The sequence below is a fragment of the Scyliorhinus torazame genome, chromosome 8 (genome assembly GCF_047496885.1).
Source record: "Scyliorhinus torazame isolate Kashiwa2021f chromosome 8, sScyTor2.1, whole genome shotgun sequence".
In the NCBI taxonomy this organism is placed as follows: domain Eukaryota; kingdom Metazoa; phylum Chordata; class Chondrichthyes; order Carcharhiniformes; family Scyliorhinidae; genus Scyliorhinus; species Scyliorhinus torazame.
Window position 1 is genome coordinate 236,392,464 of NC_092714.1, and position 72,089 is coordinate 236,464,552.

The 72,089-nt window shown below is 46.8% G+C and overlaps 1 protein-coding gene across 1 annotated transcript in view; it reads left to right on the plus strand.

Annotated features, from left to right (window-relative positions):
• Positions 1–70,878: 70,878 nt before the first annotated feature.
• Positions 70,879–72,089, plus strand: part of LOC140428469 (tyrosine-protein kinase HCK-like) — a 127,278-nt gene continuing 126,067 nt past the window's right edge. Inside the window, exon 1 of the mRNA XM_072514964.1 lies at positions 70,879–71,219. The gene's annotated coding sequence lies outside the window, so the exon portion shown is untranslated. The remainder of the gene's footprint in view (positions 71,220–72,089) is intronic.

Sequence of the window (72,089 nt, forward strand, 5' to 3'; positions counted from 1 at the left end):
TGCCTGACAGCAGTCAGTGATTGGTTCCTGTGTGATACTTTCTGAGGGAACTTGGCAGACGTGTTTCGAGCTTGGAAGGAGAAGGAACACACTCTCTGGCTCCCTTGCTTGTTGAAGTGAAAGAATTGCTTCACTTTTTCTAAACAAGTGAGAGCCTGGCACATCTTTTCTGTAAACTTGAAATTATCCTGAATCTACAACGGAAGGAGACAACCTTGCCAGGGAAAACCATCTCAAGCCTAGAAGGAAGAAGAGTCGAAATGAAAGCCTGAACTTCAGAAAAACACTAACTAGAAGTCATCCCAGTGAATAAAAAGGTCCTTTATCCTTTTATTTTATTAATATTTTATTAATCTTTCAACCACCCTTTCCCCTCTCTGTTATTTGTCTGTGTGTGTGTGTATATATAGAGAGTGCGGGCGAGTTAGCAAGAGGGAGTTGGGAAAGTGGTATTAGATAGTCAATTACATTTTCAGTCCGTTTAATTATAATATTGTACATAATAAAAGGTTTCTTCTGTTAAAGTTACAAACCTGGGGCGTCATTCTCCGACCCCCCGCTGGGTCGGAGAATCGCCGGGGGCTGCCGTGAATCCCGCCCCCGCCGGTTGCCGAAGTCTCCGGCACCGGAGATTCAGCGGGGGCGGGAATCGCACCGCGCCGGTTGGCAGGCCCCCCCCCCGCTCGATTCTCCGGCCCGAATGGGCCGATAAATTGCCTGTCCCGCCGGCGTAAATTAAAGTACCTATTTACCAGCGGGACAAGGCGGCGCGGGCGGGCTCCGGGGTCCTGGGGGGCGCGCGGGGCGATCTGGCCCCGGGGGTGCCCCCACGGTGACCTGGCCCGCGATCGGGGCCCACCGATCCGCGGGCGGGCCTGTGCCGTGGGGGCACTCTTTCCCTTCCGCCTCCGCCACGGTCTCCACCATGGCGGAGGCGGAAGAGACTCCCTCCACTGCGCATGCGCGGGAATCTGTCAGCGGTCACTGACGATCCCGCGCATGCGCCGCCCGGAGATGTCATTTCCGCGCCAGCTGGCAGGGCAACAAAGGCCGTTTCTGCCAGCTGGCGGGGCGGAAATTCCTCCGCCGCCGACCTAGCCCCTCAATGTTGGGGCTTGGCCCCCAAAGATGTGGAGCATTCCGGACCTTTGGGGCAGCGCAATGCTTGTCTGATTGGCGCCGTTTTGGGTGCCAGTCGGCGGACATCGCGCCGTTTCGGGAGAATTTCGCCCCTGGTTTGCAGTTTATTGGGCTCAACCAAGGACCTCCTTTATTTTAAATAAAATCTCATCTCAGTTGTGTTGTGATTCGGGGTCAAGTGGGGCTGGAATTAACCGCGCACTAGCCCAGGAACTCATGACACTTGTTACATTCATTGTGTTTATTGGTGCACTTTGTCCTGTCTAAGGAATTGGTGTTGACTTATCACACCTCTCCATATCCCGTTGATGCAGTATTGTCCCATAAGGTGGATGCCGGATCTGAAAGACTTATGGGGTATGTTTCATGAACCCTCATAGGGCTACTCTCAAATTGAAAACAAAGGCTTGTCATTAGTATTTGGGTTAAAGAACTTCCACCTGTATATATATGGGATTTACTTTACCATTGTTACAGATCACAAAACACTCTTGGGTCTTTTTAAAGAAGATAAGGCTATTCCACCAATCGCAAAAACACGAATTTAGCATTGGTCATTAATGCTGTCCACCTATGACTACACATTCAAGCACCAGCCTGGAACACATATTGTGAATGTGGATACGCTTAGTCACCTGCCTTTAGCAGAGAGTGTAGCACCACCCCCAGTAATAAAAACCAGTTCTTCCAGTCTCTTCAATTTGGTGTCCAACATTTCTCATAAGGCGTATGATATTGGTCTCTCTCTAAAATAATCAGAGGTTGCCTCTGGATCTTGATAGATGTTCACCTGGAGACCCTGGCCGGGATTCTCCGAGCCTCCATGCCGAAGTCGCGCTCGGCGAGGGGGCAGGGAATGGGGCGCCAGACCCGCGATCGGGTCCAACACTGGGACGCGAACCTCCGGCGACCGGAGAATCGGCACCAGTCGCGCTTGCGCGGTCAACGCGGTGCCGGTCGGGATCCATTGAAAGAGGGTCCCGCAACGATTCTCCGCGGTCAACCGGCCGAGTTCCCGCCGGCTTGGTTCATGTATGCTTCCACCCGGCGGGTGCTCGGCATCACGGCTGCAGTGGCCGTCCTGGTGGGGGGCAGGGGGATCAGTCTCGGGGGGGGCCTCCGCAAGGGCCAGGCCCGTGATCGGCGGACACCAATCGGCGGGCGCATGCTATCTTGGGGGGCTGACCTTCTTCCACGCCGGCCCACTGTGTGGGCCTGCCATGTCACGCGGGGCTGGCGCGGAAGCTTCCACGCTAGCCCCGCGCAACATGACGGACCCACACAGAGGGCCGGCGCGGAAGCGGCCGTCGCGCGCCTGCATGGGCCCACGGCCAAGTGCAGGGCTGCCCTGTGGGCCACAGAATCGCTGGGCCAAGAGGCCCGTTAACGCCGGCATGAAACACTCCGATATTTACGCTGGCATCAACACTTAGCCGCCTTTTTGAAGAATCCCGGCCCCTTTATTTTACCTAACTCATTGTGAAAAATGCTCTGATATTTCTTCATTAACTCAAGCAGTCCCTCATCCCATACTTGGAAGATCTCCATCCAGTTTAACTTCATTACCGAGAGCCAATTATGGCCCCAATGGCCTTGACTTGATAGTATTATTATTATTGGGAGCTGAGTGGACTGCTGCTGATAGCTTACAGGTTCTGTGGTAGAACCCTTTATCTTAATCGCTTCTCCTGTGCAGGTTGTTCGTTTTATTATGGTACCTGTCATAATATACACCAGTATATCATGGTGCAGACACACACTGATGGACACACAGTGGGACCAATCAACATACACAACACTGCAGCCAATCACCAGTGAGAGCACACGCACTATAAAGACAGGGGACATCAGAGTTCCTGCTCATTCGAGTAGCAGCCAGCTCGGAGCACAGAGCTCACAGCCTGCAACACAGACATTCACCATGTGCTGAGTGCATCAACTGGTTAGGACAAAGCAAAGGTCTTTAGTTAAAGCTGGTATCATATTTACCCACAGTTCAAGTATATTTAAATAGTTAACCTTTTAATAAAATAGTGTTGCACTACTACAAATGTTGGTGACCTGTATGTAATCTAGAACACCCAACACATCAGTACCCCTCAAATACAATGGCTGGACTCCTTCTTGTAAATATTAAAATGTGTATTCCCCCATCACCGTGGCAGAGGCTCTCGTGTCAACTTCCATCTTGACGGGCCTACCATTTACCAAAAGCATCATAGTGATGGGGGCTACTTTGGCCGCTTTCACATTGAACAATGAGTGAACATTTTGATCCGCAGTACTGCACTTTCCGTATTATGCAATGTATTATTAACTCTATTACTGGTAGACTTATCTTTACATCAGTGCCTTAAGTGACCTTTCCTGAGGCAGAAAAAACATTGAGCCTCTTTTTACCGGACGGCTTCGTGGGAGTGACTACTGCCACACTGGTAACATTCTACTTCAATCCTAGGCGATTGATTGGCTCTTTGAAATCTTCTCATTGTATTGGTGGCTGTACTTGCTTCCTGTTTTAAAATGACATTTTCAGTTTTGGTGCCACTGCTGACTGCAGCTTCCCACCCCAACGGGTGGACCACAGCATTTTGTGCACTTTGAAGCTCCTGCGAATCCTTCTCACCGCTCTCCATTGCCAACGTTATCTCCAGCACCTTCTTGCAATTTATTATCTTGCCTCTGTTGGTAGCTTCCTTTGGATTAGTTACCCCGCAGACTAAATGGCCCCACAGCTTATTGTTGAGAGTGACCCTGAAGTCACAGTGCTCTATGATTGGTCTTAACTTTATTATAGAAGTTGCAATAGTTTCCCCAGGGGCTCTCCCGGTTGAGTTGATCTTATAATCACTGCAATATTACCGATGGGTTCGGGTATAGTGTGGGTCCCACACATGCTCAGAAGGATTGCCTTCCTCTTCCCCTCCTGTTCTATTTTTTGGCCTGAAGAAAGTAGCCCAAATGTTCAATGTATTGTGTCCAATCCTCCACAGATGCATCAAAAGGCATCCATCTGAATAAGGGCACATCTGCAAGCACTCTTCTGTTCCTCAACTCGAACCAAATTTCAACGTGACTTAATACTGACGATTTTGGGGCTTCTTTTATTTTTTATCCTCGTCGCCAATGTAATATTTCCCATTCAATGGTTAAGTAAAAAACAGCTGCAACATTTATTTCCATATAACTACAATGCAGAGGCTTGCAGCCTCGTGGCTACAGGTCAGCTTCCTGGATTGAACTGATACAGAAACCCATGCCTTGGTTCTTGATTGATTACATGGGCCATGTGACCCTCAGCAGATCGCCCTTTAAAAGGGACAAATGCTACAGAAGGTCATTTTAAAAGTGAACTTAATTATTAAAAAGAATTGTATGCAAGATTTTACAAAATATTGTGAGCAACGTTAGTGTCCTTTAATGGGTGAAAGGCATCACCCAAGCATTGAGTGAAAGTCTGCATGAAGCGGAATTCCATCCAGAGAATTGTTGTTTTGAATGTCATAGTGTCCTTTCATAGATAGTGAGTCTCCATATGAACTTCTTGAAAGAAACAGAAACAGTGATTATGAATGTTTCCCAATGTCATCTTTGTAACTACCTGTATGTTATGAATTAGGTTTTTATTTCGAGACAGATTATCTACCACATGTGTCACCATTCAGTTGTTATATGTACAATGCCATATTAGATGTCATATTTTGTCTGAACTACCAACAAATCACAGCTGAGCCGACTTTTATGAATCCATTTTTGAAGGTTTTGCTGAGCGTCAGATAACCTGACCGCTGCTCAGGAAACGTAGCCAATCATCTGCCAGTTCAGAGAAACATCCAACTGTGTTCAGCCTTTAATTAACCTCAGCATTTGCCTGAGGATTATTTTAAAGGTTCCAGGCCAGGTTAGCAGCTAAACATGTTCCACACTGCCAACTAACAAAACCACTGAAAAATAGCTAGCAACCAATCAAAACAATTACTCACTCATAACAAAAATACCTTCTTTCAGTCTAGTTCAAGAAATTGAAAGTGATTCTATTTAGGAGCTAGGATCTGAACATCAGATAATTAATACTGAGTGTGTCTGGAAAGATTTTAAAGTAGATGAAAACAGTTTGACAAACTGAGAAACAATACTTATTATTGCACGCTTTTGTTTCATTGCAAAATGGTGGTTCTCTATGATACTGAGAAGTGTTCTAAACTGTATCATACATTATCTTAATGGTTCAGAACATCCAATTTTTGGAAGGGGGTCATACCCCCACTGAGGATGCATTGGGGGAACCCCGAGAAGTCCCCTAGCAAGGTCTACACTGGAATTGTTCAAAAAGTTTAACTTGGGAACCATCCAAAACCCAAGGGAGTAGTCGGATCGGGTCAGGGTGGATAGTGAGGTGGTGGGGGTGACTCAGGTGTGGTCAGAGGAGTAGTCGGGTCGGGTTCGAAGGGATAGCCAGGTAGTCGGGGCTTACTATGGGTGGGAGAAATAGGCAGGTCATGTCAGAGGCTTCGGAGTTAGTCAGGGGTTGAAGGGGAGTGAGGGGCAGGTCAGTATGAGTGATTTGGGGTCAGTTCTGTTATTATCCAGGAGTTACACTATGATTTTTCCGTCTGACATTTCCTCGGTAATTATTTAGGTACATACATGGGAACTGCCCAAAGCTAGAGGCAGGATCTTTTGCAGAGGAACAGGGAAATTGCCTGTTGGAAGTTCAGATTCCCGATTCATTTGCTCAGATGTCAATGTGACAGGACTTCGGCGGGGTCCCAATACACATCTTGGATCGTATGGCCGGTTCGTGATCCGGAGACCAGAAGATCTGGACCATAATACATAACCTCAGTTAGAGCTCAGCTAGAGTAGTGCATGCAGTATTGAGCTCAAATATGTAGGACAAATACTATGGCAATGGAGCAGTGTTTTTCAAAGTGGGGGCTGCAACCTTTGGGTGGGTCGCGGGATGTTGAAAAATGGGTCGCCAAAAATGATCCCCAGCATGTGTTGTGTAAACCCGCCCGCCCCCCGCCACACACACACACACATGCACACAGCTAAAAAATCTAATGTTGCAAAACATGTTTCCCCACTCCCTGGCCCAAATTAATAAAATACAGCACAAAACTTTCCTGAACGCTGTCACCACTAGCACATCTCCTCCAATGGAACACAAAGTCACATTCTGCCTAACACTCTGCCTTCCTCACACTCTGTGTGAAAGCAAAAGGCTGCAGATTGGTGAAGGGCACTGGGCTCACAGTGTCTCCGCAGCTCTTTTGCTTGTCCCCACCCGACCTGCAGCCCTATTAAAACACGCAGCGGCTAAATCTGCAGAATTTAAACCGCGTTTTTGTTGATTATTGTCTCTCTCTTCGAAATAGTGGGTCAACAGACAAAATGTAAACATGATCGCTGATTTGTAAATGAATGTGGGTGAGCTTGTTGCTCCTCTCTCTCCCCCCTCTGTTGTTGAAGGATCTGTCTAGTTTGGGACCGTTCGATTTCAACGCACCTCCTCCCAGGGCCATTTTGGAGACAGGAGTCTGGCCTCTCAGTTACAACTGCAAGTGAATTTCCAATGTTCCCAACAAGACTGCATTCACTCCCATTGCTGATTAAAACAGAACAATGCAGTGCAACATTCTAATTGAATATGCACAATCATTCCCATCTATTTGTGAATGCAGAACATATTAAATATCTTCATTTCAGTGAATACTGTACTAGGAAACAGATTTAGAAGACAAACAGTTTTTCAAAAATATTCGGCTGGATTCTCCGTTCCAGAGGCAAAGTGCGGGCTTCCCTGTTCCCCGACAGGGATTTCTTAGTCCCCGATTTCAAAATCGGGGTCGGCGCCGGTTTGACGCCGGTTTCCGAGTCTCCACCCCTTCCAAAATGGCGTCATCGCATCGCGCGCCGCACGGCGTTGTAAGAGTGTTAGCGCGTCATCGGAAAGCCCCACGCCAATGCTCCGCCCCTGATGGGCCAAGTTCCCGATGGCCCGGAACACTTATCCTTTTCATTTTCGACGACACCTGTGTGGCGGCTGCGGACTGTGTCCAGTGCCACCACAATCGGGGTGAGCCATGCCGCTGGCCGGCGGGGCTAAGGTGGGCGCAGAGGAAACTGGTGGGGGTGGTCCGGTGGGGGGGGGGGGGGGGGGGGTCCGGGGGGTCCAGGGGGTCACTATTTGGGAGGCAGGGTCCGTGCGCGGCCGGCGACATATTGTACAGCGCAACCGCTGCAGATTGTCACCGTGTGCATGCACGGCCACGTACTCGGCAATTCTCTTGCTGTTTTTGGCATGAGAGCCAGGAGTTTTACCCGGCGCGGCTGTTAGCCTCTCAACAATCCCGGAATCGGTGAGGGTTCGGCGCCATTTTTTCTGTCGAAAAACGCCGGCGTCAGCACTCAGTCTCAGAAATGGAGAATCCAGCCCTAACTTTTGATGCAGGATTCATGGAGTTCCATGACAGCAAAACTGGCGCTGTACCTGGACCGATTCAGCGACTGTTAAGGGGCTGGCACTGGCACCATGTGAACACTGTCAATTCCAATGAGAAACGGTGCCGGATTTACCGAGTTCGCGATTGACACTCAGGAGACTGACAAGCCCCTGCCGCATATACACACTTCATTCCCCACACACACCATCCCAGCCAACAAGATGGCATTGGTTGCGCTGGAGCACGCCCATCTGGCTGATGGGTTGGCTGGGGCCAGAGGGCACCTAGGGGGGTTGCCCTGGGGAGACATCCATACGACCTGTGGCCCTAAGTTCCCAGTGGGCAGTCAGCGGTGTGCACAGATGCATGGCTGCCTTGCCAGCTGCGGCGATGGTGTTCCGTTCCCGTCCACTCCGACACCACACCCAACCACAAGGCTATCCCCCGCTATTCCTCCCGGCCCTGGCAAAAGCCCCCCAGCCAGCAGCACAACTGTCAGCAAACTATGGCGATGTTGGATACTTTCCGTACCCCCTCTCTCCCCCTCATCAGTCAAGGTGCCTGATTCACGATTGTTAAAAGCACAAGTGAACCTCGCCGTCGGAAATTCAGCCCATTGGAGGTGGAGGGTCGCGGAGGCCCTGGAGAATACCGGGTCAGGCCCACTATGGCATTTACTGTACGTGCCTTCTGGAACGCGCTGACGGCGCTGTCGAGGTGACGGAGAATTGCGATTTGCCGTGAAATCGGCACCCGCCATTATTCCGCGATCAGAACCAATTCTCCGCCCAATCGCGTTTCCCGAATCTACCGTCAGCTGACAGAGATTACTGGCCATTATGTTACATAATTATGGGTCGCAAGAGCAGGCCATTTGGTAAAAGTGGGTTGCCAGAAAAAAAGTTGAAAAACATTGTTTTTGAGGTAGTACAAAGCAAATTTACCAGGATTGGAACTGGTCTGATATAAAACATATAATGTGCCTTGTTATCTATTTCACTGTAACGATGCAGATAATGGGATGATATGGCAATGTTTAAAGTTAGGAAAGAATAAGACAGTGTAGATAGAAGCACATTCATTGTAGTTGAGGGATCAAGACAGAGAAGCCAATGTTGAGAAATTAAATGCAAAAACTTTAGAATGGAGGCCAGGTCAAGCCTCTTCACACAAACGGTGCTAGGCTGGGGAATTCGCCTCCAGACTTAGTTGGTGAGACAGAAACTATAGTCAAGATAAAAGATGGTGAAAGTAGCAAAAGTGGACAAGGAAATTGTGGGCAAATGAGGTTAGGACCATTTGCTGAATGGCTTAGCACCATGATATAATTACTGCAACCAACCTGTGTAACTCCGGCTGAGCCATTGCATCATAAGCTGGTGCTGCAACTCGTCAGACCTCTGCAAAACGGCAGCACTGGTAGTGTGTGGGTGCACGGAAGTGTTGAAAATTACTGTTCATAACTATAAAAAGCCTCTCACTCTCAATGGAGCCTCGCCTCTCAGGAACTCATCAGGAAATCGTAGGCATGCTCCTCCTAAATCTTACTAAATCATGTTTCACTAACCTTTTTTTCGGTCTCTTCCTCTTCACCGAACAGTACAAACTGGTGGTGCACATACGACGAACGGTACACTCATTGTCCCTCAAAGTTGCAGTGAGGTTCTATTTGCACAATTGGACTTTAACTTGTGCCTAAAAATGAGGCTGCCATTTCATTCAGCTGGGACCCCTCAGTAGTCGGCCCCAGTAAATGTGACGTGAGGGCAGGGAGTAGGATGGAACATTCACCATTCACCACAGCTGTCTTAACCCGGCTAACACTGTGGCAATGTTAAAATATGGCCTTATCATTCTTTAATTCATGTGACATTCCTCCTTCTGTTACTATAATGACTGTATTAACATTTAAATAAAGGCAATGGAAAGTTACATGTATAAAGTTAAGCATTCATTCACTAACATTACCAACATCAATTTCTTATTGAAAAAACGTGTTTTCCATTTTTTATATTTTTAATTGCCACATTTCCTTCATGTCGTGAAGAGATGAGTGGACTCTGTTAAGTTAACAAAATTACTAGTTATATAGCAGAGCAGTTTTGTCATGTGAATTCAAATTGGCTGAATGCTCCACTTTCAGCGTTGATTGGTGGTGTGTTACAGTTCACTCAGGAAGTCCAAGTTGCTGTGACAACATGTACGTTTTACATGTATGTTGTAGTATGAAGCTGCGGATAGTGGTAATAGAATCCTAAGTGTTCTTTCCATCACTCGGATGTGAAACTCCATGTGATGGGATGGCCGACTAGAAATCTCTCCCACTCTTGCTGTCTGCCTTTGGAAGGATTTGTAAATTAATACTGTGGTGTGAACATACCTTCCTTGGTCATCAGGTCCTGGGGTGGGACTCGAACCAAGAGCTTTTGGCTTAGAGACAAGGATGCTACCCACTGCGCCACAACACCTCCACAGGATTAATTGGGCAGACATTAATAGCATGCATTCACACCACGAATCCCTAGATAATCTGGTGATGCAGATGACTTTGTGGTTGAGTGCAGGCGAGAATGGAAGGGTCATTTTGGGTGGGCCCGGACAACTGGGGAGCCTGGTGGTAGGGAAGGTTTCAAGTCAGGTCGGGATGGCAGGCCTTAATAGAGGAGGGGCTCAGAAAGCCCCTGGTGAGGATAGTGACGTGGAACATACGGGGCTGAACAGCCCGGTTAAACGGTCTCAGGTGTTCACACATTTGAAAAGCTTAAAGGCGGATGTTTTCTTCCTTCAGGAGACACGCCTGCAGGTGAAGGGCTAGGTGTGGTTAAGAAAGGGATGGGTGGGGCAGGCGTTCTACTCGGAGTTCAATTTCAAGTTGAGGGGATCGCGATTCTGATTAATAAAAGGTTAGTATTCGTGGTGGCAAGTGAGGTGTGGGACCTGGGAGGGAGGTACGTGATGGTGAGTGGGGTTTCGGTGGGGGCGCTGGTTATGTTAGTGAACACCTATGTGCTCAATTGGGACAACCCAGAATTTGTTAAGAAGACATCGGGGTCCATCCCGGACATGGATTTGCATCAGTTGATAATGGGGGTGGGGTGTGAGATGGACCCCAGGATCGAGCCCCAAGTCATTAGCCAAGTTGGGAATGGCAAAGGAGCTGGGGGTATTTATGGGTCCAATGGGGGGGCGGGGGGGGGGGGGGGTTGGATCCGTGGGGATTGAGGCATCCGTGAGAGAGGGAGTTTTCCTTCTCCTCCCATGTGCATCAGGTATACTCCCGAATGGATTTTTTCGCAGTGGGGAAAGCAATACACCCGGGGATTGTGGGGGTGAAGTACGCAGTGATTGTGATTTCGGACATGCACCACATTATTTCTGGCAGTGTTGGCATCCCATCTCTTTGGGGTATATAATGATTCATTGGAACCGGGGGTGTTGCCGGCCACACTGGCTCAGGCATCAATCTCTCTGATCCCAAAGAAGAGGAAGGTTCTAGTGGAGTGTGGGTCCGATAGGCCCATCTCCCTGTTAAACACCAATGTCTAGCTGCTGGCTAAGGTGCTGGCGAGGCAGTTGGAGGGGTGCGTGCCGGAGGTGGTCTCTGAGGACCAGACGGGTTTTGTTAAGAGGCGGACGTTGTCGAGCAATATCGGGTAACTGTTGAATGTGGTAATGACTCCGCCTAGGGGGAAAGCACCGGACATTTTTATATCAATGGACGGGCAGCACGGTGGCGCAGTGGGCTAGCCCTGCTGCCTCACAGTGCCGAAGTCCCAGGTTCGATCCTGGCTCTTGGTCACTGTCCGTGTGGAATTTGCACATTCTCCCCATGTTTGCGTGGGTTTCACCCCCACAACCCAAAAAGATGTGCAGGCTAGGTAGATTGGCCATGCTAAATTGTCCCTTAATTGGAAAAAATGAATTGGATATTCTAAATTTATATTAAAAAAACATCAATGGACACAGAGAAGGCTTTTGACTGGGTAAAATGGAGGTCCTTATTTGAGATCCTGGGGCGGTTTGGGGTTGGGCCAATGTTCATTTCGTGGGTGCGATTGCTATATGCCGCCCCACGGCAAGTGTGAGGACGAACACAATGAGTTTTGGATATTTTCGGCTACATAGGGGCACATGGCAGGGATGCCCGCTGTACCCACTGCTAGGTACGCTGTCCATTGAGCCTTTGGCGATCGCACTCAGGAACGTAAACAGTGTGGAAGGAGAGTTAGGGAGCATAGCATGTCCTTGTATGCGGACGATCTGTTGTTATATGTTTCAAACCCACTTCAGTGTATGGGAAAATAATGGACCTATTAGGGAAGTTATACCTTTTCTTGATATGAATTGAATGTGGAAAAGAGTGAGGTATTCCTGATGAATGCCCAGGGGGAGTGTTAATTTGGGAGTCCTGCCATTCAAGCTGGCCAAAACAAGGTTTTGGTATCTGGTGATTCAGGTGGCCCATGACTAGGCCATGGCGTATAAGTGGAACTTGGCTGGTTTGGTGGAGAGTGTAAAAGGGGATCTGAAGAGGTGGGATGCCCTACTGCTGTCCTTAGTGGGGAAGGTGCAGATCATAAAGATGAGCTTTTTATTTGTTTTCCAGTCTCTTCCGATATTCCTTCCAAAAGCATTCTTACGGAGGGTAAATAAGCTAATCTTGGAATTTATATGGGCAGGCAAGACACCCAGGAGTCAGAGGACCTTTTTGCAGAGAGAACGGTGGTTGGGGAGGCTGGTGCTCCCAACCCTGCTATATTATTATTGGGCATCAAATGTGGAGAAGGGGGGAGGGAAGGCCGGAATGAGCACGGGTGGAGGAGGACTCCTGTGTGGGGGCATGTTTAAAGGCCCTGGTGATGGCACCCCCTTCCGTTTTACCTGGTTAGGTACACCAATAACCTGGTCGTGGTGTCATCCCTCAAGGTATGGAACCAGCTGAGGTGACACTTTGGGGTGGGGTATGTCAGCACGTCATGCGTAAGGAGCTTCCTTCGTTCCCTCAGTTACCAAGGTCTACTCTATTGAATAAATTGTTAACTGAGGATCAGCTGGCGGAAGGGAGGATTTTGGATATTTATGGGTGGTGGTGGGAAATGGAGAAGGCGCCAGTGAGAAGATAAGATGGAAATGGGAGCAGGAGCTGGAGATAGAGCTTGAGGGGTGGGGGGTCTGGAGTGAAATTATGCACCGGGTGAATTCAAAATCATCCTGTGCCAGAGTGAACCTGATACAGTTTAAGGTGGCGCACAGGACCCATATGACTCAGGCTCGTACGAGTGGGTTCTTCCCTGAGGTTGAGGACAAATACGAGAGGTGCCTGTGAATCAAGTCAATAGGTTTTGGTCTTGCCCAAAGTTAGGGGGATTCAGGACATAGATGTTCGAGATACTGTCAGAGATTGTGGGGGTGAGAATAGCGCTGTTTCCATCGGTGGCGATCTTCGGAGTTTCAAAGCTGCCGGAGCTACTGGAGGGGAGGGGGGCCGATGTCATGGACTTCGCCATTCTGATTTCCTGGCGGCGAATCCTATTGGAGTGGAGGTCGGAGGCACCACTGAGACATCAGCATGGTTGGGATATATGGCAGAGTTCTTACAATTGGAGAAAATTAAGTTCGCTCTAGAGGGTCGATAGAAGGACTTTATGTAAGATGGAGGCTGTTTCTCCTCTGCTATTTTGTCACCAAGTCAGTGGTTTAATTTTGAAATTTTCTATTTACCCAGGGTTAGCATAATTGGGCCACAGCAAAATGTAAGAACCACAGCTGTAACTTTAGATTTCACTTCCTTCATTAAGAAAGTTCCTCTTTTTAAACAGCATCTGCGTTTTAAAAGGTATATTCTTCTCTTCAACAAAAGTGGAGGAAATGGAGGAAACGCTAACCTTTAAAACCAAATACATATTGCTTTGGAAATTTTAGTTTAAACAATGGACAGATACCAGGAATTGTTAAATGCACTCAGAAATTGCAAAACCGAGCGTTTCTATTTATTTTAGATTTACATTTTTCAAAGGAAACCCACAAATACAAGGACAATTGGGTATTGTTTTAAATAATGAATTATAAATGATCGGGTGACTTCCTGACAGTCAATGGTCCAGGTGAGATGGGGAACAGAAGTGGTGAACAAAGATGAACCACTTCTCCACAAAAAGAGGAGAAATCAAGTTGGACCACCTCATGAATTCTTGGCAGAATGACCATTTACAGAGGCATGGAATATAAATATTATAATATGTGTCAATGATAATTGGTAACATGGAGCCCTTTAAACACTTATCCATTGCTTGTGCTGGACATCCAAGATAATCCATACTGGTGACTGTATGAGTGAAGTTTTATTTCATGGTAGCTTTCACATTTTCTGCAAAAGAATGTACCATGTTAATATAGCTTGTTATATATTTAAGATTTAGATGTGGGCAGAATAATGTAAGTCACGATATTAGGAATCACTGTAATTGATATTAGCAGCCAAATGCTTATATTGTTCATACAGCATTCCATTATCCAGTGTTTTAGCAGAGGCTTGAACCTATTTAAAATATTCTCTTAGGTGCTGGCTGCTTCCAAAAATTGTCTGACTATTTTGGGATGTACCCATGCAGTCAAATGGAGTTGCGGGACAATGGGCATGGTTTTGAAATGTGACAACATGTTCAAGGATTTTGTCATGATATGAAAACATGCAGCTAATGAACACATAGAATAGGACACGACCAATGAGCAGTCAGGATACTCAGGGGTGATTTCTCACTATAAAAGGGATGAAGCACTCACACCCCGCCTCTTTCCACAGACCAACATCTACAGAGTGAGACAGGGTGTATCCTTAGCATCACACCCCAGCACGTGGCTTAGAGCAAGGCTGGTTCAATTAGACTGAGTTACCACATTTAGATTAGCAGAGAGTCGAACTCATTGAGAACTGTGCTAATAGTTCAATAAAACACATTGAACTCACTTCAAAGTTTGGAGCATATTTTACTCAAAACTGCATCAAGTGTCAGCTTGTGCTATTCTAAATTACATAACAAATGATACCAGGCGTCTGTTCAGCCTAGTTAGTTCATCTCAGCAAGATCCATGACGACCAGCGAATGCATACTGACACAATGGAAAAGGTTCCGGCTCCTCACCAGCTCACGACCTCCAGCAATCTCAGTGCCAACTGGTGGACATTCAAGCAGAAATTTCAGCTTTACGTCGAAGCATCAGACCTCAATGGTGCGTCTGATGCACGGAAAATAGCTCTTTTCCTCCCCACAGCGGGTGATCACGCCTTGGAAATATTCAACTCCTTTCACTTCGCCAAAGACCAGGACAAGCTCGCCGAAGGCCAGGACAAGACAAAGTTTCAGACCATCCTGGACAAGTTTGACAGCCACTGTGAGGTGGACACCAACAAAATTTTCGAGCACTACATATTCAAGCAGCGATTGCAAGGTAAAGACGAATCCTTCCACTCAGATTTAACTAACCTTAGACTGCTAGCACATTCCTGCAACTTCGGTGATATCACTGACTCCATGATCAGAGACCAAATCGTTTCTGGAGTTCACTCTGATCCTCTGAGAGAGCAGTTACTGAAGATCAAGCATATGACCCTGCCAGTCACGATTGAAACATGCTCAGTGCATGAGCACGCTGAAAATCGCTATTCCCAGTACAAAACGGCAGAAAATGATAAACTAGCCTCCCACGAGGCGGAGAGTGTGCAGGCCATCTCCCGGATGCAGCGCCTCAACATTGACGAAAGCGGCCATTTCGCGCGCTCTTCCCGGGGCCCGACGCATGCGTGATGCGAACGGGATAACGAAGCGGCTGAAACCCGCACTGCGCAGGTGCAGACGTCTGAGAACTGCACTGTACATGTGCAATGACGCACGGAGCGTCAGGACGCAGACGTCATGACATGTTCGAACTGTGGCGCCGCCCATTTAAAGAAACACTGCCCTGCAAAGGCAAGCGCTGCATAAACTGCGGGAAGCGAGGCCACTATGCAGCCCTGTGCAGATCTGCACCACCAATCAGGAGCCAGCGCTCCCAATTCCGACGACGGCACATCCGGAGTGTGCAACAACGCCTACAGGATTCTGATCCCGGCAGTGCAACGGATCCAGATGCTGAATGCCTGGACAACGCCTACCGTGTGGGCATTATTACGTGTGAATATGCCACACCAGACTCATCGCAAGTCCAGTCAATGCGAGCTGTGGATTCCGAGGACGAATGGCGAGCAGTGATGAAGGTCAACCACTGCCCCATCCAGTTCAAGCTGGACACAGGTGCCTCTGCCAACCTCCTCTCACAGGCAGACTTCAGACGCATTAAGAAGCCCCCCACGGTCCTTCCAGCTGCCTGCAAGCTCCTGGATTACAACGGGAATGCCATCACGGCACTGGGATCCTGCCATCTGCACGTATCCAACCGACACACACAAGCACGGTTACGCTTTGAAATTGTTAAGCCGGACAGGGCATTCCTACTAGGTGCGCAAGCCTGCAAGCAGCTGAACCTCATTCAAAGGGTTTACACCACAACATCCTCCCATGTGGATCTTCAGGTCGGCATCGACGACATCCTCGCCCAGTATCCAGATGTGTTCAACAGGATGGACACGCTGCCGTATCGATACAAGATTCTGCTACGACCTGATGCCAAGCCAGTGGTCCATGCACCACGACGTGTCCCTGCTCCACTGAGAGAGCGCTTGAAGGCACAGCGCAAGGATCTTCAGCAAAAAAGCATCATATCCAAGGTCACCGAACCGGCTGACTAGGTCAGCTCGACGGTGTGCGTAAAGAAGCCTTTGGGGAACCTGCGCATCTGCATTGATCCCAAGGATCTCAATAAGAATATCATGCGGGAACACTACCCCATCCCGAAGCGGGAGGAACTCACAAGTGAGATGGCACACGCGCGCTTCTTCACCAAATTGGATGCATCACATGGATTTTGGCAAATCCAGCTGGAAGAGTCCAGTAGAAGGCTCTGCACCTTCAACACGCCTTTTGGCAGATACTGCTACAATCGCATGCCATTTGGCATCATCTCGGCATCGGAGATATTCCATCGCATCATGGAGCAGATGATGGAAGGCATTGAAGGGGTTTGTGTGTACATGGACAACATCATCACCTGGTCCACGACCCATGAAGAACATGTGTTCCCTCTCCAGAAGGTATTCTGCCGTGTACATGCCAATGGCCAAAGTTAAACAGGTCCAAATGTTGTTTTGGCACATCGACGCTCAAGTTCCTAGACGACCAGATCTCACAGCATGGTGTGCACCCGGACTCAGACAAAATCAAGGCCATCGAGGCGATGAAAGACCCTGAGGACAAAAAGGCGGTGCTGCGCTTCTTGGGTATGGTCAATTTTCTGGGCAAGTTCATCCCAAACATGGCCACGCACACCACGGCCCTACGCAACCTGGTGAAAAAGTCAACTGCCTTGGAGTGGAAGGCGGCACACCAGACAGAGTGGCTGGAGCTGAAAGCCAAGCTCACCACCGCACCAATCCTGGCATTCTTCGACCCTGACCGGGAGACAAAGATATCCACAGATGCGAGTCAGGATGGCATCGGTGCGATGTTGCTTCAACAAGATGACACATCGTCCTGGGCACCAGTAGCTTACGCTTCACGGGCAATGACACCCACTGAAACCAGATATGCTCAGATTGAGAAGGAGTGCTTTGGTCTTCTCACCGGCATCCTCAAATTTCATGATTATGTCTACGGCCTGCCGATATTCACTGTCGAGACGGATCATAGGCCTCTGGTCCACATCATCCACAAGGACCTGAACGACATGACGCCTCGGTTGCAGAGAATCCTGCTTAAACTTAGGAGGTATGACTTCAACTTGGTGTACACACCTGGCAAGGAGATCATCATCGCTGATGCATTGTCCCGCTCCATCATCTCACCCAGTGAGCCGCTGGAGATCATCCAGCACATCGAATCACAGGTGCAGCTGTGTGCTATCACTCTCCCAGCGACAGATGAGAAGGTAGTTCTCATCCGTGATGAGACAGCCAAAGACCCCCTCTTGCAGCGCGTCATCCACACCCTCACCAATGGCTGACAGAAAGGGCAGTGCCCACGATTTTACAATGTGAAGGATGACCTGACGGTGATTGATGGTATCCTCCTCAAGCTGGACAGGATTGTCATTCCGCTCAGTCTCCAGAGCCTGGTGCTGCGCCAGATTCATGAGGGACACCTGAGCGTCGGGAAGTGCAGACGCAGAGCCCGGCAAGCTGTCTACTGGCCCGGCATCAGCCAGGACATCACGAACATGGTCCTGAACTGTGCTAACTGTCAATGGTTCCAGCCAGTGCAGAGCAAGGAGACGCTCCAACAGCATGACATAGTGACCTCTCCGTGTCCAAGATTGGCATCGACCTCTTTCATGCGAATGGTCACAACTACGTATTGATCATCGACTATTTCTCGAGTTACCCTGAGGTGCTGAAGCTCCCGGACCTCACCTCTCGGACCGTCATCAAAGCCTGTAAGGAGATGTTCTCAAAGCATGGCATGCCAATCACCGTCATGAGCGACAATGGCCCGTGTTTTAACAGTCGAGAATGGTCCACGTTTGCCAGGTCATACAATTTCCAGCATGTCACCTCCAGTCCATGCTATCCGCAGTCCAATGGAAAAGTTGAGAAAGGGGTGCACATTGTGAAACAGCTCATCTCTGCAAGGCCGCGGACTCTGCTTCCGATATGCACCTTGCACTGCTCGCATACAGGGCGACTCCATTGTCCACTGGCATGTCGCCGGCTCAACTCCTGATGAACAGGGACCTGTGGACGATGCTTCCAGCCATACACCTGCCCAACCTGCATCACCTCCTGGTGCTGCAGAAGATGCAGCAGCTCAGAGACCGTCAAAAGCAAGGCTATGATGCCCATGCCACCGATCTGGCCGTGCTATCCCCGTCATTCACTGTCAGGATCAAGATATCGGATGGTGGGTGGTCTGCCCTGGCTGTCATTGTTCGACAGGCTGCATCCCGCTCTTATGTTGTACGTATGGCTGATGGCTCCATCGTGCGAAGGAATCGACGGGAACTGCGCAAAGTTGCCTGCCCGCAAACACTTTCTCCTCCATTTCCATATGTTGAATTGTCACCTCCTGATACCTCACACCATGAGGCCACCAGCCAGGCTTCCATCCCCCCTGTCAAGGCGCCGTCGTCCCCTCCGCCACCTCTCCGGCGGTTGACCAGGATCAGACGCAAGCCTCAGAGACTGGACTTGTGAATGTTTGTTTTGTTTGCTCTGTTCTGTTGTCCTCCATCAGTCACGTTAGACAGACTCATTCACATGTAAATACATTCACATACGCCAACAAAACATTTTTTTAAAAGGGGAGATGTCATGCTATGCAAACATGCAGCTAATGAACATATAGACTAGGACATGACCAATGAGCAGTCAGGATACTCAGAGGTGGCATCTCACTATAAAAGGGATGAGGCACTCACACCCCGCCTCTTTCCACAGACCAACATCTACAGAGTGAGACAGGGTGTATCCTCAGCATCACACCCCAGCACGTGGCTTAGAGCAAGGCTGGTTCAGTTAGACTGAGTTACTACATTTAGATTAGCAGAGAGTTGAACTCATTGAGAACTGTGCTGATAGTTCAATAAACCAGATTGAACTAACTTCAAAGTCTGGAGCATCTTTTACTCAAAACTGCATCAAGTGGCAACTTGTGTTATTCCAAATTACATAACACAACAAATTTCAGACACGAAAGGGAGTTGAAGGAATGGCGCAAGTAGAGGTACTAAGTATGCTAATTTGTGGAAGGAGTGATGCAGGCAGTTTTTTAAAGGGAGAAGGACTATATGTGAGGGGAGAGAACCACCTATAAGCTAACACGGGATAGCAACGGAAGTTGGGCAGCCAACAGTTGAGGTTGCATGGGGTTGAGAGAGCAGGGGCTGGTTCTCTGAGCAAGATGATTTGAGAAAGTGCATGAGGGATGATAAGAAAGAAACCCGAGGAAGATGTAAGTACAAGACTAGGCAGAAGGAAGCTTGCAGGATGTATGGTTTAAAGGGTAAGATGGAAAGAAGATGCAGTAATAGAGCGTAGGGTGTCCTTATATGCCGATGACTTGTTATACGTGTCGGAACCGAGTGTGTCAATAGGGGGAATATTGGAGCTGCTTCGAGTGTTTGGGTCTTTCTCGGGGTACAAATTAAATCTAGACAAGAGTGAGTATTTTGTGGTGTCTCGGCTGGGGGTGGAGGCAGGGGTGGGGAAGCTGCCATTCCGTAGGGCAGGGACTCACCATAGGTACCTGGGGTTGCAGGTTGCTCGGGAGTGGGGCGGGGGGGGGGGGGGGGGGGTGCTCTGTAGGTACAACATTTCCAGTTTGATGGGGAGGGTGTAAGCTGATCTGGCAAGGTGGGATGGTCTCCCTGTGTCACTGGTGGGTCGGGTACAGGCGGCTAAAATGAAAGTGTTGCCACGATTTCTGTTTATTTTCCAATGCCTGCCGATTTTACTGCCAAAGGCATTTTTTAGAGAGATTGAAGGAATGATTACCTCGTTCATATGGGGAGGGAAGGTGGCCAGAGTTAGAAAGGTGCTACTACAGCGAGGAAGGCAGGCAGGGGGTTTGGGTCTTCCGAACCTGATGTATTACTACTGGGCAGCGAATGTGGAGAAGGTGCGGAGCTGGGTCAGAGGGGTTGATTCCCAGTGGGTCAGAATGGAGGAGAGTTTGTGCAGTTGGTTGGGATTGAAAGAACCAGCAACAGCGCTGCTCCCGATCGCCCCGGGGAAATACTCAGGGAGTCCGGTAATAATAGCTTCATTGAGAATTTGGGGCCAGTTTCGCCAACACTTCGGGTTGGGGGCAAGGGAAATGCCGATTCGGGGGAACCACAGATTTGAGCCAGGGAAGTGAGACGGAAATTTTCGGAAATGGGAGGAGAAGGGGATTAAGACACTAAAAGATTTGTTTCTTGGGGGTCGGTTTGCAGGATTGAAGGAGATGGGAGTGAAGTATGGGCTGGAGCAGGGGGAAATGTTTAGATACATGCAGGTTCGAGATTTTGCCAGGAAGGAGATACAGAGCTTCCCGGTGGAGCCGGCCTCCACATAACTGGAGAAGGTGCTGACGACAGGGGGATTGGAGAAGGGGGTAGTGTCGGCGGTTTACGGGGCTATTTTGGAAGAGGAGAAGGCACCACAGGAAGGGATCAAAGCAAAGTGGGAGGAAGAGTTGGGAAGGGGTATGGAGGAGGGGTTCTGGTGTGAGGTGGTCCGGGGAGTGAATGTCTCCACCTCGTGCGCGAGATTGGGACTGATACAGCTGAAGGTGGTGTATAGAGCACACCTCACAAGGGCGAGGATGAGCCGGCTCTTTGAGGGGGTCGAAGATGTGTGTGAACTTTGCGGGGGGGGGCCCGCAAATCACGTTCATATGTTGTGGTCCTGTCCAAAGCTGGAGGATTAATGGAAGGAGGTTTTTCGGGTAATCTCTAAAGTGGTACACATGAAACTGGACCCGGGCCCTCGGGATTGGAAACGGGTGCGGAGGCAGATGTTGTAGCCTTCGCCTCGTTGATCGTCCGAAGGCGGATCCTGTTGGGATGGAGAGCAACCTCTCCACCCTGTGCCCTGGCGTGGCAGGGGGACCTGTTGGAATTCTTGACTCTAGAAAATGTTAAGTTTGAACTGAGGGGAAGGATGGAGTGGTTCTTTCTACAATTCATGGGCATTATTCATTATGCACTTTCAAGAATTGAATAACATCGAACATTAGTTGCGGGGGGGGGGGGGGGATTGGAGGGTTGGGGGGGAGGGGGACTTTATGTGTTAATGGTGACTATGGGTGATTCCTGATTCCTTTTTGTTATTTGTTTATGTTAACATGCGGGCAGTTATTTGGGGGTTGGTGGGAGGATAGGATTGTTGTTGTTGATATGGGGATTGACATTATATTCGTTACTGCTTATTGTTTATTGTTGGTGGGCGCAAACCTGGGAGAAAATGTGAAAAAGGAGGAGAATAAAAATATTTTTTAAAAGAGGATGCAGTAGAGGTAGCTGAAACAACATTCTCAATCTGAGTTACAAGAAAGTCGATGAACTCTTCTCACTTATTGGAGTTGAATGTGGAAGGAGGTTTTAGAAAAGATGTCAAAGGTTATCGGTGCAATCCAGGATAATTTTGGAACTGTAAAAAGATTTGGTAGAGGACAGCAAAATCTAATGCTTCAGCAATCTCATTCAGGTTGACCAAATTATGGTGATGTGATCTACTTAACTTATTCTGCCAGTCTTATTTTCCTGTTCTACTCTATTTGTGTACATTTTCCATCCCTTTTATTATCCAGTGACACATTTTTGTTTTCAACAATTGTTTCAAAATGTCATCAATCAATCTGTGGTTCAAACTTTCATATTAAACATTGACTGCCAATCGCAGAACCATGGAATGATGCAGCAGAATGAGGCTGTTAATCCTGTTGTCCCCAGGTGGTTCCTTTCAAGGAACAATCTAGTTAATCCCCTTGCTTTTCCGATTCATTAATTGCTTCACTGATTAGAAATGATGGATCAGGGCGGCATGTGCGCAGTGGTTAGCACTGGGACTGCGGCGCTGAGGACCCGGGTTCGAATCCCGACCCTGGGTCACTGTCCGTGTGGAGTTTGCACATTCTCCCCGTGTCAGCCTGGGTTTCGCCCCCACAACAAAAGATGTGCAGGTTAAGTGGATTGGCCACGCTAAATTGCCCCTTAATAGGGAAATAAAAAGAAATGATGGATTAGACTCCCAGGAGGGTCCTGTTTTGGTGGAAGCCAGTTTCTCCACCCTATGCCTCAGTCTGGCTGGGGAATTTAATGGAGTTTTTATACTTGGAAACGGTGAAATTTGCTCTCAGGGGGTTGTGTGGGGTGTTCCATAAGAGATGGGGTTTGTTTATACTATATTTCAAGGAGCTGGTTACCATCAACTGCTAAGGGGGAGGGGAGGAGGCAAGGAGGGGAGGTTGGTTTGGGTGTAGGGGGAGGCGGGTTTGCAGTTTTGTATTGGTTTTAATTTGTAATGTTATGTGTTTTAAATGTTAAAATGTAAACATTTGATTAAAAATACTTTAAAAAAAAATAATGGATCAATTTATTGTTGTATTAGCCATTGATCTGCAAACTATGTCAAAATGCCTGAATGAAAATAAGTAATTATCCACTGCAATTATAATTGGCTCAGCAAGTGCATAAAATGAACCATGAAGCAGTTCATCAGCTGCTAAACTAATTCCCATTGTTTTAACTTGAGAAGCGGATAAAATATTAAACTAACAAAGCATTTTTCTCTAAATAAAAGGGTAAAATTAAAGTGTAAACTCACAATGCCAACATTCCCAATGTGGAATTAAGCTCTGATAGGTATGAGACAGAGGATCAGTGTTACATTGTTGTACTCTTCAACCTGACCTTTTTCTCTTCCAACGTAACTCCCTATTAGCATTACCGGATTGTGAATCTAGCCTGAAAAGGAAGATCTACAAATACGCAATAGCTCTGTCATTACCCTAAAAGAGAATAGTCAGATTAACGTTTTAGATGCAGGCCAATTGCAAAACTGGAAATGTGAAGATCAATTCTTTATAGGAACTGCCATTGTTATTCAGTGACGTGATTGGCTGCTTAGTTACTGCAGCAGTGGCATATCCTTCTATCTGAACAAGATGAGAAATTTTGCAGTTTTTAAGACCACAGTTTAGGGCTGAGAAATAGAGCAATGTTTGAAAACGTTACAAGTAAAATCTAGCAAACACCTGGAAATTGAATTGATGAATGTTGCCTCCTTTCCCCTTTGTTAAATTTACATTTAGAATATTTCAATTTCAAAAACAAATTTGCAGCACAGTATCGAACACCATGCTTCATTTTATTGTTTCATGTGAAAAGTAACTCGTTCAGCAAGACAGCGTTTCTTCAATACTATAATGAAGCATCAGCTGAGATTATGGCCGGGTTTCTCCCAGCCCCTGCTGGCTCGGAGAATCGGAGTTGATGCCGAGACGGCCCGCGACGCCGGTGTGACGCCGGGACACGATTCTCCGGCGATCGGAGAATCGTCGCCAGACCCGCACGCGCACGATCGACACGGCGCCGGTTGGGGGCCGTTGAAAGAGGCCTCCACGGCGATTCTCCGCGGTCAACCGGCCGAGTTCCCGGCGGCGTGGTTCTAACATGGTTTCACCCGGCGGGAGCTCGGACCCGCGGCCGCGGTGGCCGTCCTGGTGGGGGGGTGGCGGGGGGATCAGACTCCGGGGGGGGGGGCCTCCATGGCGGCCAGGCCCACAATCGTGGGCCACCAATCGGCGGGCGCACGCGATCCGGCCTATCGTCTTCGCACCGGCCCACTGTGTGGCTCAGCCATGTTGCGAGGGCCCGGTGCGGAAGTGGCCACCACAAGCATGTGCGGACCCGCGGCCGGCCGTTGCGCACATGCGCAGACCCGCAGCCAGCCACCAGGCGCATGTGCGGACCCGCAGCAGGCAGCGCAGGGCCACGTATCGGTGCCGGTGCTGCGTGGAGCACTCCGGCGCCGTGCTGGCCCCCTGTGGGCCACGGAATTGCTTGTCCAGGCGGTCCATTGACGCCAGCGTAAAACACTCCGGTGTTTACTCCGGCGCCAACACGTAGCCGCCATATTGCAGAAACCCGGCCTACGTACTCTTGTCTTGAAGTTCAGCATTAGCCCACAATCTTCTGATTCAAAACCTGGATGCAAAATATCAGGACAGGAGAACAGAATCTAGGTTGGTGTTTCATTCAAGTACTGGGCCCAAAATTCACGGGACACAATAACAGTAGTTAAGTAAGGGATTGCCATTGCTGAACTCACCATCAGCCTCTTCCTCAAAATATGCAGCCTCAAGAACTCTGAAAACGCGGCTAAGTGTTGACGCCAGCGTAAACACCGGAGTGTTTCACGCCGGCGTCAACGGGTCCCTTGGCCCAGCGATTCTGTACGCAGCCCTGCACTGTTCGCCAGGGGGCCGCGCATGCGCGCAACGGCCAGCAGTGTGTCCGCGCATTGCATGCCGATACCACGCAAAATGGCAGAGCCACACAGCGGGATGGCGCGAGAGAAGGTAGGCCCCCTAGGATTGCGTGCGCCGATCGGTGGTCCCCGATCGCGGACCTGGCCGTCGTGGAGGCCCCCGCCGGAGACTGATCCCCCCCCCCTGCCCCACCAGGACGGCCACCGCAGATGCGACGCCGAGCTCCCGCCGGTGGAACCATACGTGATCCATGCTGGCGGGAGCTCGACCGGTCGACCGCGGAGAATCGCCGCACGGGCTTCTTTCAACAGCCTCCGACTGGCGCCGCATCGATCGCGCGAGCGCGGCTGGCAGCGATTCTCCGGTTGCCGGAGAATCTCATCCCCGGGGTCACGGGCCGTCTCGGCGGCAACTCCGATTCTGCGAGCCAGCACGGGCTTTGAGAATCCCAGACTCTATCCTTGCAAAATATCACTTCATTATGACACACATGACTGCGTGGCAAAAATTGGTTCCAATTCCATCTACAAGTTTGGTGACAACATGACCGTAGTAGCTCGGATCTCGAACAATGATGAGTTAGAATTAGGAGAGAGATCGAGAACCTAATGGAATGGTGTAACGACAACAATCTCTCCCCCAATGCCAGCAAAACTAAAAAGCTGGTCATTGACTTCAGGAAACAAAGTATCGTGCATCAGTGGTGCCGAAGTGGAAATGGTTGACAGCTTAAAATTCTTAGGTGCGCACATCAACAAAGATCTTGTGGTCCACCCACATCGACGCTACCACCAAAAAGCACAACAGTGCCTATACTTCCTCAGGAAACTAAGGAAATTTGGCATGTCCACACTGACTCTTACGAACCTTTACAGGTGCACCATATCTGGCTGCATCACAGTCTGGTATGGCAACTGCTCAGGCCAAAACCGCAAGAAACTTAACAGAGTTGTGAACACCGACCGCCCAGTCCATCACATGAACCCGCCTCCCATCCATTGACTCCCTCTACACCTCCCGCTGCCTTGAAAAAGCATGCACTATAATCAAAGACTCCCCCCACCCGGCTTACTCACTCTTCCAACTTCTTCCATCGGGCAGGAGATACAAAAGTCTGAGAACACGCACGAACAGACTCAAAAACAGCTTCTTCCCCTCTATTATAAACGGCCCTCTTATGGACTGACCTGATAAATACTACACTCCTGTATGCTCCACTGATGTCGGTGTCTATGTATTTACATTGTGTACCTTGTGTTGTCCTATTATGTTTTTTCATTTATTTTCATGCACTAAATGATCTGCTTGAGCTGCTCGCAGGAAAATACTTTTCACTGTACCTCGGTACACGTAACAATAAACAAATCCATCCAATCCATCCATCCATCCATTTTGTATTTCTCTTTTTGGTCCGATGTCCTTGGATGTTTAGTCACCTCTTTACCATAACTCCTTGCTTGAATCTCTGCAATCAGCTTCCTATCCTAGCCACAAAATCAATAAAGCCCTAACCAAAGTCACAAATGGCATGTCTGTGATTGTAACCATGGTTCATTATTCCTCCCCATTCTCTTCAATCTTTCAGCAGTTTTTGACACAGCCTCCTCCTTCAAAGTCTTCACACTGTTCCCTAACTCAATGGGGCTGCTAAGGCTGCACAACTATGGTTGGAATCCAGCATTTCTGTGTCCTGCCCTTATTCTCAATCAATTCATCCAAGTTATGGCAGGAATCCGGAGCTCCAGGAGGGATTGCTGAAGGAATTCAGCCTCTATATCTGCTGGTTAATGGGAAATATTAGAAAGGCGAACTCATGCTCCAATGTATAGTTTGATTTAAACCTATTTTAAAACGACTCTCTTTCCATTTTAAGCATTAAATATGTTTTACTTCTGTTAAATTATAAACTTTTATAAATATTTACAGGTGCACCAATTATAAATATTTGGAATAAATTTGAAAATTTCAGAGTAACACTAAGGCTACAGAATATTTTTAATTCTTAGTTTTGTGTAAAAGTATTGCTTAAATATTTTAAGAGTTTGATCGGAAAACTTACCATTGGAATCATAATACTCTGAGACACAGCAATGATATTCTCATTGTTTCTCTGAAGAACGGTACAGCTTGTAAATATAATAATTTTGTCAGAAGGCAGGAAATGGTTTAACCAAAACTATGTTATCAGTTTCTTCCTGTTAAGCCATTTCTCCTTTGTGACCTGCTCTGTAAGTTATTGTCAATATAATTGCTAAATTCAACATTCATATTATATCTATCTTATAATATATAATGTGACTTGTTTAACATTCTGTTGGAAGCTTTATAAGCAACACACTAGTGTGAAGATTAGAAATTCCTTTTTATCATTCCTTCCAATAAATGTAGTTTCCTGTTAAAACACTGCCTGTTTGAGGGAGCAAATAATATAAATAACCCTGTTATGTTCGCCATAAAGACTGCTAACTTTAAACAAGAGATTAAATTCCAAGTAACCAGCTTATAGGAATCACACACGATTTCAGGATTCAACACTTTTACTGTAAAGAACAAACTAAAATCAACATTGACTAAACATTATTTAGTAGCCAGTATTCTAAAGAATAGAAAAGATAACCCTTATTAATATCTTAACACAAACCCATACCAGAGGCATACTTTAAAGCATGCTCTTAGTCATTTTAGAAAACAGGCCACAATCCTTCCAACTTCCAGTGAGTTTGCATCTCCCCTTTTCACTGAATACTAATGTCCAACGACCATTGAACGTTCTCTCCCTCAGTGCTCTGAGAATTCCCAAACCTAGTTTTTGCAGTAAGGCCCATTCTGGTGATTTCTTCTCCAGGCCTTGCCAGGTGAATCTTCTGGTACTCTTAAATCACAGCGGGTTCCTTCTCTTCGATCACTGAAAAAGCTTTTCCCAGCATTCAGTCTGGTAGTTAACGCAGAAACTAGCCTGCTGTTGTCTCCCTCTTCTTCTCCTCCTCTCTGTGTCCAGGACTTTTCAAACAGACTGCCTGGGCATCTGCAAGTCTACACAAGGCAAGACAGCTGCCTTTCTCTTTCTGTTCAGTTGTGAAAAATGGTATGTTGGTTTCAGCAAATATTACTTGTCCTATTGCCAGGCAAAAAACTCACATTCATAACATCTCACAGATTACAAATAAATCAACCTTAATTTTAATTTGTTCTGAATATTAGGATCACATCTGCAAACTTAAATGCACGTCACAAGCAATATGGAATAATACCAATATATTGGGCAAAGTTAGCCAGATCAATTCTCTAAAGGTATACATTTGATTTCTACCTAATAATCAAAAACATAATAAGCTTTTCACTGTTTATAGGTTTAGTGTAAGTCTCCTATATTAGAGGAAAAAACAGTTTAGCTTCCCTTACAATTGAACAGAATATTTTTTATAGAGAAATCCCTGCCTTCTTTGGGTTAGGTTATCTGAATTAAAATTAAATGCATGGAAAACCGTGCAGGCATGCTGGTCTTTGTGCCAGAATTCTTGATGCATGCTCTATGACAAGAGCACTAATCTATAAAATTTACCCCCACAGTGTCAATGTGAACATTGACAGTCACAGCTTGGGAAGATTCTAGACTGGAAATGACAGATGCTGATGTTAGCAGGTGGGTGTGTAATGCTTTTGTGTGAAACTCTGGTTTTATTTTAACAGCGGCATTAACCCATTTATTTTAAGTAGGTTATTGCCGATGCTAAAATAGCAAAGAAAGGAACATCATGCAAATATGTTCAACGTTCACCCACTGATTCATCCACTCACTTCAAAACTTCTTCCCTTCTTGATTGGAGGTGGGCCAGTTTTAGGTGTTCTTAGAAACATTTACTGCTCCTGCATTGTGATATTGAAAAAAAGTTGTTTTTCTTGTGGGCGAATGAGGTGAAAAGAAAGATTTTGCTGCACGAAAATTGAAGGCATGGTGGACCATCTCTCTATGAAGACGTTATAATGAAAATTGAAAATGAAATGAAAATTGCTTATTGTCACAAGTAGGCTTCAAATGAAGTTACTGTGAAAAGCCTCTAGTCGCCACATTCCGGCGCCTGTTCAGGGAGGCTGGTAGGGAACCTTCAGGTGTACCTTCAGGAAGTGCAGGAAATAAGACTACACTATGTAGACCTTCAGATACCCTCATACAGGAGAAGTAATGAGGCTTACACTCTATGGCTAAGTATATTATAATTAAGTGCAAATGCTGGATATGTTGCACTCAACTTATTTTCTGTCATCTACATCACCAACTAAGAGAATAAGGGATACCTGTTGCCAAACATTGCTACGCGACACTCCTTACTGGCCTACCACCTTCTTTAACCTTATGTTCATCCAAATTCCTGCTCCCTATATCCTAACTCACATCAAACTCCATCCACCCATCATCCTTGTGCTCACTGACCGATGTTGCCTCCCTCCCAATCTTGCTTTCAAGTCCCTACCCACCTTACTTTCTCTGTAACATAGAACATACAGTGCAGAAGGAGGTCATTTGGCCCATCGAGTCTGCACTGACCCACTTAAGCCCTCACTTCCACCCTATCCCCGTAACCCAATAATCCCTCCTAACCTTTTTGGGTACTAAAGGCAATTTAGCATGGCCAATCCACCTAACCTGCACGTCTTTGGACTGTGGGAGGAAACCGGAGCACCCAGAGGAAACCCACACAGACACGGGGAGAACGTGCAGACGCCACACAGACAGTGACCCAGCGGGAAATCGAACCCGTGACCTTGGCGCTGTGAAGCCACAGTGCTATCCACTTGTACTACCGTGCTGCCCTGCTATCCACTTGTGCTACGTCCTTGCTTACAACCTTTTGAGATATCTGTCATCCTCCAATTCTGGCCTCTTGCACTAATTTTAATTCCACCACCATTGGCAGCTGTGCCTTCATCAGCCACGGCCCAATGCTCAAGCATTCCCTCCCTAAACCGCTTTGTCTGACAATTCGCTTTCCCCTTTTTAGATGCTCATGAAAGCCTATCTGTTTGATCCAGATTTTGGTTATCTCCCCAACAGCCCCATCAGTGTTACTGGTGCCACTGTAGAGGGTCTTGGGATGTATTACTATCAAAGGTACAATATAAATGCCTGTTGTTGTTCTTGTTATGATTCCAAGAGAGGTCATTTAATTTCTGAGGCCAGTCACCAAATCCTCTTCAGGAAGACTCACAGGCAGAGATGAAGGGATCTGTTTTGTGCTCATGTTTCTTCCTAGTTGGAGCAAGGCCACATTAATAGTCCAATCACATGACGTATTGTTGACATCATCGGCCGTTGCGCAGTCAAATGTGCAGTCTATCCTAACAGCTTGGAGAGTAAATGCCTTTCCAATAAAGCGTTTGTTTGTTTGTACCTTTGTGGTCTACAAGCCTCTCCTTTAAAAAATACCACAAAGGAAGCTGGCAGCGAGGAGGTCGGAACCATGCTGGAAGACTTGCAGAGAATTTTGAAAAATAGAAAAATCACCGATCCTTGCGCAGTCATCCGTAAAGGATCAAGAAGTTAAAGATTTCACCACGCCAAACCTGGCAATGGAGGAGCACCAAATATCGATAACAGCCATCGCAGGAACCAAAATTAAAATTTAGATTTCAGAAGAAACAACATTGAAAAGAAGCTTGCCATGTGCACTGCCCAGAATGATCTGGAACAGTACAGGGAGCACTGTGAGTAGCAAGTACCATGCCACAGCAGTTTAGAGCTGGCGTGTCCCAAAACCCAGAAGGAAACAGGCTGAACTCAGGTGTACCTTGTTTAAAAAAAAGAAGTGAGGTGGTGCTAAAATATTTGTGACACATCAAGCTTATGCAAGACCTTTCCACAGTAAAAATGGTGGGAATTGTTTGGGGCCTTGGGACCGCATGATGAGAACACCAAGCGGTGGAACTCATATGCCGAAAGACTTGTGTATTTTGTCTAGTGCGAATAAAATTGGGGCAGATATTGCAGCACCAAATTTCCTGAGTGCAATGGGCAAGAAAGCATTCAACCTCCTGCGAAGTCTGGTGCAGCCAGAAAAAACAGGCTCGAAAACCTCTGATGGAGATATTGCAGGGCCACTTCTCACCTTAAACTTTGGTCATCGCCAAGAGGTTCAGGTTCCTTAAACGTAAACAACAAGAAGGTGAATCAATCATACAGTTCGGAGCCACTTTGAAGAAATAGGCTGGTGGCATGGTGGCGCGTGGTTAACAGGTTCGGTCCCGGCGTGTGGAGTTTGCACAGTCCCCCCGTGTTTGCATGGGTCTCACCCCCAAGATCCATAGATGTGCAGGGTAGGTTGATTGGCCACGCTAAATTGCCCCTTAATTGGGAAAAAATTTTTTTTTAACAAATTGGCTGAATTATGTGCATTTGGATATGCCTGGAATGACACCATTGTGTGGGTGAAGAAGCGAAGCTCTCCAAAAATGATTGTTAACAGAAAGCAACTTAAACCTAAAGAAGGCTTTAGGAGTCCCCATCTCTATGGAATTAGCAGCTAAGGAAGCCCATCAATTAAGTTGGCACGGCACGGTTGGACAGTGCTTAGCACTGCTGTCTCACAGTTCCAAGGACCCAGGCTCCATTCTGGCCTCGGGTGACTGGCTGTGTGGAGGTTGCAATTCCTCCCCGTGTCTGCGTGGGTTTACTCCGGGTGCTCTGGTTTCCTCCCATAGTCCAAAGATGTGCAGGTTAGGTGGATTGGCCATGATAAATTGCCCCTTAGTGTCCGAAAGGTTAGGTGGGCTGACTGGGTTACGGGGATAGATGGGGGGGTGGTCTTAAGTAGATTGCTCTTTTCAAGGGCTGAAGCATACTCGATGGGCCGAATGGCCTCCTTCTGCACTGTAAATCCTATGATTCTATGAAGTTTGAACACTAGCATCCGCAAAATGTCGGTTGAGATCCAAACTCAAGCACAGATTGAAAATTGCCACCAATGTGCAAAAACTGGGCACAAAACAGAATGCTGGTGCAAAGATGAAAATTTTGGTAGAAAGGGGCAAATTGAACGTGTGTGTTTGGGAAAGAAACAACAAGTTCCAAACAAGAACTATAAAAAGCAAGAGCCAAGTGCATCAAATAGAAAATCAAATGGAGGGAAAAGGATCCACATGATACAAAAAGGGTGCAAAAAAAGCATAAACTCAGAGTCAGATGACGAACGGTCGTTGAATATATTGGCCATTGTCGGCGCAACAGACTGTATTGGGTCACCCCTTTACTGGATGGTCAACCAGGGAAAATGGAGGTGGACATTAGAGCAGCAGTTTTGTTGGTACCAGAAACTGTTTACCAGAGCAGTATCCTCTGCCTTTAATTGATTAATTATTTACTGGGTTGGCTGGAGTCCAAAATTACAGCACAGTTGACCTTAGTCACGCTTATCTCCAGATAAATGTGGATCCAGGTTCACAACGACATTTGAAAATCGTGACACACAAAGGGTTATTCAGATGTAAAAGACTTGCATTTGGCATCAAGTCTGCACCTGCGTTGTTCACATGTGGCATGGATCATATTCTAAGCAAACGAGAAGGAGTCCATTTAACAATATCTTAGCTCCTGGAAAGAATGAAGAAGAGCATCTTCAAAATTTAGATTCGACACTGCAGATATCAGAAGATTATGGACAAATCTTCTATTGAATATCTGGGGCATGTCACAGATGCAAAGGGACTGCACAAATTGCCTTCAAAAATAAAAGCCATAACTGAGGTACCTGCACCTTAAAACGTAAATCAACATCAACCGTTTTTGTGTTTATTAAACTATTCTGGAAGGTTTGTCGCAAATCTAGCAACTATTCTCAAGCCTTTACACAATTGATTGTGTCAAAACAGGAAATGGAAATGGGCGGATCAGTGCATGAAGGCAAGCAAAGAGGCACTACTTAAGTCAGAAGTCCTGACACACTTTGATCTGAAGTTACCATTGCAACTGGCTTGCGTCGCACCACCTTACAGGGTCAAAGCTGTGGTTTCTCACATAATGCCCACTGGTGACGAGAAGCCAATAGCGTTTACATCAAGATTCTTGAACAAAACAGAAATGAACTATGCACAGATAGAGAAGGGAGCTCCAGGCATCATTTTCAGTATCAAAAGTTTTTACCAATACCTATTTGGAAGGAAATTTACTTTACTGATGATCATTGATCACTGACAACAGTACTTGGACTGCACACTGGTATTCCATCTCCAGCAGTGAGCCGGATGCAGAGATGGGCATTGCTGTTATCAGCACATACATACACAATAAAATATTGTCAATCAAATCTCCATGGGATGGACTCTCTAGATTACCTTTGCCTGCCAAGCCAACGGTAATATTTTCTATTTTGAAGAAGTCGATAACACTCCTGTAACCGCAGGACAAGCTAAGAATTATATCAGAAATAATCCACTGCTGTCAAAAGTTATGGACATGTACTTTGTGACAAAACTGTGGGAGCAAACCCAGAGTTGGAGCCATATGTTACCTGAAAACTCGAACGATCCGTATAGTCCGATTGTCTCCTCTGGGAATGAGGGTCGTCATTCTGCCATTGTTAAGGAAACATGTCCTAAACCAACTTCATGAAACTCACTGTGGGATAGTATGAATGAAGGAAACAGCCAGTAGCTATTTTTGGTGACCAGGGCTTCACAGTGAAATCGAAGAGAGAGTGAGCATGTGCAAAGGTTCGTAACCTGTCACCACTAACGGTATTACATCCAAGGGAATGTTCAGAAGGGCTATGCAAAAACTTCATACAGATTATGCCAGACCCTTTGAAGGATGAATGTTTTTCATCGCGGTAGATGTGCACTCGAAATAGCCTGAAGTCGCCATTATGAAAACTACGTCCTCAGAGAGAACAATAGAAAGACTGGGTGAGATTTTTATAAGATTCAGTTACCTATGGCGCTGAGGACCCGGGTTCGATCTCAGCCTTGGGTCACTGTCCGTGTGGAGTTTGCACATTCTCCCCATGCTTGCGTGGGTTTCACCCCCCACAATCAAAGATGCGCAGGGTAGGCAGATTGGCCGCGCTAAATTGCCCCTTAATTGGAAAAAATAATTGGGTACTCTAAATTTCTTTTAAAAATAGATTTGATATTCTCCCCGTGTTTGCGTGAGTTTCGCCCCCACAAGCCAAAGATGTGCCGGGTAGGTGGATTGGCCACGCTAAATTGCCCCTTAATTGGGAAAAAACTGAATTGGGTACTCTAAATTTATTTAAAAATAAAAAATAATTTTTAAAAAAATAGATTTGGTTACCTTGAATAACTTGTTAACGACAGTGCGCCACAGTTCATTTTGCAAGAATTCGCAAATTATCTAAAGGAGAACGGAACGCAACACATCCGACCCACTCCTTATTACTTTGTTGACTCCGGTTGAGACAACTATGGACAACGTCCAAACTAAACCAAAATTATCAGAGGTTGCAGTTAATGCGAGAAAGTAGACACCTGAGGTTCGCTGACAACCACACAGAAATCAGTGTCCTCTGAAATGTTTTAATGACTGTTGTGTTTATTAATTGTTCTTATTGTAAATTTTGATTGTTCACGTTATATTGTGTTCCATTGCAAGACCCTGTAATGTAAAGGGGGGCTGCGCTCCGAAAGCTAGTGATTCCAAACAAACCTGTTGGACTTTAACCTGGCATTGTAAGACTTCTTACTGTGCCCATCCCAGTTCAATGTCAGTATCTCCACATCATGCAAAGGGAGAGGAAAGTGTGTATTCATGTTTGTTCCTAGTTGGAACTAAGTCACGTTAAGAGTTCGATCACTTGACTCATTGATGACCTACTTGGCCATTTGTGAGGGCAAATGGGCAGTCTGTCCAACAGCCTGTAGAGTAAACACCTTTCCAATAAAGCTCTTATTTGTTTGTACCTTTGTGCAAGTCTTTTTTTTTAAATATTTTTTATTCTCCTCCTTTTTCACATTTTCTCCCAAATTTACACACACCAAAAATAAACAATAATCAGTAACAAATATGTCAATCCCCATATCAAAAACAACAATCCCATCCTCCCACCAAACCCCAAACATTAGCCCCCCTGCAACATTCACACACATCTTCTACTCCTTCAAAGAATCAGCTCATCCTCGCCCTCGTGAGGTGTGCTCTGTATACCACCTTCAGCTGTATCTGCCCCAACCTCGCGCATGAGGTGGAGGCATTCACTCTCCGGAGCACCTCACACCAGAACCCCTCCTCCATATCCTCTCCCAACTCTTCCTCCCACTTTGCTTTGATCCCTTCCAATGGTGCCGTCTCCTCTTCCACAATAGCTCCGTAAACCGCTGACACTACCCCCTTCTCCAGTGCCCCTGTCGTCAGCACCTCCTCCAGGAATGTGGAGGCCGGCTCCACCGGGAAGCTCTGTATCTCCTTCCTGGCAAAATCTCAAACCTGCATGTATCAAACATTTCCCCCTGCTCCAGCCAATACTTCGCTTTCAGATCCTTGAATCCTGCAAACCGACCCCTAAGAAACAAATCTTTTATTGTCTTAATCCCCTTCTCCTCCCATTTACGAAAATTTCCATCCCACCTCCCTGGCTCATATCTGTGGTTCCTCCGAATCGGCATTTCCCTTGACCCTGCCCCCAACCCGAACTGTTGGCGAATCTGTCTCCAAATTCTCAATGAAGCTATTATTACCGGACTCCCTGAGTATTTCCCCGGGGCTATCAGGAGCGGCGCTATTGCGAGTGCTTTCAATCCCGACCCCCTGCACAAACACTCCTCCATTTTAAAAAATAAATTTAGAGTACCCAATTAATTTTTTCCAATTAAGGGGCAATTTAGCGTGGCCAATCCACCTACCCTGCACATCGTTGGGTTGTGGGGGTGCAACACACGCAAACACGGGGAGAATGTGCAAACTCCACTCGGACAGTGACCCAGAGCCAGGATCGAACATGGGACCTCGGCGCGGTGACGCACAGGGCTAACCCACTGCGCCACCGTGCTGCCCAACTCTCCTCCATTCTGACCCACTGGGAATCAACCCCTCTGACCCAGCTCCGCACCTTCTCCACATTCGCCGCCCAGTAGTAATACATCGGGTTCGGAAGACCCAAACCCCCTGCCTGCCTTCCCCTCTGTAGCAGCACCTTTCTAACTCTGGCCACCTTCCCTCCCCATATGAACGAAGTAATCCTTCCCTCAATCTCTCTGAAAAAAGCCTTTGGCAGGAAAATTGGCAGGCATTGAAAAATAAACAGAAATCGCGGCAACACGTTCATTTTAATCACCTGTACCCAACCCGCCAGTGACAGAGGGAGACCATCCCACCTTGCCAGATCAGCTTTCACTCTCCCCACCAAACTAGAAATGATGTGCCTGCACCTTTGTGCAAGTCTATCCTTTAAAAATATCGCAGGATCCTGTGATAGGTAGAACCTCCAACACTTCAAAAACGCACCTGGATTCTATCATACCAGAACATTTCCGAGGTGCAGGGTAAGGAAAGGCTAGCCACAAATGTTAATCAATTTTTTGAGCAGTTGGGTGGAATATCAACTGAATAGATTTACATGCCATGGGGAGGTTGGTAAGTCAGGAACCCGTTTGCAATTGTAACAGACTTTTCCACGCTCCATGAGCCACAACATTAGCATTCAGCACAGAGTCCCCCAGCCAATTGGAAAGGGCAAGCGGAATAATGTGCTAAATCTTTCAATGGAAGGATTTCTAGTCAATAGGTCACTGGCATAGATAAGGATGGCTGAACTATACATTGATTTCTGTGGCTTCAGCAACAGCAGGAATGGGAAGGGCCCTGGGAAAGCTGCACCCAACTTGGCCCCCCCCCCCCCCCCCCCACTCATCCTCCGTTACCCCTGTCATAATATACACCAGTATATCATGGTGCAGACACACACTGATGGACACACAGCGGGACCAATCAACACACACAACACCGCAGCCAATCACCAGTTAGGGCACACTCACTATAAAGACAGGGGGTATCAGAGTTCCCGCTCATTCGGGATGCAGCCTCCTACAAGGACAGAGCTTACAGCTTACAGCACAGATCCTCACCATGTGCTGAGTGCACAGACTGGTTCGGACAGGCATAGGTCTTTAGTTTAATCGAACATCGTGTTAACCCACAGTGAAAGAATGTTCAACAGTTTCTAACGTAATAAAATAGTGTTGCACTATTTTAAGTGTTCATGGCCTGTATGTGTTCCACGGTTCCAGAGCACCCAACACATCACTGCTGAAACTGGTGCTGCTTGTAGTGTTGCTACTGGTGTTGCTGTTGACGGTGTTGCTGATGGTGTTGCTACTGCTGGCGTTGCTGCTGCTGGTCTTGCTGCAGCTGCTGGTGTTGCTATTACTGGTGTTGCTTCTGCTGCTGTTGTTGCTGCTGCTGATGTTGCTGCTACTGATTTTGCTGCTCATGTTGTTGCTGCTGGTGTTGCTGTGGCTGCTGGTGCATGTGCTACTGGTGTTTCTGCTCTGGGTGCTTTTGCTGCTGGTATTGCTGTTACTGATGTTGCTTTTGCTGCTGGTGTATTTGCTACTGGTGTTTCTGCTGCTGTTGTTACTGCTGCAAGTGTTGCTGCTGCTGGTGTTGTTGCTAGAGGGCAGCATGGTAGCATAGTGGTTAGCACAGTTGCTTCACAGTTCCAGGGTCCCAAGTTCGATTCTCGGCTGGGTCACTGTCTGTGCGGAGTCTGCACATTCTCCCCGTGTCTGCGTGGGTTTACTCCGGGTGCTCCGGTTTCCTCCCACAGTCCAAAGATATGTGGGTTTGGTGGATTGGCCATGTTAAATTGCTATTAGTGTCTAAAAAGGTTAAGTGGAGCTTATGGGTTATGGGGATAGGATAGATACGTGGGCCCTTTGTAAGGGCCGGTGCAGACTCGATGGGCTGAATGGCCTCCTTCTGCACTGTAAATTCTATGATTCTATGAAGTGTTGCTCTTGCTGTGTTGCTGCTGCTGGTGTTAATGCTGCACGTGTTGCTGCTGCTGGTGTTGCTGCTGCTGGTGGTGTTCTTTCTGCTCTGTGTAGCCACCTGGATTGGCCAACTCCCGATTTAAAATGGAAAACAGCAAAGGCTGAAGGGAAATTCAGCCAACACAGGCAGAAACCAGCAGGTACAAGTTACTGTGTATTAAACTCTGCAAAAGCCCAGACAGCATCGATACAAGCAGCCATCTGCATAATAATGTAGCAGCCATCTACATACTAATGATTGTTCCCCGGGAACAATCGAAACATTTGGGATAAACAAAGCCAAGTCAGACTCCCCGGCGCCAGAAGGAGCCAACACAAAAGAGGTTAACGGGCACCTCAAGACCGCCCATCGATCAAGGAACCGCTCCAGTATTGGAGAAATCGAACCAAGCGATTGGAACGAAGACCAATCACCGAGAACCAGGTACAGGGTCCGCCCCGAAAGGCGGGAAGCCCCTGGGGACTATAAAGTTAAGCCCCCAAGTTCAAATCGTTCTTCTTGACCGGGTCACTCGGCAACACGAACCAACCTTGACAGTGACCGGTTCAGCTGCCGCCGATATCCAGTAAGTCTTAAATCAACGCTCGCTATGAGATAGGCGCTCCTTGCTACCAGTCCGTACCAACTTCGAATCCCGCAGACTCAGAAACCGAACGAAAGGCCATTTGTTCCCCTGACCTGGTGGGCCAGTCCTAAGCTAAGTATAGGCCTGTTAGTCGTAGAAGTAGCTTAGACATAGAATTTGTGCATGAGTAGCGATTACTGTGTATAATAAATGTGCTTTGATTTGAATCTTACTAATCGGTGTATTGAGTTATTGATCATTACTTGAACTTGAACCTCGTGGCGGTATCATAAAGATACCTGGTGACTCGAGAGCAAAGGTTATAAAACAGAGCCAATTGAACTAACCAAAAGTTAGCAACATCTGGTACTGCTGCAGCTGCTGGTGTTGCTGCTGCTGGAGTTGCTGCTGGTCGTGTTAGTGCTACTAGTGTTGCTGCTGGTTTTACTACTGCTGGCGTTACTGCTGCTGGTGTTGATGATGTTGCTGATGCACGATCAATGACCACTAAAACGAGGTTGTAGTCCAACTGAAGGCTTTATTAAGGTAGATCTTTCCCCTGGCAGCTCAGGTACAGAATGAGGGCTGCTGTGACAGCACGGGTTCTTATACCCCGCCTATCAGGGCGGAGTTATTATACACTCTAGCCAATAGCAAGCATATAGATTCTACCAATGGTACTTTAGTATCTCAGGTACCGTAATACCTATAATACCAGCGGGGGGGGGGTGAATTCCGCCCCCGGCCGAAAAACGGCGCCGGAGAATACGGCTGCCGGCATTGGTGCGGGATTTGCGCCGCCCCCCCCTGGGATTCTCCGGTATCGGTGCGATGTCCACCGACTGGCGCCCAAAACGGCGCAAATCAGTCGGGCATCGCGCCGCCCCAAAGGTGCGGAATGCTCCGCATCTTTGGGGGCCGAGCCCCTACCTTAAAGGGCCGGACGAATTTCCGCCCCGCCAGCTGGCGGAAAATGCCTTTCATGCCCCGCCAGCTGGCGCGGAAATGACATCTCCGGGCGGCGCATGCGCGGGAGCGTTAGCGGCCGCTGACGGCATTCCCACGCATGCGCAGTGGAGGGAATCTCTTTCGCCTCCGCCATAGTAGAGACTGTGGCGAAGGCGGAAGGGAAAGAGTGTCCCCACGGCACAGGCCCGCCCGCGGATCGGTGGGCCCCGATCGCGGGCCAGGCCACAGTGGGGGCACCCCCCGGGGCCAGATCGCCCCGCGCCCCTCCCCAGGACCCCGGAGCCCGCCCGCGCCGCCTTGTCCCGCCGGTAAGGTAGGTGGTTTAATCTACGCCGGCGGGACAGGCATTTTAGCGGTGGGACTTTGGCCCATCCGGGCCGGAGAATCGCGGGGGGGGGGGGGCCCGCCAACCGGCGCGATTCCCGCCCCCGCCAAATATCCTGTGCCGGAGAATTCGGCAACCGGCGGGGGCGGGATTCATGCCAGCCCCCGGCGATTCTCCGACCCGGCAGGGGGTCGGAGAATCTCGCCCCAGAAGAGAAAATCTGCCTCGAGGACAGTAGCCTGCCTTTGACTTCCATCTCTTTTAAAGTCGGATCTCCAGAAAGAATCCTGGGTGGGATACTCCGTCGGCTGTGCGCCGGAATCGGGAAACGTGATTGGGCGGGAATAGGTTCCAACAGCAAAATCAGGGTGGGCGTCAGTTTCACGCGAAATCGCAATTCTCCTGGGCCTCCGTGAAGCTCCGCTTCCACCAGGGGAATTCCCGATGGCGAGTATCACTTGTGTGCTTTTAAATGTCATGAAACAGGCGACATGGATTCTGAGAGGGAGAGAGAGGAGTAGGGGAACTGTCCAACAACGCAATAGTTTGCTGACAGTCGTGCCACTGGCCGGGGAGCTTCTGTCAGGGCCGGGGGGAATAGCGAGGGGTGGCCAGGAGGTGGGCTGTGGGGTCAGGGTTGACGGGCATGGAACACCATTGCCGCAGCCTGCAAGACAGCCATGCAGCTGCGCACGCCATTGACTGCCCACTATGAATTTATGGCCACAGGCCGAATGGGTGTGTCCCCCACTCCCCCAGGGAACCCCCCCCTAAATGTCCTCTGGCCTCAGCCGACCCATCAGCGGGATGGGCGCGCTCGTGAGCAACCCGTGCCATCACTTTGGCTGGAATAAGTGTGTGTGGGGTTTGTAATCTGTATATGCAGCTGCAGCTTGTCGGCCTCCCAAGTGTCAATCTTGGACCCATCGAATCCCCCACCTTTCTCATTGGAATCGATTGCGTTCCACGTGGCGCCGGTGCTAGCCCCTCCACAGTCACTGAATCGGTCCAGGTGCACTGCCAGTTTTGCTGTCGTAGAAGTCCATGAATCCTGCCCCGGTGTCAACACTTAGTCTCAGGAACGGAGAACCCTGACGCCTGTATTTCACCTACAGAGCGAACAAACTCCCAGAATACAAGAATACTTTGCTGGGTCTTCAACCGCCTTAACCGAGTTCCTCGGACAAAGTACTGGAACTCTGCCAGACAAAGCCACCTGAGAGAATTTTCAATGGACATGGACTGACTGGAATCTAATCTTATGAATTAATGGCTATACCTTTTTGATTTTGATTTTTTTTAATATAAATTTAGAATCCAGTAAACGTAGTGATAAGGAGTGCGTTCCGTTCTCCTTTAGATAATTTGTGAATCCTTGCAAAATGAACTGTGGCTCACTGTCGCTAACAAGTTGTTCAAGGTAACCAAATCATTTCTTCATTTTTTCAATTCATTTTTTCCAATTTAAGGGGCAATTTAGCGTGGCCAATCCACCTAACCTGCACATCTTTGGGTTGTGGGGGTGAAACCCACGCAAACACTGGGAGAATGTGCAAACTCCACACGGACAGTGACCCAGGACCTAGATCGAACCTGGGACCTCAGCGTCGTGAGGCAGCAGTGATAACCACTGCGCCACCGTGCTGCTCTTTGATTTTGATTTTTAAGTAACTCGCGATTTGTAACCTCTTTCCCTTTCTTCCTTGCCTTTCTACCTTGTGTGCTCATGAGTGTGAATGTGTGTCGCAATCCATCCCGTGGGTTTAGAATGTGTTAATAAATCCTAGCTTTGTTTCACCTGAAAGAATTTGCTGCGGAGTTATTTTTAACACTGGACCTCATGAAACGGGGTTGGGAAACACGCCATGGCCTATTTCGATAAGGGAAAGGATACTAGGGGAAACAAATTAAATTAGAAATTGAAACCATCGCTGCCATGGGAAGAAGAAGGGAATAGTAATAATAATTCTATTTACTTCGCCCTCGTGACAGTAACAAATAGTTTAAAATTAAGAGATCTCCTTTTTAATAAGGTGTTTGAATTTATTAAAGTCTGGGATGTTTGTTGGCAAGGGAGTCAAGAGTTATGGGGACAGACAGGAGGATGGAGCTGATACCACAACCAGATCGGCGATGATCTGATTGAATGGTGGAGCAGGCTCAAAGGGCTGAATGGCTTACTCATGCTCCTATGTTCTTACGTTTCAACAGGCTAATGGATATCTGGGCTCTCAACCAAGCGGTGCGGAGCATAAGTTATCATGGATGGGAATTGGGAATGTCTGGGATGTGAGGGTGTGTGTGTGGGATTATAACTGGGATGAAGACCCACAGCACTGGCGCAGTCCTTATAAACAGGCCTCTACAACCCCCGTGGCTGCCTCAGAACTTTTCCCCAGTTGGCTGGCCTAACTACAGCCATACCTTTCTCCACACAATGAAAACCCATATTCCTGCCCGCACTTTTTCCCAAGGTGGGCAGGCCGAGCCAGGAATTTTCCCAACTCATGCTACTGTTGCTAATGTTTGGTCGGCTCTTAATTTGTCTCTGTTTAATAACATTTGCTCAAGAGTCGCCAGGTATCTTTCGACACCGCCACAAGGTTCAGAACCGAATACTGATCAATGACTCGATACACCAGTTAGTAAGTTCAAAAGCAATGCTCATTTATTTACACACAGTCAAATCTACTCATGCATAAATTCTACAAACTAAACTACCACTATTACTAAAGCCTATACTTAGCTTCGGGTGCCCACTCAGTCAGAGGAACAATGGCCGTTGCTCGGTTCTGAGGCTGCTGGGTTGAGCTGTTTACAGGGTTGCAACTAGGAGCGTCTATCTCATAGTGCGCGTTGACTTGGAACTTACTTTGCTGCTAGGCTGGTCTCTCTCTTCGGTGAGAGCCAAAGCCAAAGGAGGAAGATTCTCCCGTGGGGAATATCTTTTATACTAAAAAGGGCTTTGTGCGCTTTTGGGTGGGCCTTGAACTTGGCCTCAACTAATTGGGTCTTTCCCAATCAGTCTTATCGACCTTCCTCCAATAGAGGGGTGGTTCCCTGATCGCTGGGCGTGCCCTGGTGACTGTTAGTCTGCTTTGTCTTAGCCTCTTCTGGCGCCGGGGAGTCTGCCTTAACATTGTGTATTTAAAGGTTTCCCTTTTGTCCCCGGAGATGGCTCATTAGTATGTAGATTGCTTGGTTGTCTCTGTCCTGTCTGAGAGTTTACGGTTCTAATCAACAGACAGAGCTTGCACCTGATTGTTTCTTAGTATTGTCCAATTTTCCCTACATTCTTTGCAAGTCTCCATTTTGTAATCGGGGCGTGGCCATCCCAGATGGCTACACTACTCCTCCTTGAGGACGAAAATCCAGCCCATGGTATCTTCATTTTTGGGTTGGAGGACAGTTCCATAAAACTTACAAACCAATTCTCGGCAAAAAAACTTGACCATATTAAATGGCGGCCCTGCAACTAGCTGAAATCTGTGCTAAAGTAAACTTGCCAATTTGCTTAGAGGTGAAACTAAACAAAGTTTGTCAAAGAAAAGACAGATGGTCTGGGCAAAGAAGAAACAATGTTTGGATAGACCTTGGAGGTTGTCAAACGTTAAGTGAGATAGGACCTAAGTATCTGCTACCATTCTACATACACCTTGATTTGGATGGTTGATTACAAGGGGTTTCACATGTGAAGTAAAATTACTGAAGAAAGTAAAATCTTGGAATCCGCACAGTGCAGAATCAGGCCATTTGGCCCATTGAGTCTGCATCGACGCTCCAAATGAGCACTCCACCCAGATCCACTCCCCCACCCACCCCACCCTATCCCTGTAACCCTGTAACCTAACCTGCACATCCTTGGACACGAGGTGCAATTGATCAGTGCCAATCCACCTAACCCAAACATCTTTGGACTGTGGGTGGAAACCGGAGTAGCTGGAGTAAATCCACGCAGACACAGGGAGAACATGCAAACTCCACACAGACAGTTACCCAAGGCTGGAATCGAAACTGGGCCCCTAGCGCTATAAAGCAGCAGCTTTCTGGCTGGGATCAAACCCTATGGTTTGAACCAAGAACTCAGAATAAATTGGGTACTGTGACTTCAAGAGAAGTTTTATAGGACAGTGTAGTATGTCAAAGTAGCAAGCTAACCCCATGTTTTGCAAAGGATATACAAAGATTAATATATCGGAGATCTATACTGTAGTCACAGAACACCTTTGATGTGAGTGACCAGCATTTTCATGAAGGAGAAACTCATCTGTGTGTTGGAAAACTGGCTGAACATCAGAAGTACAGTCTGCAATCAAAGGGAGCTGGCCACTTTGGGTGACTGGATAACTATTAGAATTACATACTTGAGAATTCTGGGGTCAGATAGCGGTAAAGCATTTTTTTGCTGGTCATCGAGTTATGTTGCAAAAGTAGTTAGGTTGCTTTTCTATTATTATTTTCTTTTCTCTTCTTTCTCAACCTGTTAAATCTGTAAACATTATCTGTAATCGTTTTAATTTCTCGATAATAATTTTAAACCTGTGCTTGGTTTACGTCTGTGGCTGTGGATGCAAATAAACAAACCCTGTTAAGTATAAGAACATTTCGAATGAATCATCAGTGTGTTCCAATGTACGTCATGGATCTAAATAAACAACAAGCCTGGGAAGTGTTTTTAAAGCTAAAAGACTTGCAAGGCAGTCTTCTGTGGTTGAGCTGTTTGAGGGTGAAGGCAAATTACAAGGATAGGCTGAGAAAAAGGTGAATGAAGCCACTGGGTTGGCCATGGGCAGAGGTCAGGTGAAAATATGACATGCTATATGCAGCAAAATACTCTTTATAATCATTTTATAGCAGTTCAAATGATGCAACATCCCGTTATGGTCTTAAAAGTGGTGACAGTTCTGCAAAGGCTCCTCACTCTCTGGATGTGATGATAAAGCCTTTGGGATCCCATTCACATCACAGGTCCACAGTTTTATTTTAATTAACTTAAGGGATGTGGACATCGCTGGCTAGGCCAGCATTCATTGCCCATCCCTAGTTACCCATGAGGAGTTGGTGGCGAGCTGCCTCCTTGAACCATTGCAGTCCATGGTTAGGTACACCCACAGTATTGTTAGGGAGGGAGTTTCAAGACTTTGACCCAGTAACAGTGAAGGAACAGTGATATATGCCCATGAATTTATTCAGGATAGATTGGGGAACCTGACTAAAGGGGTTGACTGTGGATAGGCAGTGGTTCATATTTAAAGAATGTTGTGCATGAATTACAATTCTTCATTCCTGCCTGGCACAAAAGTAAAAGAGGAACGGTGGCTCAACCAGGGCTCACAAAAGAAATTACAGATAATATTAAATCCAAAGAGGAGATCTATAAAATTGTCAGAAAAAGCAGCAAGCCTGAAGATTGGGAGAATTTGGGAATTCAGCAAAAGAGGACAAGAAATTTGATCAATAGGCAGAAAATAGAGTGCAAGAGTAACATTACAGGGGCATAGAAACTGACCGTAAAAGCTGCTATAAATTTGTGAAGAGAAAAAGATTAGTAAAGACAAATGTAGGTCCCCTATAGTCAGAAGCCGTGGAAATTATAACGGGGAACAAAGAAATGGCAGAAGAATTGAACACATACTTTGGTCCTGTCTTCACAAAAGAGGGCACAAATAACCTCCCAGAAATGTTAGAGAACTAAAGGTTTGTGAGAGGGCAGAAGTGAAGGAAATCAGTATTAGAATGAAAATGGTGCTGGGGAAATTAATGGGCTTAAAAGCTGTCAAATCACCTAGGCCTGATAATCTACATCCCAGAGTATTAAAGGAAGTGACCCTGGATATATTGGATGTGTTACTGGTCATCTTCCAAACTTCTATGGACTCTGGAGCAGTTCCTACAGATTGGAGGGTAGCAAATGTAACCCCACTAGTTAAAAAGGGAGGGAGAGAAAAAGGGACAATTACAGACAAGTTAGCCTGACATCAGTAGTGGAGAAGATGCTAGAATTTATTGTAAAAGATATGATAACAAAATACTGAAATGTATCAGTGGGATTGGACAAAGCCAGCATGAATTTAACAAAGGCAAATTATGCTTAACAAATCTACTGGAGTTTTTATAGGATGTAACTAGTAGAATAGATAAGGGAGAACCAGTGGGTGTGGTGTATTTGGACTTTCAGAATACTTTTGATAAGGTCCCTCATAAGAGGCAAAATTAAAGCACAAGGGACGGGGTGTAATCTATTGGCATGGATCGAGAATTGGCTGAAATACAGGAAGCAGAGAGTCGGAATAAAGTGGTATTTTTCGCAAGGGCAGGCAGTGACTAGTGGGGTACCACAGTGATCAGTGCTTGGGCCTCAGCTATTCATGATCTATATAAATGACCTGGATGAGAAAACCAAATGCAACATTTCCAAATTTGTTGATGACACAAAACTGGGTGGAAATGTGAGTTGTGAGGAGGATGAAAGGAGGCTTCAAGGTGATTTAGACAAGTTGTGTGAGTGGGCAAACACATGGCAGATGCACTATAATGTGGCTAAAGGTAAATTAATACACTCTGATGTGAAAAGCAGAAAGGAAGAGCATTTTCTAAATGGTGATATATTGGGAAGTGTGGTGTATAAAGGTATCTGGGTGCCCTTGTAAACCAGGCAATGAAAGTGGATGCGGCAAGCAATTGGGAAGGCAAATGGTATGTCGGCATTCATTATAAGAGGATTTGCGTTCAGAAGTAAAGACGTCTTACTGCAGTTATATCGGGCCTTGGTGAGACCACACCTAGAGTATTGTGTGCAGTTTTGGTCTCCCTATCTAAGAAAGGACACTTGCCAAAGAGCAAGTGCAGCAGAGGTTCACTAAACTGATACCAGGGTTGGTGGGATTGTCGTATAAAGCGGGATTGGTTCGACTGGGCCTGTATTCACTAGAGCAGTGTTTTTCAAACTTTATTTCCGACGACCCACTTTTACAGAATGGCCAACTCTGGCGACCCACGCCACATTCACAATAGATTCTCCATAGTTACTTTTTTAAAAGTCACACAGCGCAGTAGCACTGTGGTCAGCACTGCTGCTTCACGCGCCAGGGACCCGGGTTCAATTACAGCCTTGGGTGGCTGTGTAGAGTTTGTAGGTTCTCCCCGTGTCTGCGTGGGTATCCTCCGGGTGCTCCGGTTTTCTCTCACAGTCCAAAGATGAGCAGGTTAGGTGGATTGGCCATGCTAAACTGCCCTTGGTGACCAAAGGTTAGGTGGAGTTATAGGGTTACGCAGATAGAGAGGGAGGGTGGGCATAGGTAGGGTGTTCTTTCAGAGGGTCAATGCAGACTCAATGGGCTGAATGGCCTTCTTCTGCACTTTAGGGTTTCTATGATTCTAGGCGGCATATCTTAGTTGTCAACACTAAACTGTATCAAAGAGGTGACATTTGCCCTTTCTTGCAATAGCTCATAACAATGTGAGGTTTACACTGATGAAACCAGCCAGGCTGATAGATTCCTGGGCTTCACGGTAATCTCGAGTACAGGATGCAATCAATGGCACATATGTGGTTTTGAGATCTCCATGCCAGCAGCCCCTGGTGTTCACTAACAAGAAAGGATTCCACTCCATAAACGTTCAACTGGCATGTGATCATCAGAAGTACATCAGGCACATCTGTGCCAGGTACCCAGGGAGTTCCCATGGCTCTTCCATATCATGTCACTCCCAGGTGCCTCAGATATTTGAAGGATCGAAGCGCTAACAGGGCTGGCTGCTATGTGATAAGGTACCTTTTGAAAAGATGGCCCCTGACAAAGGTGCATCATTCTCAAGGTACCTTGGAGGAGAGATACAATGCGGCGCACAACTCAACAGGATCCATCATAGAGCAGGCTATTGGCATTCTAAAGATGTGTTTCCCATGCTTGGACCACTCAAGTGGGTCTCTGCAGTATTCTCCATTGAGGGTGTCCTGCACAATAATGGTGTGTCGTGACCTGCACAACCTGGCACTTCAAAAGGGAGATGACCTGCCTGATGGAGACATGGAGGAGGTTGTAGAATTCCGTGCCTTGTTGTCTTTGGTGATTTTGGCAGGTATCCTCTGATGGACTGAGATCTCGAGACCTGAGCCCTACTTTGGGTGTCTTGCTGTGAGGCAGGTGCAGCCTCCTCGGCCTGTGCGTTGGAGATCAGAGGGTCACAGAGAAGGGTTTGAGATTGGCTGGACAAGCTTGCAGTCACCTGAGTGAATGGCGGGGTGTCCAGCTGCTAGCCCTCCTCCCATTGGGTGCCTGAAGGCCGCTGCCTAACACGGTGAGGAGAAGCGGCACCTGGAGTGAGGGTGAGGTGCTGCTCCTGCCTCTCACCTAAACATTGATGGAGCTCACCAATGCCTATTAGCAATGGAGTGCAGGTCCAATCGTAAATCCAGCAGAATCAGCTGGTCAAGGTCACCAAGGCGATGGTGACCCTTCCCATGGAGACCTTGAAGCGCACACATGTTCGAGCTAAGATATCAGGCAGAACACAGATGGACTCCTCCATCTTTCGCTCTAGTCTGTTGACTGCCTCTGACAGCGCTGTCTGATATTCTGCCACCGATCTTTGCATCTCCAGCATGTTAGAGACGGCTGCCTGCAGAGGCTCATCATCTGACTCAGACTCAGCGGGTGCCTGTTCTGTAGCAGACCTCCGAGTACCAGAGACCTGGGCTGTCACTGCCTCTGACTGCTGTAGATATGTGTCAGTAAGGTATTCCTCAGAATTTAACCCTGAGTCTAATGTAGATATGTGCCAACCAGGATGTGCATCTCTGCGCTGGTGGAGGGTGCAGGAATGCTGCAATGGGTCTTCTTCAAATAGATCTTCATCATCATCATCCTCTGAGGTGGCCTGGGGTCTGGGGCTTATGTTGTCTGTGCTGCTCTGTCTCGATCCGCTGCTGGCTGTAAGTGAGAGATGATAGATTTAGTTCATGAACAGGTTGAATGCAACATTGCAAGTCACTCACTGTGAATGTCAGGGTGTGATCAACCCATGGAGGGCTCATCCACACCAGCTTTCTGGGAGAGGCTGATCTCAGCTTCCCCCACAGGAGTGATCCCTGGCCTCACTTTCCAATCCGATGGCATTCTCCTCGAATTTGGAGAGCTCCTAGATGCCGACCATCCCTCCTCCAGCCGAGGATCTCTTCCCCTTGTTGTGGGCAAATGGAGACAAATGGAGAGGATGTGATGAGAAGGGATGGAGCAGGCTTTGGGAAGCAGTCACTTCTCTCCATGTCCTACCTCCTCTCTCTCTCTCTACCTCCCTCAGCAGCCACCACGCCGGTTTCACGATTTTTGAAAGCACAAGTGAACCACGCCGTCGGGAACTCGGGCCATTGGAGGTGGAGAATCGTGGAGACCCCGGAGAATAGATGGTTCCAGAATGCATTGACGCCGCTGTCGAGGTGGCGGAGAATCGCGATTTGGTGTCAATCGGCACCTGCCGCGATTTTGACTTCGGAACCTATTCTCCGCCCAATCGCGTTCCACGATTTCGCCACCAGCAAACGGAGAACCCTGCCCCTGAGCTTTTGTGATGCTTTGAGTGCATAATGCCATTATGAGATTGTGACTTTGGAGTGAGATGAGGGTTGACTTGGCAGTGTGGATGAGATCATTCATCCTCTTCGTGCACTGGTTGGCATTTCTCTGGCTGTTACACATGGAGCTGACCTCCTTCACAATCGCCTCCCAGGCCGGCAAGGTGAGATTGGTGGACCTTTTGGTTTCACCCGTGGGAAAAAGAGTTGGTAGACACCTCTAATTAAAGCCTCCATGGAGACATTGAAAAATCTTGACGTACTCTTTTTCTTCCTTGGGTCCATCGTTGGAACTTCCGACCATACAACTGGGCTGCAGCGAGTAATGTGTGTGTTCGGGTGGCATTTAAATATGGCATCAGGAACATTGACCCCATTGGATGACGGCTGGCAGACAATTCATTGGCCGCTCTGCCATGTGATTCAGTGAGCAGCTCGTCTATGCATAATCAATGAGGTTTTTAAAAATATATTAACAACGAGGTTTTGAGCAAAAGGTCCGGAATGAGAACCTGACCAGTTCGGTGGGAAACCCAGCACCTGCCACTGCACTTAGCCTCTGGAATGGAAAATTCTGCCCAATGTTTCAACTCAATGACCTTCCATCGGCTGTTTACACATTAAAATATTGCCACGACAACAGAAATCTGCGGGGCTTGATATAAAAACTGCCACAGCAGACTGCTAACGTGAAACTTCAATCCAAATCATTTTTAAAACTGAAACTGGGACAGGAAATTATTTCTCAATGTTGTAAAACACAGACATACAGACATTAGTTTCATTCTATTAATTAAAGGCCTCAAGACAGCATTTAACTAAGCCCAAAATTATAAAGCTACATCAGCAAGAACTAAGCTTTCAAAGTATGTGCCAACTGAAAGGAGATGACAATGGAATAATTGAAAGTTTTTATTAACAGTTAGAAGGTACATGAGATGGATAATTGTACAATGCTAATTTACAAATCTGATTATATAGCAGAAATTTACTTCAATTTTGGATAGTTAGTTATTCAAATACTTGACATACCCTGGTTAAAAATAAATTCTGTTCATAATCTCAGCTGATGATTTCCATTATTTAAATTTTTATGGTGTATAAATCATCACTATCCTCCACAAAATCCACTGGCTTCTCATGCCTCAGAAAGTCAACTTTTAACACCTACTATTTGCCTGATCATTATGTTCCTCCGTGGACTTCCTGCCTCTAAGATCCACACCACTCTGACGACCCTGCACATACCCAACGGTCTTCGGACTCCTGGGGGTCACCATCACCAACAGTCTGTCCTGGTCCACTCAAGTTGATGCAACAGTCAAGAAAGCCCAACAACGTCTCTACTTCCTACGGAAGCTAAAGAAATTCGGCATGTCTGCATCGACTCTCACAAACTTCCACAGATGTGCCATAGAGAACATCCTATCCGGCTGCAATACAGCTTGGTATGGCAACTGCTTGGCCCAAGATCGCAAGAAACTGCAGAGTGTGGTGAACTCAGCCCAACGCATCACACAAGCTTGCCATCCTCTCATTGATTCTGTCTACACCTCCCGCTGCCTCAAGAAGGCAGATAGCATTGTCAGAGACACCTCACACCCAGGCTTTGCCCTCTTCCAGACCCTTCCATCAGGCAGAAGATACAGACATCTAAAGACCCGCATATCCAGACATAGGAACAGCTTCTTCCCCACAGCTACCAGACTCCTCAACGAATCTCCCTTGGACTGATCTGTTCCCTGTAAGAACACTATTCAAGACGCCCTTTGCTGCTCTTGTTTGGCCCAAGTTAACTAGGAAGGACCTAAAGAGAGAGCTAAGAAGAGCCAGGAGGGGACATGAGAAGTCTTTGGCAGGTAGGATCAAGGATAACCTTTCTATAGATATGACAGGAATAAAAGAATGACTAGGGTAAGAGTAGGGCCAGTCAAGGAAATGAGTGGGAAGTTGTGCGTGGAGTCTGAGGAGATAGGAGAGGTGCTAAATGAATATTTTTCGTCATTATTCACACAAGAAAAAGTCAATGTTGTCGAGGACAATACTGAGATTCAGGCTACTAGACTAGAAGGGCATGAGGTTCATAAGGAGGAGGTGTTAGCAATTCTGGAAAGTGTGAAAACAGATAAGTCCCCTGGGCTGGATGGGATTTATCCTAGGATTCTCTGGGAAGCTAGGGACGAGATTGCTGAGCCTTTGGCTTTGATCTTTAAGTCATCTTTGTCTACAGGAATAGTGCCAGAAGACTGGAGGGTAGCTAATGTTGTCCCCTTGTTCAAGAAGGGGAGTAGAGATAACCCCGTTAACTATAGACCAGTGAGCCTTACTTCTGTTGTTTCACCCGAAGGAAACGCACGCAGACACGGGGAAACATGCAAACTCCACACATGTGACCAAGCTGGGAATTGAACCTGGGACCCTGGCACTGTGAAGCCACAGTGCTAACCACTGTGCTACCATGCTGCCCTTTTGAACTCAGCACTGAGTTCAAATGGCCCTGCTAGGTTCCAATTTACTTCCTGTGTGAGTCACAACACATTCCCTTTCCTCTACAGCAAAAATGTGGATCTGTGAGAAATGGGGGCACGTCTTCCACATTCCCCCTTTGGCAGCTTTTCCTTTACACTTTTCAATACATGGGAGTGAACAGCTGATCGTCTACAAATTCATTTCCTGCTGAAGTTTTGAAATGCTTATATGACACGACTGGAAATAGCAACCGTACAAGTTGTTGTCAATGTGGGAAATATTCTGACTAGGTTTACAATGTCGCTAAAACATCACAGGCCATTGCAAATCTTTGCCCCAGAATGAGTGAATTAGAATTATAAGGATTGGAAATTAGGGCACAAAATGATGGGAAAGAATATCAATAAGTATAAAGAAGGAGAATATTGACCATTGGATTGCGGTGCTGACTGAAAAAAAAAGTAACCAAAATAATGGGTCAACATTTGCATTGGCAAATTACAAGCAGAGAAGCAGCACTTGATAGGCGGAGTTGTGATAAAGTTCATTATAATTCTGGCAATGGGACTGGGTTATGAAATGCGTAGTCAACCTAATGTAAATTCTCTGGATGGAAGCCATATTCAAATAGGGATCTGCTGCTCTGACAGTGGTTTTAGCACAGTCAACGAAAAATGGTTTCCCAATCCATTTTTCAGAAACAACACAGTTGCAATTGTGAAACAGGAAACCCGACGGAGGTTAGTGTTGGATTCCAGTAATGCAAGAGTATGAACTTCCCTCCATATACAAATTGCTGTAACCCACTGATGTCTGCTAGAAATAGCATAGTAATTAATTTTGCAGATGATGATTGAAGTCAGCAAAATATGTTCTATTTTTAATATTGTTAAACTTCACCCAATCTTGGTACATAATGGCCCAGCGGCAGCATTCTGAGCCAGAATGTCATCGGGTCAACTCCCACTCGAAACGCTTCCGCACATAATCGAGATGGATACTTCAGTACCATACCAAAACAGTGTGGCATTGTCGGAGGTGTTCCAAGTGAGATGTTAAATTCAAAACCATTTGCCTGTTCAGGCATAAAAGAATTTGTGGCACCATCTGGAGAAGTTACAAAAAAGATATAATCGCATTGGGCAGGGTGCAAAATATATTTACAAGAATGACAGCTCAAATACCTTTCACACCTGATAGGGGTATATCTGTCAGGAATGGATGAAAAGGGTTGCTCTTTTTCTATTGGAAAGAGAAGGCTGAGGGGTGATGATTTAATAGAGGCCTTTACAATTGTGAAAGGTTTTGGTGGAGTAGGCACAGCTAAATTGTTTTCACTTGTGGAGAAGACAAAAACTAGAGGTCATCGATATAAAGTAGTCCCCAGAAAATCAAATAGTGAATTCAGAGAGAAACTGCTTTGCTCAGAGAGTAGTGAGAATGTCGAATTTGCTTCCAGAGGGAATGGTTCAAGCACTTAAGGGGAGGCTAGGTAAGTACATTAGGGTGAAGGGAATAGAGGCTTATGCTAATAGGGTTAGATGAGGAAAGGAGGAAGGAGGGTTGAGTCTGAGGGTTTAAGAATGACATGTCTGTTTATCCCAGATAACAGCAGGGGCTTTGGCCTGGTCAAAATTTCACTCTCAATCGACATCGCGGTAAATGATCAATTGGTAATTACTCTTGTGTGTATTTGTGAGATCTCATTGTATATGGATTTACTGCCACATTTACCTTCGTAAAGTTTTGCAAAAAATTGAGATGTCTTGATGTTATACAATTAAACATATGTAAGTGCACTGGGAAATATTAAGGAAGAACTGCAGTACATATGTAAGTATGTTCGTTTGATCTATGTGTTCTGAAGCTGGTTTATCTAATAAAGGCCACAATTTAACGGCCTCATTGCGCCCGGAATTGTGTCACGACGAGGCCTCTCCTGAGATTCGCGACGCTCGAGACATCTTGCGAGATCAACCGAACCTCGTAAGATGTCTCAATCTGGATCTTGCTCTACGCTGGGCTAGATCCAGATCCACATATTTACATGAGTCATTAGGATCATTTAAATGTGCATGCGTCACATTTTCTGAGCTCCCGGTAACTAACAGCCGCACCAGCGAGGCTGCGACTGGGCATCGTTAGTAGTGGTCCACACAAACATGGACCACCTGGTAAAGACACCTGGGGGGTTTCCTAGGCTATTGGAAACCCTTGGGCGATCAAGGCCAGGGCAGGGTGGTTCCCTGGTTCTCTCTCTGGCACCCGTGAATCTTGGCACTGCCAGCCTAGCACTGCCACCTTGACATTGCCGAAGTGTCTGGGTTATGAAGGGGGGTGAAAGGCAGGGTTCCTGAAAGGGGCGGCCAAAAGTAGGGTGGGGAGCCTGAAAAGGGGGGCCCTTAGCAACCCCATAGCATTGCATACTCACGTGAGGGGGGTAATGTCCATGTAGGGGGGCGGGGGGGGGGGGGGGGGGGGGGGGCGGTGACATTGCCCATGGGTGGGGTCTGAGCTCACTTAGAAATCGGGGCACCCTTTCAAAATGAAGGCCCAATCTCTGAGAAGCCGGTCTCATTGGCAGGTTTAGCTTCCCGGTGATGAAAAGATTTCGCTCAACCGAGGAGAAAATCCCCAATGCTCAAAACAATGACTAAGTGTGGTTGAATATCAGTGTGGATCTCGCCCAAAAAGCAGAAGGAAAACACCCCTTCAAACTCGTCCAAAATGACTCTTAGAAATCGTTTGGTTAATTTGAGTCCAAAGATTTTATTAATGAAAGGGATGCCATAGTTGAAAGGAATTACTGGATGGAAAGTTATCAACCCAATCCAAGGAATCCCTACGGTTATCATATTCTGTGCTTTTGATTATTAATAAAAGCACTCAATAGCTGCAATGATTGCACTGTTTTTGTTTGGCGGGCTAAAAATCTCTAATTAAAGTTGTAAGAATGTTAACATTTGGAAGTGTGTCAATGATTGATGGGCTTCTCTTCACTCATCTGTTTTCCCTTCACTGGAGGAGTGCAAATAGCTATTTGTCTATGGAGGTTCTGATTGTAAATCATAATCTAGAATATGTATATTGGTGAAAGCAATAACTGGATTTTCTTTTCAGGTAAACTAGCAAAATTTGTAATAACTGAAATCTGGGTGAGGATTAAACACCACAACGACAATGAGAGCTTCCATATACAAGGGCAATCCGGCTGAAATAAAAATAATTCATTACCTTCATTTGTGGGTATCAGATTTGTATTTTTTGGTTGCCTGCTGAAAATAGGTACCAAATACATATAAGATAGCTACGGGATTTCCTGAGAGCCACAATGAAAATGTGATGTTCTCTGAAAAACTCAATGACCTTTTCCTCAGCTTTGTAAACTCTCTCTGGACCTTGCCTACCTAGATGTTTGTCCCAGGGGACAGCTGGCGGGCTTGGCGGAACAGGGTTGGGAAAGAGGAGTGGCAGTCCCACTGCATTGTCTGATGCGTTGCCACTACTGGGGAACTTTCTCAGGAATAGATAGGGAAGTGGATCGGCTGCCCACTCCATGGAGGTGAACAGTCAATTCACCTTGCTGAGGCCTCAGTTAGGGGTGTTGTTGAGGTCTCGTCAGCATATTTCTGCCAGCAGAGCAGCCCCAACCGCATATGCTGAGGCCTCCAGCTCATTGAAGATGGCCTCCATGCCACAGGTCCAGCATCATTGGAGTGACACCCAAATGATTGGGCCATGGGCAGGAAAGGCCGCTCCTGCAGTCCAACGTGTTCTTTCAGAGGGGCTTCACCTATTCTGTGAGGTTCCTACTTGCTTGGGTCCTGATAATCTTTATTTGTATCCACACTTCCAAGGGTACCTCCATGTTGAATCACATTCATGATCCCTGGCCTGCCTCAGCAGTGTCTAGCTCTCCTGGTAGGGCGAGAAAGGACCCAGAGGGGCCCTTTGGAAAAGTAGCATCAAGAACCACCCGCCTTCCTTAATAGGATGGCAAATGTGTAGGCCAACTAGGAGGCCACCTCCAGAAAAATTGCGCTGTCGGGAACGCTGTTGCCAAATGCAGGTTCGTGTGGCAAACTATCAAGGAATGGAGAGAGGAAAGCATGACACATGGAAAAATGGATGGGCAACCAGAAGAGATGGAAGGAAAAACAGGAATGACACAGGAGCAAATAATGATCAAGAAACAAAATATGGGATGGAATAAAAAAGGAAAAATCTGTTTCAGCAAACTACTAATATAATTGAATTCTTCCTTTTTTTCATTAAAAGGGAATTTCAGGCTTTCAAATTATTAAAACAGCAATGTCAGGGGAAAGGGATCAAGTGGAGTGCTGTTTCAGAGCCCAAGTGTGACGGGTCTGCTGTAAATCTCAATGATTCTATATAAGGGACTGTGTTGCCACAAATATTTTCTTTGTGCATGTCAAATGTTAATGGGAGTAATGTAGTTTTCATATTCTAATTTTCTAACTTGTCTTGTCCTGGCCAGTATTTATCCATCAATCAACATCACAGAAATAGATTACTTGATCTTTATCACATTGCTGACAGTGGGAGCTTTCTGTGTGCAAATTGGCTGTCTCAGTGCCTATATTACTTCAGTGCCTACTCTTCAATCGTGCTACGTTGCCTGGAAAGTGCATCCTGTGGAGGTGCAAAATGAATGAAAGGCTTTCTTTCTTCTCTGGATAATGTTTGAAGTGCTTACTATGTTTTACAATGCAAATTAGTCTGACCTGTTACACTACCTAGTAATTACCAAGCTGGAAGTACGTCTGTAAAACATTAGGTTTTATGGAGAACTGTCCGACCCGTGCTAGTTACAGCCAGTGCTCGCTCTAAGCTATGCATGTGTACGGGCATGCAGCAAACTGGAGGTTACTGTGTGGGCCGCTACAAGTCATTCTCTTTAGGATATCACCTGCGCGCCCAAGAAATCTTAAAGGTACCACACGCATACATGAAGAAGCACAACAGAAGAAAATCAGCTTGGTTACACCTCCTTTAGGAGTAATTATTCACAAACCTAATTGAATGTTTTGATTTTGCATCTTATTCTTTTGTTTCTGAACCTTCACGCCTTTCTTTTTATCTCTTGTCTTCTGTTGTTTCAAATTTAAAAAAGGACCGCTGGAAAAACTCGGCAGGTCTGGCAACAATGTCCAGTGCAAACCGGTCCAACATGACTCTTCTTTGAGAGTTTCACCATAACAGATCTGTTTTTCTCTGCACGGTTGCTGTCAGATGCCCCTCGTCTTTTCCAGCACCTTCTGTTTTTATTTCGGATCTCCAGCACCCACAGTATTTCTCTGTGGCTTCTCTCGGTTTTATGTGCTGGAGCCCTGAAATTCCTTCCTGAAATATTCCCCTCTCATCCTTCAGGCTCTCCTTAGAACATTTAATCCCCCCTTCACCCCATCTTCTTCGGCTCAGTGTGAATTTGTATCTGTTCATGTTGATTATATAAATGTTTTCCTATATTTACAGTGTGATATAAATGCCAGTGACACAGAGTTTCTTAGGCGGGCATTCATACTCGTTAACAAGTGATCTCCGAAGAAGGAGAAGGGATATAAATGCAAGTTGTTGATGGGAGTAGCTGCTGCATCCATTCAGTCATTCTTGTTATTTACGCTGAGGTTAATACTGCCACAGACAGAAATCCACATTAGTCACAAGGTAAATGTAACCGCGCTATCTTTCATCACTGTGAATCATTGTGTTGTGCAATTGTTTTCTAATTCTCAGTATGTGTATGTATGAAAATGCAGTATTAATTTCTATGATATATCATGACATAGGATTTTAAAAACAATATGTACATATGGGATGAACTGGTAGCTAATGTAAAAGGGAATCCTGAAGTCTTCAAGGGGTACATAAATAGTAAAAGGCTGGTAAACGGAAGAGTGAGGTCGATTAGGGGCCAAAAAGGAGATTCAGACATAGAGACAGGGGGTGTAGCAGAGGTATTAAATGAACGCTTAGCATCTGCCTATACCAAGAAAGAAGATGCTATCTAGGTCACTGTGAAAGTGGACGTAATTAGCACACCACAGGTTGAGTATCCTTTATCTGAAACACTTGGGGCCGATTGCATTTCAGGTCATTTCAGTTTCCAGATACCCACATATAGGCATGAGCCTACTGGGATTACAGTGACGGAAGCATGGGCTAGCTATAGCCTGAAGTAAATAAAATGGCGAAACACATTGGCTATGCTTGTGTCGCTTGGGTCACAGACTTCCTGCTCTAAAGGTCAATGAGGTTCAAAATACTTGCAGCTTTTGGATGTGTGTGGTTTCCATGTTTACGGATAAAGGACACCCAACCTGTAGAAGAATCTAAAATTGAGCAGGAGGTATTAGAAAGGCCGTCTACACTTTAATTCAATAACGCACCAGGGTCGAATTAGATGCATCTAAGGATACTAAGGGAAGTGAGAACGGAAACTGCGGAGGCACTGGCCATAACTTTCCAGTCTTCCTGGGGTGAGGCCATTGGATTGGAGAATGGCAAATGCTACACTTTTGTCCAAGAAGGGGTGTAAAGCTAAGGCCAGCATTAGAGGCCAGTCAGTTTAACTTTGGTGATGAGGAATCTTCTAGAAACAATGATGCAGGCCAAAACAATTAGTCACTTGGAGGCATGCAGGTTAAGACAAGGCAGCACAGATTTGGTAAAGGAAAATCAAGTTTAACTAACTTGTTGGAGTTTTTGAAGAAATAATAGAGGGGGTGAAGAGGACAATACAGTTGATGTGGTGTACATGGACTTCCAAAAGGCTTTTGATACAGTGCCACACAACAGACTTTTGAGCAAAGTAAAAGCTCTTGGAATAAAAAGAGAAGTAGCAATATGGATACAATATTAGCTTAGTGACAGGAAACAGAGAGTATGGTTAATGAATGTTTTTCAGGCTGCAGGAATATTTGTAGTGGAGTTCCCCAAGGATCAGCATCGAGACCCTTACTCTTCCTGATAAAATTAACACTCTAGAATCTTGCTGTACAGGGCAAGATTTCAAAAGTTCTGGGTGAGATTAACTTGGAACCATTGTGAACTGTGAGGACAATAATGTAGAACTACAAAAGGACATAGGCAAGTTGGTGGAAAGGGCAGCCAGGTGGCAGGTGAAATGTAAAACTTGGAAGTGTGATGTGATTCATTTTGGTCTGGAAAATATGGAGAGACAATGGGCGGGATTCTCCGGTCGGCGACGCCGAAATCGGGTTCGGCGATCAGCCGGAGAATCGCCTAGTGTGCCAAAATCGGGAGCAGCGCCGTTTTTGCGATGCTCTGCCCCTCGAAAACAACACACTCGAAGAGTACGATGCATGCCGTCGGGACGGCCTCAGGATATAGTCTGAGGCCCTCCACAATGGACCGAGTTCCCAACAGCGTGCAACACTTATCCTTTTTTTTCGCGAACCCGACGTGGCGGCTGCGGACTGCGTCCCACAGTCGGGGGGAGCCATTCCGCGGGCAGGAGGGGGGCTTTGGCGGGGTTGGGGGCACTGGTGGAGGGGGTGTTCCGGGGTGGCGAGTGGGGTTACTGAGGGACAGTATGTGGCAGGCCGGGTCTGCGTGCGGCCGACGCCATGTTGCACAGCGCGGTTGCTGCAGGCCGCTGCCGTGCGCATTTGCAGCCATGGACCCGGCAATTCTCCGGCCATATCCGCAGGTACAGCCACGGGTTTTACGCTGCGTAGCTGCTAGCCTCCCACCAGGCGAAGGATCGGTGCTGCTTTTGCGCCGTTTTTCCTGGCGTAAAACGCCACTGTTCCATGCAAGCGTCAGCACTTAATATTAATCTTATTATTATTAGTAGTAATGTATTATTATTAGTCTTCAAATCGGAGAATCCAGCCCAATATTTTAAAAATAGGTTGTAAGAACAGAGGGACTTGGGTGTATATGTGCACAAGTAATTTGATGTGGGAGGTTCAGAGAGCTATTAATAAAGCATACAATAGCCTTGGCTTTCTTTATAGGGGATGACAAGAGCAAGGAGATTATTTGGAACTCGTAAAAGACACAAGTTTGGTTTTGTTGGAGTATTGTTCTGGGTGTCGCACTTGAGGAATAATATTTATTAGTGTCACAAGTAGGCTTGCATTAACACTGCAATGAAGTTACTGTGAAAATCTCCTAGTCGCCACATTCCGGCGCCTTTTCGGGTACACTGAGGGAGAATGCAGAATGTCCAATTCACCAAACAAGCTCATCTTTTGGGACTTGTGGGAGGAAACCGGAGCACCCAGAGGAAACCCACGCAGACACGGGGAGACTCCGCACAGTCAGTGACCTGGGTCGGGATTCGAACCCGGATCCCTGGTGCTGTGAAGCAACCGTGCTAGCCACTGTGTTACCGTGCCACCCAGAAAGATGTGAAGGCATCAGAGCGAGTGCAGAAAAGATTTACAAGAATGATTCCAGGGATGGGAAAATTTGAATACGAAGATAGATTGGAGAAATTGGGACTGATTTCCTTGGAGAAGGCTGAGATGAGATTTGACCGGGCTATTCAAAATCATGAGGGGTCTGGACTGTTCCCTCTAATGAAAGGATTGAGAATGAAAGAGCACAAATTTAAGATAATTGTCTAAAGAACCAATGGTTATATGAGGAAAATCTTTTTCACAGAGCAAGTAGTTTGAATTTGGATTGGATTGCTTGAGAGCGTAATGGAGGCAGGTTCAATTAGGCAGCTATCTGAAAAGGAAAAATGTACAGGGTCAAGGGAGAAGATGGAGGAATGGCACTGAGTGAATTGTTCATTTGGAGAGCCAGTGGAGGCAGGATGGCCTTCTTCTATGCTCTCACAATTCTGTAATTCTGTGAAAAACCAGGATAGCGAGAATTGGTCTAGTTTGTACATTCAATATTTGTGATAAATCGATGTTTTGGCTGGTCATTCAATTCATATTAAGTCCGTGCAGTTTTTATTCATCTATCGTCTTTATGAGTTTGAGCGATTGATATTAACCAATAATGTTTTGATAATGTTCACTATTAACATCTGATTAGACAAATACCAGGTGGCTAAATCAAAACAATGTAACTTTCAACCCAAACTGCATTTTGCAGTGACTGTCTTTGCCCCTTAAATACTTCTAACAAAAAAATTGAAAAGAATTGTCACATCCTAGTATGTATTGACCATTGTTCCAAAGACGGCATTGAGAAGAGAGTTGCTTTAATGGATCTGTTTTTGATACACTATATTCACGCAAGGGGTAAGGAGGAAGGGAGGGGGTGTAACAGGGGAGATGAGATTCTGAGATACACTCCCCACTGTGACAGGAATGGAGCGCCCATTTGAAACCTTTCTGATTTTTGATCAATTGACTTCAATGGAGTTTAAAATCAAACAAAATGCAAAATTGGCATTTGATCCAAATCCATCCATTTTCACATGGCAGCTCAGGTTAAAATTGGGCTAATAGGTCATCTGGATATAAATGAGCTGTCTCCAAGACTGAGTCCTCATATACTGTTAATAATAAGCAACTCATTGGCTTGTCTGAATAATCAATAAATACCATGGGTCTCACTGTACCACAAAGATTGGATGCCTTTTTATAGCAGTGAACAGAAGGAGTTATAGGAAAGAGGTGAGAGCAGATGAGTTTTTAAAAAGAAAATAGAAAAGCCACAAGGCCCAGAAAAATACTGCAAGAAGATTAAAATGTATGGTGAGTTAAACATCCTAAAGTCAAGAATGATGAGCCACTGATGTTGGAAAATGTAATTACTTCTCTGTTAAGAAAAATTGTATTCACTGAAATAAGGCAGCTTGAATGAATACGCCAAGGTGAATCTTATGAATCATTTATTTGGTCTACCTTTGGCAAGATTGTACTACACAAACCCTGCAGCCACTGGGCACACCACAAGGATGCTTGATGTCATTTACCCTGAGGATAACAATCTGTGGATATCCCAAGCACAGCCAAATGGCGCAATCACACGCTCAGGGCAGGTGGACAGGTCAAATTCAAGTTCAAGGACTATGTAGTGATCTAGACTACATACAGACTGGGTTGTTTAAAGAGGGGGGAAAGGGGAAGGGGAAGAGATGGGGTGGGATTTGCGCCAGGTTGCAGCCTGAGTCCATGGCCTTAGTGCTCCTATCTCTGTGATCCCTGGCAGCCCACAGACCTCTGGGATATCTGGATTCCGCTGGTTCTAGCCTCTTGAGCATCCCCAATTTTAACCACTTCCACTGGTGGCTGTACCTTCAGCAGCCAAGATTCAAATCTCTAGAATTCCTTCCCTAAATCTGTCTTTCCTCCTTCAAAATAGTCTGTAAAATCTACATCTTTCACCAAACTTTCGGTCATCCGCCTAATACCTCCTGATGTGGTGTTGTGTCAAATCTTGTTTTATTATGATCTTGAGAAGCACCTTGAGTTGTTTTTATTTTATTCATTTACGAGATGTGGCCGTCGCTGGCTAGATCAACATTTAGTGCCCATCCCTAGTTGCCCTTGCGAAGGTGGTGATGAGCTGCCTTCTTCTTAAACCACTGCAGTTCATAAGTTGTAGGTATACCCAGAATACTGGTAGGCAGGGAGTTGCAGGATTTTGATCCAGCGACAGTGAAGGAATGGTGATACATTTCCTAGTCAGGATGGTGAGTGGTTTGGAAGGGGATTTCTCGTGCTGGTGTTCCCATGCGTCTGCTGCCCTTGTCCTTCTAGATGGTAGCAGTCATGGGTTTGGAAGGTGCTGCCTCAGGTGCCTTGATGAGTTGCTGCAGTGCACATTGTAGATGGTACACACTGCTGCGCTCGTGTATCAATGGTGGACGGAGTGAATGTTTGTGGCAGGGCTGCTTTGTCCTGGATAGTGTCAAGCTTCTGGAGTGTTGTTTCATTATATTAGAAAAGGGATAGAAATAAAAGTTATTTTTTAATTTATCGTGTCCAATTCTTTTTTTTCCAATTAAGGGGCAATTTAGCGTAGCCAATTCACCTACCCTGTACATCTTTTTGGGTTGTGGGGGTGAAACCCACGCAGACACGGGGAGAATGTGCAAATTCCATATGGACAGTGACCCAGGGCCGGGATCGAATCCGAGTCTTCGACGCTGTGAGGCAGCAGTGCTAACCACTGCGCCACCGTGCTGCCCCTGATACAAATAAAAGTTGTTACTAAAATGATATTCCATTGTTTCATTAAATCAAATCTAAATTCAACATTCAACACAGCTTTTCATCGTTTTATCTAGACATTTGAATTGACACCGTGGAATTAAAACAAAAGGGCCAATCAACTCACGTCACTATCTGGAAAAGCCCTTGAGGCATATTACCCTTGCAAATCCTGCTGATCTGACACATGCTGGCAGAAATTTAAGGAACAAAGAAAGATACTGGATGGTAGTTGCAGACATATCTATAAATGTTGCACGTAGATCTGCAAGGCAAAAGTAACGCAGGCTACAAAAGTTTTGTCATTTAACTTTTCAGGGCAGATGTCTGGATATAATTCCAGCTGATTTCACAATCTGTTACTTGATTAAGAATGTAAAATTCTTAGCAAGTACATCAGTATTTTATATTCTCACTCATTGCAGGTTAGTTGTTGCACAGGTGAAAGATCTAGGCACAAAACTTATGAGCTCCAGGACCATGTGCCTGGGAAGAGAACACACCCTGAAGATGCACTGGGGAACCTCCCCGCAAACGTTCCCAGGTAAGGATTGCAATTTCAAACTTCTGATGTGTTATGGCTCTGTACTGGGAACCGTCCGATAATGTGATTTAAATGTCAAACTTCAGATGGTTCCGACTGTCTTACAGTGATACCTAGGAAATGTTAGAAGATTAAAACCACTTTTAGATTCTGGATAACCGACCCACCCAGCAGCTCGCCCCCACCCCCACCCCCTGCCATCACTCTGACCATTCACAAGATTCCTCCCACCACTCCCCAGTACCACCAACCCCCAGGCCACCAGCACTCCCACCATCCACAGGACTCCAAACACCCCCTCCATTACCCCATGTCTACCTCCCCGACTCCCCACAGGACACCCCCACCATCCCCCATGGAACATCCCGGCTGCCCCACACTTACCTCCCCAGCCTCACATGGGTCATGAAGACCTCGCTCGACCATCTCCCTCACACCTCACCCCGGAACTACCCTCCCCCTTGACCCAACCCAATTCCGCCTCCAATCCTCCATCCGAAACAGGGTCAACTGATCTCCACCTATCGGCACACTCACCCTGCCCTCCCACCCAGCCCAGCACAGTTCAACACTCCCGTGCCCCCACCACCACCCCCAGCCCTGCCAGGCACAAGCTCGCCACCCCAACCAAATCCCACCCACTTACCTTATATAAAGACTTTCTCCCTGGCTTGTCAAAGTGGCTGCACCTTTAAACTTGCCTAGTTTGCAGCATCTGGGGTGTGTCTCACTGACCTGGACTCAACAATCTTACAGGGGAACCCACTGTGTTGGAATCATCTCACCCAGCCTGAGCCAGGTAGGGTGAGAGAAGAGCAGCTTCATCTGAAAGAAAGAAAGTAGGAGCTGAGTGGAAACCTGGCTCAATTGCCACTCTACCGGATATTATGGAGCCTTATGTGTTAGATCATTCCATGGTCCATGCAGGACCTGGGATGTAAAATGTTGCATGGTTCAGTGGCCTCTCAGCTGCACCTCAGCGACTTCTACATTATCCACACCAGCACCCTGTTAGCCTGTGGTTGCAGCCTTTTCACCCAGATTATCTGAAGGGGTTGCAACTTGACTGTTGGCTGCACATTTCACTGGCAATATTAGAGCATAAGAAGATAAGAACTAGGAGCAGGAGTAGGCCATCTGGCCCCTCGAGCCTACTGCGCCATTCAATGAGATCATGGCTGATCTTTTGTGGACTCAGCTCCACTTTCCGGCCCAAACATCATACCCCTTAATCCCTTTATTCTTCAAAAGACTATCTATCTTTATCTTAAAAACATTTAATGAAGGAGCCTCTACTGCTTCACTGGGCAGGGAATTCCATTGATTCACAATCCTTTGGGTGACAAAGTTCCTCCTAAACTCAGTCCTAAATCTACTTCCCCTTATTTTGAGGCAATGCCCCCTAGCTCTGCTTTCACCCGCCAGTGGGAAAAACCTGCCCGCATCTATCCTATCTATTCCCTTCATAATTTTATATGTTTCTATAAGATCCCCCCTCATCCTTCTAAGTTCCAATGAGTATGGTCCCAGTCTACTCAACCTCTCCTCGTAATCCAACCCTTTCAGCTCTGGGATTAACCTAGTGAATCTCCTCTGCTCACCCTCCAGTGCCAGTACGTCCTTTCTCAAGTAAGGAGACCAAAACTGAACACAATACTCCAGGTGTTGCCTCACTAACACCTTATACAATTGCAGCATAACCTCCCTAATCTTAAACTCCATCCCTCTAGCAATGAAGGACAAAATTCAATTCGCCTTCTTAATCACCTGTTGCACCTGTAAACCAACTTTTTGCGACTCATGCACTAGCACACCCAGGTCTCTCTGCACTGCAGCATGTTTTAGTATTTTATCATTTAAATAATAATCCCTTTTGCTGTTATTCCTACCAAAATGGATAACCTCACATTTGTCAACATTGTATTCCATCTGCCAGACCCTAACCCATTCACTTAGCCTATACAAATCCCTCTGCAGACTTCCAGTATCCTCTGCACTTTTTGCTTTACCACTCATCTTAGTGTCATCTGCAAACTTGGACACATTGCCCTTGGTCCCCAACTCCAAATCATCTATTTAAATTGTGAACAATTGTGGGCCCAACACTGATCCCTGAGGGACACCACTAGCTACTGATTGCCAACCAGAGAAACACCCATTAATCCCCACTCTTTGCTATTAATTAACCAATCCTCTATCCTTGCTACTACTTTATCCTTAATGCCATGCATCTCTATCTTATGCAGCAACCTTTTGTGTGGCACCTTGTCAAAGGCTTTCTGGAAATCCAGATATCCCACATCCATTGGCTCCCCGTTATCTACCGCACTGGTAATGTACTCAAAAAATTCCACTAAATTAGTTAGACACAACCTGACCTTTATGAACCCATGCTGCGTCTGCCCAATGGGACAATTTCCATCCAGGTGCCTCGCTATTTCTTCCTTGATGATAGATTCGAGCATCTTCCCTACTACTGAAGTTAAGCTCACTGGCCTATAATTACTGCTTTCTACCTACCTCCTTTTTTAAACAGTGGTGTCACGTTTACTAATTTCCAATCCGCCGGGACCACCCCAGAGTCTAGTGAATTTTGGTAAATTATCATTAGTGCATTTGCAATTTCCCTAGCGATCTCTTTTAGCACTCTGGGGTGCATTCCATCAGGGCCAGGAGACTTGTCTACCTTTATCCCCATTAGCTTGCCCATCACTACCTCCTTAGTGATAACAATCCTCTCAAGGTCCTCACCTGTCATAGCCTCATTTCTATCAGTCACTGGCATGTTATTTGTGTCTTCCACTGACCGACCCAAAAAACCTGTTCAGTTCCTCAGCCATTTCCTCATCTCCCATTATTAAATCTCCCTTCTCATTCTCTAAAGGACCAATATTTACCTTAGCCGCTCTTTTTTGTTTTATATATTTGTAGAAACTTTTACTATCTGTTTTTATATTCTGAGCAAGTTTACTCTCATAATCTATCTTACTCTCCTTTATAGCTTTTTTAGTAGCTTTCTGTTGCCCCCTAAAGATTTCCCAGTCCTCTAGTCTCCCACTAATCTTTGCCACTTTGTGTGCTTTTTCCTTCAATTTGATACTCTCCCTTATTTCCTTAGATATCCACGGTCGATTTTCCCTCTTTCTACCGTCCTTCCTTTTTGTTGGTATAAACCTTTGCTGAGCACTGAAAAATCACTTGGAAGGGTCTCCACTGTTCCTCAACTGTTTCACCTTAAAGTCTTTGCTCCCAGTCTACCTTAGCTAGTTCTTCTCTCATCCCATTGTAATCTCCTTTGTTTAAGCACAAAACACTAGTGTTTGATTTTACCTCCTCATCCTCCATCTGTATTTTAAATTCCACCATATTGTGATCTCTCCTTCCGAGAGGATCCCTAACTATGAGATCATGAATCAATTCTGTCTCATTACACAGGACCAGATCTCGGACCGCTTGTTCCCTTGTAGGTTCCATTACATAATGTTCTAGGAAACTATCGCGGATACATTCTATAAACTCCTCCCCAAGGCTGCCTTGACCGACCTGGTTTAACCAATCGACATGTAGATTAAAATCCCCCATGATAACTGCTGTACCATTTCTACATACATCCGTTATTTCTTTGTTTATTGCCTGCCCCACCATAATGTGACTATTTGGTGGCCTATAGACTACTCCTATCAGTGACTTTCTCGCCTTACTACTCCTGATTTCCACCCAAATGGATTCAACCTTATCCTCCATAGCACCGATGTCATCCCTTACTATTGCCCGGATTTCATCCTTAAATAACAGAGCTACACCACCTCCCTTACCATCCACTCTGTCCTTCCAAATAGTTTGATACCCTCGGATATTGAACTCCCAGTCGTGACCATCCTTTAACCATGTTTCAGTAATGGCCACTAAATCATAGTCATTCACGATGATTTGCGCCATCAACTCATTTACCTTATTCCGAATACTACGAGCATTCAGGTAAAGTACACTTATGTTGACTTTTTTACCTCTGTTTTGAATCTTAACACCTCGATCAGTAAACTCTCCTAAGTTATATTTCCTCTTAACTTTTCTCCTAATTTTCCTTGTCGTTGAACCCATATCTTCATATAACAACCTGCCGCTTTGCTTCCCATTAATGTTTTTACTTCCCGTTTTATTCCTTTTAGTATTACTGGTCCTATTCACTGAGCTCCCCTCAGTCACTGTACCTTGTACTGTCGTCCTTTTTGATTTTTGACTATGGTTTGTCTACCTTACACTTTCCCCCTTACTGCCTTTTGTTTCTGTCCCAGTTTTACTACCTTCCAACTTCCTGCATCGGTTCCCATCCCCCTGCCACATTAGTTTAAACTCTCCCCAACAGCTCTAGCAAACACCCCCCCCCCCCCCAGGACATTGGTTCCAGTCCTGCCCAGGTGCAGACCGTCCGGTTTGTACTGGTCCCACCTCCCCCAGAACCGGTTCCAATGCCCCAGTAATTTGAATCCCTCCCTCTTGCACCATCTCTCGAGCCACGCATTCATCCTATCTATCCCAACTTTCCTACTCTGACTAGTTCATGGCACTGGTAGCAATCCTGAGATTACAACCTTCGATGTCCTACTTTTTAGTTTAACTCCTAACTCCCTGAATTCAGCTTGTAGGACCTCGTCCCGTTTTGTACCTATATAGTTGGTGCCTATGTGCACCATGACAGCTGACTGTTCACCCTCCCGCCCCAGAATGTCCTGCAGCCACTCTGAGACATCCTTGACCCTTGCACCAGGGAGGCAACAAACCATCCTAGAGTCTCGATTGCGTCCGCAGGACCGACTGTCTATTCCCCTTACGATTGAGTCCCCTATCACTATAGCCCTGCCATTCTTCTTCCTACCCAGCTGCGCAGCAGAGCCAGCCACGGTGCCATGAACCTGGCTGCTGCTGCCTTCCCCTGGTGAGCCATCTCCCTCAACAGTATCCAAAGTGGTATATCTGTTTTTCAGGGAGATGACTGCAGGGGACACCTGCACTGCCTTCCTACTCTTGCTCTGTCTTTTGGTCACCCATTTTCTATCTTACTCAGTAACTTTCACCTGCGGTGTGACCAACTCGCTAAACGTGCTATCCACAACGTCCTCAGCATCGCGGATGCTCCAAAGTGAGTCCATCCACAGCTCCAGAGCCATCAAGCGCTCTAACAGGAGCTGCAACTGGACACACGTCTTGCACATGAAGGAGCCAGGGACAGTGGACGTGTCCCTGAGCTCCCACATCGCACACAAGGAGCATGACACGGGTATATTAATCTTGGATTATCCAGAGATGAAATTGGTCTTGGGTGGTGACAGGAGAGTCCGTGATGTAGAGGTAATTCAGAGGCCCAGGCTAATGCACAGGAGACATGGGCTCAAATCCCACCATGGCAGCTAATAAATTCAATAGACAAATCTGGAATATTAAGCTGGTCCCAGTAATGGTAACCATGAACCTATCATTGATTGTCACTAAAACTCCTCTGGTTCACTAATGTCCTTTAGAGAAGGAAATCTGCCACCCTTACCCGGTCTGGCCTACATGTGACTCCAGACCCACAGCAATGTGGTTGACTGTTAACTGCCCTCTGCAATGCTCCAGCAAGCCATCTAGTTCAAGGGCAACTAGGGATTGGCAACAAATGCTGGCTTTTCCCGTGACCATCTCATGAAAGAATGAAGAAAAAATAATGAATAAGCAGCGCATTATACACTCTGCCTGATTTATTTGCCATTGTCTTGAGTGGATGTCGCTGATTCATGCCTTTTTGTGTTGGGCTACTTTTGCTGCCAATGATGCACATGTGCAGTCAGCATCTTTATAGGGGGCACTGTTCAGCTGGACGCAAGTGCAGTCATCATAGGCCCTGGAACTGCAAATGCTACAGCGCTGGCATCAAGTTAACACATTTCAAAATCCATAGCTCACTCCAACCCTCACAGAGAGGGCTGGAAAGAGCAAGTAGAAAATGGGTTCCATTTTGTCAGCCCACCCTCACTGTAATATGACACTGTAATATCCCACATGGGACCTACGGGATGGGAACGCTTGTCTTCTCCTTATTTTTTCCACACGAAAGCACAGTGGTTAGCACTGTATGTAAGCCTACTTATGGCAATAAAGATTATTATTATCACACTTTTTGAACTCCTTCCCCTCTCCTCCCATGCATGGCAAGCACCGAGCTGATTTTCCTGGCCCTGGCAATTAAAACTGCCAAACACAAGTCTGCTTTAAATAGGGAGCTGGATTCTCCATTATTGGGACTATGTCCCCATGCTGGTGTCAAAACGGTGGAGTTTCACGACAGAAAAGCTGGCATGAAAGGGATACGATTCCCTAGCCCTGCAGGGGGCTAGCAGGGACCCGGTGTAGATCTAGCAGCTTTTGCTGCAGATACGGGCCCCCGCACATCCGGGTCGGAGGCCACGCACGTGCACGACGGCGGCCTCCAGCGGCCATGCTATGCTCCATGATGGACTTTGACCGCAGAACTGGGCCCAAAAAAGAAACCCCCCAATCGGCCGTGCGCCCGACCCTCAACCACTGCACAAACATTTCCCAGGCCGTCTATAAGGCCCCCCCCCCCCCCCCCCACCGGCCTCTGATCAGCACGTCCCCGACCAGGGCAGTTGCGGACTGAGTCCGCAGCCGCCACACGAGTATCCCGGCCGGCTGGACGATATTAGATCGACACCGTTGGGGCTTTGGCTGGTCGAGGGCAGGGAATGGCAGAGCGGGCCTCTGCCAATGGCCCCAGGTAGGTCCCAGGTGGTGCGGCGTACTCCCCGAGTATGTCGCTTTTCAGGGCCCGCAGAATCGGCGAACCGGCGCCGGTCCCGATTCCTTGGCGGAAAAATTGATTCTCCGCCCCCGTGCCGGCCGCAATTTCGGCGTCGGGGTGGGGAGAATCTTGCCCAGGGTGTCGGGAATCTGGGGAATTAATACCTGCAATCAAAGCCAAGCCCCAGCAGCGGAAACGCTGAATCCTAAACATGACCAGACCATCGGGTAAACTGATTGAAAAACACTGATCGAACCGAGATGTACACTGATAATCGGATGCCCGATGAGTGAGCTATCTGGTCTCCTACCTGGGGGATGGCCTCTTGGCCAGTTCGATGGTGTTTAGAGACCTGGGCTGCGGCCAGATGGCCACGGAATAATAATAATAATCTTTATTATCGTCACAAGTAGGCTTACATTAACACTGCAATGATGGGACATGTGGTGATTAATACATTGTTTAATGCCGAGTCTGCACTGCGGGGGAGACATTGTATCAGGTTGTAGTTTACTGCTGCAATATATGGTGTAAGTAGTTAGATGTTTTTTCCCGATTTAGGTAGGCGAGTTTGAAACGTGTTGGTGTCACTATCACAAGTGGAGCCTTTCCGACGAGTGAAGCGGCGACCCACTCAAAATAGAGAGAAAAGTAATCACACTGATCAAGCCAGGAGTATCTCCCCGGGGCTCGACACGACTGAAGGGTTAACCTAAAGAACCTCCTCCCCTCCTGATAAGAATGCCTCAAGCAAAGTGGGTTTTCGTCACTTGCCTCAGTGGGCTTGATTTCCGTTTCTAATCATAGCGCTGGCAGCAGGGGTTTTAAACCCCACTGCGTCCGAAAGGCCGCCCACTGACTGATCACTGCTTCCCCCTCACCCCGAGCGCCAATTAACAACTCAAGGGGTGTGGTCACTTCCTAATCGGCTGAGAGACTCCCTCACAAGCTCCCTCCAGATACAAGGAAATGGGTCAGGGCGGGTAATCAGCGAGCCGGGCAGCCAGATCGCCAGCACCTTGGAGCTGCGGCTAACTATGGGACTTTACCTTGCTGCCTGAACCGGGACAAGAAAAGCATCGAGACCACTTTTTCTCGCCCTCCCCCCTCCTTGGAGTGTTTTACTTCAGAGTTTATGAAGTGAGAGGAGAAGATTAAAGGTATGTGTTTGGTTTTGGTTCAGACCACCCTGGAAGCAGCCTGAGACTGCAGTGTGAGACTCTGGGATTGGGTTGGATTGTAGTGAGTGAGGGGCGGCGAGTGTGGTTAACTCTCCGATCAGATGCTGCGGACTGCGGGCTACTTCCGCACCCTGGGTTATGTTTTCTCTCTTTCTTTACACCGGTTGGTATATCCGACCACTCCTTTGGGTTTTTTAAAATAAATCCCATTTCCCCCCCCCCCCCCCTGCTTTTAAATTAAAATGTTTAAAAACAAAATACGCTTGTGTCGACCGTGCGCTGGCAGGAATTGGGGAAACTAGACTAGTCTCTCTCTCTCTCTCTCTCGATCTTTAAAGGGCGTTATCCCGCCGAATTAGGAGGCTCATTGTCACAACTGTGTGGAGCAGTTCCCTGATCTTTAATTCAAGAACGTGAACTTAAAAACATACGACATGGCCTTTCAGCATTTACATGTCCGGCTTGGTGATATGATTGAGGGGGAAAGGATGTGTTGAGACATTTCCCGAGCTTTCCTGGATCAAGGATACTAACGAGAACTGTTGACCTGCATTTGTCTCACACTCAACGATGGGAGATGGTCTCCCTTTCTAATGGAGAGCGGTGCCTATGGGGGTGGGAGGTGGGAGGTGGGCTCCCTTTCTAATGGAGAGCGGTGCCTATGGGGGTGGGAGGTGGGAGGTGGCCTCCCTTTCTAATGGAGAGGGGTGCCTATGGGGATGGGAGGTGGCCTCTCTTTCTAGTGAATTGGGGTGCCTATGGGGGTGGGAGGTGGCCTCGCTTTCTAATGGAGAGGGGTGCCTGTGCATGGGAGGAGGCCTCCCTTTCTAGTGGAGAAGGGTGCCAATG